The 70,382-nt window shown below is 51.3% G+C and overlaps 1 protein-coding gene across 3 annotated transcripts; it reads right to left on the reverse strand.

The window, feature by feature from the left end:
• Nucleotides 1-30,696: 30,696 nt before the first annotated feature.
• CXCL12 (C-X-C motif chemokine ligand 12) lies at nt 30,697-45,719 on the reverse strand. Of its 3 annotated transcripts, none has more exons than XM_045809928.2 (4): nt 45,562-45,719; nt 41,355-41,472; nt 39,222-39,308; nt 30,697-33,911 (listed from the first exon to the last, which is right to left on the reverse strand). In XM_045809928.2, the coding sequence occupies exons 1-4, from the start codon at nt 45,620-45,622 to the stop codon at nt 33,896-33,898; spliced, it is 282 nt and encodes a 93-aa protein (XP_045665884.1). In that variant the 5' UTR covers nt 45,623-45,719; the 3' UTR covers nt 30,697-33,895. The 3 variants fall into 3 exon arrangements, with proteins under 3 accessions (XP_045665884.1, XP_045665885.1, XP_087719046.1); XM_045809929.2 differs by lacking the exon at nt 30,697-33,911 and adding an exon at nt 33,918-36,591; XM_087862920.1 differs by lacking the exon at nt 30,697-33,911 and having other exon boundaries at nt 37,692-39,308.
• Between the last annotated feature and the right edge of the window lie 24,663 nt (nt 45,720-70,382).

Raw genomic sequence — 70,382 nt, forward strand, 5'->3', positions numbered from 1 at the left:
CGCAGCTATGAGATTCTCCTACATAAGAGATTTGCCTCCTTCCTTTGAGCATGTGTGCCTTTCTCCCGGACCCAACTGTCCGATCCAGTTGTCTTCACCACCCACTTTACAGTCCAGCTCCTAACGTCGGTGTCGTCAAGGAGGCCAAAGATCAGAAAGGGGGATTTACTTCCTTCTTCTTGCTCAGCTGTAAACGACGCCATTCTGAATAATAACCCAGGGATAATTATTTTCAACCCCCCTCGAGCCCAGGGCACCACCACCTGCTTGATTTCCCAGGGGTGTAAGGAGATCCCCTAAAGCTCCAATCACTTCCATGTGCCCGCTGAGTAGTGCTGCCTCCTTTCGGCACTTTGTTTTGTCTCTGTTCTCTCTGTCTCTTCATGGATTCTTTTGCAGGGATGGCGTTCTGTCCCTTCTGCAATAACCCGCACTGTGGGGTAAGCGTCTGTCCCGTCTGCGTTCTCTCTGAAAGTCCAGACACAGCTGCTGTGCTCAGCTCCCTCCCTTACCACCCCACACGGAGGCTGGCTCAGGTTTCCAGTCACACAGCAAGGGAGCCACCACTCTCTGTCCTTTTGCCTGGCCCTTGGATTACCAAGAAGACGGGAATCCACAAACCACCTGCTTTCCCGATGAGGCGATGAGAAGGATCAACTGGGTTTTCTTGGGTAAAGGAGCTCTGAGACTTGCGAGGTCTTGCGCAGGGGTTAACTGTGGTTATTATTAGCTGGGAGATGTTCATGACTCACAGGATACAATTAGAGACTAATTCCCTGCTAAATCCCATGGCCCTGGCCACAGCTGTGGGGAAACAGGCCACAGTGCGGCCAGCATGAGCATGGAATAGAGGGACCGTGCAGGGGGAGGGGAGGGAGGACAGGCGGGGCGAAGGGGAGGCATGAAGGTAGCAGTGTGCAGGTGTGCCTGACCTGCACCACGGATCCTGTCTGTGTGAACCGCCCTCCCCCACCCCCCGCAACCCTGCGCCCACAGGGCACCTGCGCTGGGGGGCTTAGGTGGCCCCATGCTGTAGGTGTGTGGGTTTGTAAACTGTCAGTTGCAGGGTTTCTGCCCCAATTCTGGTTTAGAGTGGAACACAAACTTTAAGATCTGTTGTGAGTGGGCTGGAGAGGTGACGTGGGTGTAACTTTGAGTCCATCATGCCTGGTCTTTAAGGAGGTAATCTAACCTCCTGTGACTCAGTTTCCTCATCTGCAATGTAGCAAGAGAACCAGCCTGATTGGATTGTATTCTGTTGAAAATGAATTAACCCATGGAAGCCCCGTTGCATAGGGTCTGTCACAGAAGAAATATTAACTATCATGATTATAATGATGCCCAGAATTTCGATTTAGAACTTTCTTTGAAGGCGTTTAGCTATAGTTCAAAAGCCTTCAGTTCTCTTGTTCCTAGAACGGTTGCAGTGCCTTCCTGTCACAGATGGGCACAGAGCAGGTGACCAAAAATCAGTCAGGAGACACTAGGGAGATCTTGCAGGCACTGTGCCCGGACCATGAAAAATGAATAGTGGAGCTGGCGACCCCACCCCCAGCAAGCCCCAGGCTAGTGAGGGCTTCACACGGTGCTCATGGGAAAGCAAGATCCAAGGCAGGAGGAGCGGGTGGGCCAGACCCCACCAGGCTTGGTGTTCAAGGGAGTCCAGCCACCAAGGCAGATTTGCAACTCAAAAAACAACCTCCCGGCTCCACCCCTGCCCCCTGGGTGACTTCTCTGGACCTCACTCCTCAGGTTCCAAGAGGACTGAAATGAACCAAGACAAGGATGAGCTTTGCGGGAGGTGAGCGTGTCTCCTTAGGGAGGGGCTGGGCGAGCTTCCTGCACTCAGGCCTTTGGAGAGGATGAGACACAGTCGTAGCCAAACCTCCTCCCACATAACTAAGCCCCAGGCAGAGGACAATGGGTCAGGAGGGTCAGGCACAAAGGATGGGGAAAAATTCCCTGTCAGCTCTGGTGGAAGAATCTGGAATGGCTTTCTGCATTCTAGCTGGGCTTTTCTTGGGGGTCGGACATAAAAAACTTCAAGTAAAGGGAAGGGGGAAGGGCACCCCAGGAAGAGGCACGAGGAAAGGAAGCATCCAGAACATCCTCAGGGAACATTTATCCATTCCTTTGCATATACAAGCACCTAATAAATGCTAGGGGCATGTGGGGATAAGTAAGCAGTGACCCTGCACTCAAGGAGTTCTCACAAAGCAGGCAAGACTCAAGAGAACAAGGGACAGAGGACGCAAGGAATCACACCGCTCACACGGAGGCCTGCAGGGACTTCGGGCCAGGGGACCAACTGTCTGGGTTTGCTCGGCATTGCCCCAGTTTTAACATCCCAGGTCCCACATTGTGGGAAACTCCTCGGGTACCCTCAAACCAGGGCAATTACACCCCCTACTTGGGGCTTGGTGTTATGGGCTGAATTGGGTCCGTCCCCAAATTCTTACGTTGAACTTCTAACTCCCAGGACCTTGGAATGTGGTTGCATTTGGAGATAAGTTCTTTAAAGACGTAACTAAAGTAAGGTTATCAGGGTAGGCCCTAAGCCAAAATGACCGGTGTCCTTATAAGACAAGGAGGTCGGGACACAGACGCGCACACAGGAGAGGCCACGTGACGACGCCAGGAGAAGGTGGCCGTCTGCAAGCCAAGCACAGGGGCCTGGGATACATCCTTTCCTTGTGGCTCTCAGAGGGACCCAGCCTTGCCCACACCTTGACCTCGGTCTTTCCAGCCTTCGGAACTGTGAGAGAATACATACATCTGCTGCAGAACCCCCCGCCCCGACCCAGACCGTGGAGCTTTGTTACAGCAGCCCTTGCAAACTCATACGCTTGGAAAGAGGTAGCCCTGAGACGAGAGAAGAGCCGCTTGTCCAAGGGCCCCAGCCGGTGAGAGCACGCACGCGGTGCTGTGGTTTAGTGAAATACAAAGTAGATGGCTAGGCTTTAGACACAGACGGCGCTCAGTAATGAAGGCCATATGTGCAGAACTGGGGACTTTGGGAATTGTCTTCAGGACAAGGGATTCTGGAATGGGATGTGGGGCCCGAGACATCTGATCCGGTTTGCGTTTCAGCCGATTCCCCTGCTGGGGCAGTGGGCCTGGAGAGACCCAACAGAGAGACCCAGCTGCCGCCAACGGAGCGGAGCGGGGCGGAGAGGCTCGGAATCCCGCAGGAAGCGCTTCGCTTCCGGCTTTGTCTCTCTCCGACGTGCGCCTTAGGCAAGCTCCTCCCGGTGAGCAGAACCGTAAGGTGGTGGCTTCGCTGCCCGCGACTCTGGCGGGGCCAGGGGCCAGCCACGGAGTCCACGTGTGGAATGTGAGGACAGAACCCCGGCAGCGAACTTGTCTATCAGGCGCCCCTCTCCTCCTCCTAAGGAAGTGCAGGGGGAGGGTGGGACGGTTTCAGCCTCACCCATGCTGAGCCCACTGGGCGCTGGTGGTCACTTCCGCTCTGGGAACCCTGCCTTCTTCCTGGTGGCGGGGTGCTCCAGCATCAGGGCACGCATGCTCCGTGGAGCCACAGCTGCGGCAGCACACAGGTGCAGGCCCCTGGGGACGACGCCTAGTCCAGCCACAGGTGCTGAGCAGAGAAAGGAGGGGAGGGTCAGCCGTCCAGCCACGCTGGGCCCCCCGGGAGCTGAGCATATGCAGAACACATCTGCTAATGGGGAAAGTTCTTTGACCTTCAAAGAAAAATTGTTGTAACAGGTAGGGAACGTGGTAACTTTGAGGAAGGGTAGAGAGAAAAAAATAGAGATGATACCTAAGAGGTTTCCAGGCCGGACCCTTTCAGCTGGCACGGAGTTTCACACCTGGGATCTTGGAGAGCGGCCCTTATCCCGTTCACTCGATGGCCTGTGCAGGGACACTGGTAAGAGTGCTGGGCTTCCAGGTCAGGTCAGAGGGCGGGCAGCTGTCAGAGACAACCCTGATCACAGTGCATTAAAGACCAGACTCTGACACTTGTGCCCCTAAGTGGTTGGAAATCCACTTGGGAGGGTCTGTCTGGGCCTCAATGAGTCCCTTAAAGGCCAGTTGACCACATGGCTGGATCCATGTGCCTGGCTCAGTGTCTGGATCATTTAGTGCTGGAATGGCTAAGTTTTCAACAACCCACTTGCAGATTTACCAAAAACATTTTAAGAATTATTTATTGATGGGGTGCCTGGGTGGCACAGTTGTCAAGCGTCTGCCTTCGGCTCAGGGCGTGATCCCGGTGTTCCGGGATCGAGTCCCACATCAGGCTCCTCCGCTGGGAGCCTGCTTCTTCCTCTCCCACTCCCCTGCTGTGTTCCCTCTCTCGCTGGCTGTTTCTCTGTCACATAAATAAATAAATAAAATCTTTTTTTTTAAAAAGAATTATTTATTGAAGCCTTCAGTGATTTATATTGGTTGGATGGGCAGAGCCTAACGGGGATGTAGGAGTTGGGGCTCCGGGGACCCAGGGTCTCCATATTTTCCGGCTCCCTCCCTCTCTGAGTCACGCAGTGCAAGTGGGACCATGTGCTGACTGGCCTTTGCTATTCTCCATCAGAGAATTCCTCCCTGCCCCGGCCCCTGAGGGATCCCCACCGTGGCTCAAATGGGACATCCCTTACGACATTGATAAGCTGATAAAATCATCACATGCAGTAAGAACTGCCAAACACTCTATAAAGAGCCAAAGGAAACAAGTTGTTGACGAATCTGTGCATTTGATATGTTCACTGAATTAGTCATTAGGCAAATTGATTCATTACATAACTGGCTTTTCCTGCTGTGGAGGGGCAGCTAGTAGCAGCCCGGGAAGAGACCAGGACCTCTGCAAGGCTGCCCTGGGGAGTTGGACCCAGAGATGGCAGACAGAAGCGCCAGGAGAATGTGGCCACATCGTGGAAGGGGTGGGGAGGAAGGCGGGAGAAGCCTTCCTTTCTTAGTGCCTGAGGATGCATAGCGTTTCCTAGTCACGAAGAGTCAAGAAGCATCTTCCCATCCTTTTCCTCATTTGATCTTCACACAATCTGGTGAAGCAAGACGAGTTTTTCATTCCATTTGCAGATGAATAAACAGGCCTAGAGATGTGGTTTCCCAAGATGATAAAGTGAATGCTTCCTAAACCTTAGAGCTCAACCCCAAGTCTTTAAATGCTAAGCTCTGTGCTCTGGTCTGTGTCAGAGGCAAACGGACAGTGGAGGATAGAGAGGAGCCGGCGACTGTCTAACTCACCACTGTGTCCTCACTGCCATCTATGGGGTGGGTACACAGCAGGTGTATCTGGAATAAGTTAATGATGAAAATGAGGGTGGTGCTAACAAGGGTGATAATAATAAAAACAGCAAATATATATTGAGCGTGCAAGAATGATCTCATTTAATGTTCAACCATGTGTGATGCATCATATTATTAACTCCCTGCTGCAGAGGTGGTTTAGAAGAATCAACGGGCTTCAGGCAGAGCCAGGAGACCTTGTAATGAAGCATGGGAAGCCAAGAGAAAATGCTTGACCAAGCAATGCTCTTCCCCAGGCAAACTGCGGAAAGTAGCTTGATTGCATAACAGGAAACCGCGTCTGTAACTTAACCCCTGGGTCCTCAGTTTGTACTCAGATGCTTGGGCCACGTGGTTCAAATATTTAGAGAAATTCTAAGTCGCCAACTGTGCCTGTGAGGTCTGCAGGGGAGGCAGTGAGGGAGGGCTTTCCTCCTACACTCATCCAGTCGTGCGTTACCTCTCTCCTGGAGACCAGTGTTCGAGCTCTCATTTCAGCCTTCCCGGCACACCACAACCAGGGTGATCTGCTTTAAGAGCGGTGCAGATCATAGCATGCTCTGCTCAAACCTGCCGAGAGACTCCCAGATAGCTGGGAGGGTCTCAAACCCAAGCCTGCATTGGGATCACCTACAGGGCTTGTGAAAACACAGGTTGCTGGGCCCTATGCCCAGAGTTTCTGATTCAGTAAGGCTGGGACGGGGTGAAGAATTTGCATTTCTTACAACTTCCCAGGTGAGGCTGATGCTGCCCATGCCGCCAGGCCAGGGACTGCGCTTTGAAAAGCATGGCTTTAAATGAAAGCCGAAGGCCTCGACCTGCATTCGAGCACATTCTTAATCAGGTGGCCGTCCCCATCTCCTGCATTTCTTCTGTGCATCTCTTTCTGCACATTCAGCTGCTATTAGGGCTGCTGTGTGTGTTCCTGCCTCTGCATATCCACTCATCCTGTGTCTGCCAGGAATGCCTGTACCCACCCCTCCACCTTCCTCCAGGACCCTGAGATCATGACCTGAGCCGAAATCAAGAGTTGCACGCTTAACCGACTGAGCCGCCCAGGTTCCTCTCTCTGTACATTCTTCTCTTACCCAGATCCTCTCCCATTCTGCTCAATCCACCTGCTTCAGAAAGCCTTTTCTGATCCCTCTCAGCAGGACATGTTCATTCCTTCCTTGCTTTTGGAATAACCTATCAGCCCCTTTCTTCTGGTGCTTGTAAAATTTCTGCCCTCTCTATCTCCATCTCATGTGCCTGCTGGAATGTAGGCTCCCACAGAGGCAGGGTGCCACAGTGGTCCAATGCACAGACTTTGGACGCTGGCTAAGCTGGGTTCCAGTCTCTCCTCTGCTACTTATATGGCAACTCAGCCTCTTGAGGCCTTGGTTTCCTCATTTGTAGGATGAGAAAAAGAAATACAGTGTGCGGTGGTTTTTAGACCTGTCTGAAAACGCTTTGACACTCGTCTTATGGGTATGGTCTGGCCTCAGTGACCCACTTGCAGCAAATTGAATGCAGTGGAAATCAGGCTGCATGGTTCCGAAGTGAGGTCATAAGAGGCCATATAGCTTCTGCCTGGCTCTCTTGGGAGCTTCTCTCTTGGAATCCAGCCATTCTTTATGAGGAAGCCAACACAGATGTTCCAGCTGACAGCCCCAGCTGAGGTCCCATCCAGTCCCTCATCAACAGCCAGACTTGTGAGTGACCCTCAAGGTGACTCCTACCCCCCTGGCTGAGCCTGGTCTTCCAGAACCACAAGAATGAATGATGAATGGTGCAGTGATTGGTGTTGCTTCATGCCACTAGTTTTGGGGGTGATTTGTGCAGCAACGACAGGCAACTATTAGATCTGCTTATTTCAAAAGTTAAAGGAGACAATGAAAGAATTTTGAGTATGACCCAGTGTACAGTAAACACACTGAGAGGAGTCATCCTGTGGCTCATGGGCTCAACCATCCCACCAATCTAACCCACATTAGATTTTCAGGGTTTGCTCATGTGTGCTCTTCCAAGTTGCCTAGGTTGACCAGATGTTTAGATCCATGGTCTATGTGCTACAGGCTTCTCCCAAAGCTCAGGGCAAGGCAGCAGTTCACCTGGTAGTTGGTCCTACCTGAGACCTAGGGACAAATGTGACCTTGACTGCCCCCGTCTTGTCTCTAGGAGGGAAATGCATGCAGAGGCCATGCCATGGTATCAGGGCTCTGGGCACAGGTGAGCTTCTTCACCCAGCTTCCTAGACAATTGTCGGGAAACTTTGCTCTGTTTATGGTCTTAGGTCCCAAAGGGCCCTTACAAATTCCACAGTGTGCAGTGGTTGGACATGGGCCCATATTTCTTGACACCCTGCACTGTGAATCTGGGTTTGACCGATAGAGCACAGGGAAGTGATGCCCTGTGACTTCTGGGGCTCAGCCAAAGAAGGTCTGCATACGTTAGCCTTCATCTCTTCCAGTAAGCTCCCTTGAGATTATCCCTCTCTGGTCCCTATGTATTAGGATTTTCTAGAGAAAAAGAACTAAATATATAGACATATATGTAGAACGTATATATATAGAGAGAGAGACAGAGCGAGAGAAAAGTGTATTTTTAAGGAATTGGCTCACACTATTGCAGAGTCTGGCAAATCCCAAATCAGAGGAGACTGACAGGCTGAAGACCCAGGGGAGAGCTGATGTCGCACTCTTGAGGTTCAGGGCAGTGTGAAGGCAGGATACCTTCTTTTTGGGGAGGTTAGTCTTTTTTTCTCTTGAGGCCTTCAACTGATGAGATGTGATCCACCCACATTATGGGGGCTACCCTGCTTTATTCAGTTTACTGATTTAAATGTTAATCTCATCTAAAAAAAAACAAAACAAAAACCACCTCTCAGTGACATCTAGACTAGCATTTGACCAAGTATCTGTGCACCATGGCTTAGGCTGACATATAAAATTAACCATCATCGGAGCTCTCTCTTAGAATCCAGCTACCGTGCTGCAAGCCACGCAAACCACATGGCAAGGAGGAGGCACTATGGTCAGCAGGCACAGCAGAGCCTGGCCTGTCAGCCTTCTAGCTCAGGGTCAGACATTGAGTGAAGGCACCTCCAGATGAGCCCAGTCCGGCCCCCAGCTGCAAGCTTCACTCCTGGCCATTTAAGTCTTCCCAGCTGTGGCCCCAGAGATCGCAAAAGAGAGACAAGCTACTCCCTTATGCCCTGTTTAAATATGACCTACGTAATCTGTGAGACGGTGAAATGGGGGTGGTTTTATGTCACTGTGTTTTGGGATCGCTTGATAGAGAGTAACACATAACTGGAATACTACAATCTTTAGGAGAAAAATTCTTTTTTTTTTTAAAGATTTTATTTATTTATTTGACAGAGATAGAGACAGCCAGCGAGAGAGGGAACACAAGCAGGGGGAGTGGGAGAGGAAGAAGCAGGCTCATAGCGGAGGAGCCTGATGTGGGACTCGATCCCATAACGCCGGGATCACGCCCTGAGCCGAAGGCAGACGCTTAACCGCTGTGCCACCCAGGCGCCCCCAGGAGAAAAATTCTGATGTAGCCTTCAGATTAGCTGAGGAAGGATTTTGTTGGTATGGCTGAAAGCCACAGCTCCCCAAACAGTCCTCATTAAACCAAATCATAAGTTTTCTCATCTCTTCCTGTCTCATCTTTCTTTGTTTTTCTTCCCCAGAAATCCAGCCTTCTCTGAACCAGCCCAAGAGATTTCGATTGTCAAGCATTAACTCCCCAGTCCCCCTCATTTCATCTGATTATGCGCCACTGAACCCTCGACAAACCGGGTCTATAGGATGGATCAGTTTAAAGCTTTTAAAGAATCTATTATGTACAGGCTATAGAATCTTTATTTGATAAATAACAGCTAAGAACACATTGGGGGTTGCTCTATTAATGAAAAGAAAGAAATGTCATAATTGCTGGAGTTAGTGAGGGATTCTTTCCATCTACGGGGCTCTCTTGTGAATTTCCCAGTCAGCCCTGAGCTGGCCCAGAGCCCACCTGTAATGAAGGACACTGGGAACATATAAAAATAATAAGCTTGTTTTGGAGGGAAATGCATTTCTTTAGGATGGAAAGAGAATGCAACAGGCTATTTGTTTCCCAGTTCCCACTGCCTGGGCTGGTGTAAAGAGCCATGACCACTTTTGCAGAAGGAAAGGGAGGGTATGATGAAAAACCTGGATCTCCACATTCTGACGCAGAAGGGTTCATCTAGGCCCTTCTCTTTAAGTTTTTCTGGGAAACACGCTTGGGAAACTGTTCTTACAAACTTGGTGTATCTTTAACATATGAAAACATTGACACAATTGAAAAAATGCGGTAGGCAACGCGCCATGCTCCTTTCTACTTGGGCATAAACGAGTCACAATCCTGCTGAGAGAGGCAGGGATGACTGTCAAATGGATTGCATGACACCACTTTTTTCTCTGGGGGGATCTCAGAGCCCCGAGTTCTGGTCCAGACTCAGTTCTTGGTGCCATTTATTAAGAGGCAGAACGGCAAGCTGCCGAAAGGGTGTTCTAGATACTTGCCAACTGCAGACACTCTGATCAAGACCGTGAGTGCACAAAGGAATGGGAAGAATTTCAAATGCCTTGGGTGACAGAACCACGATCCCCAAATTAACTTGGCCAACCCAGAAAAACAGGAGAAATTTAGCAAAATGAAAATGCAGAGAGGATACCTTGGCATTGAACACGGCTCCCAGGCCCTCCTGCAAAGACCAGAGAGAACTTGAAAGCCATAGGCATCTAGCAACCGTGCCTCTGAGGGATGCATGGAAGGTTCTGGGATCCTGGGGTAGGTATGTCCACTGCAGTCCTCCCAGTGCATGTGAATTCTCCTCTGCACTGCTCAGGGACAAGCACTTTCCTGCCCACAGGGACTGTAGGTCCCAGTAGCAGAGGACAGGGTGGCCATGAGCCCATGGGCAGTCAAGAGTCCCTCCGTGTAGGGTGCCAACCTGGCGTGCATCCAGGCGTAGGAGCTGTCCAGACCGAGCTTCCCAGCCAGACCTACCATCTCTCCTGTCTTAGTTACTAGCGCACCTTCAGGGCATAACTTCTTTTTTTTTTTTTCATTTAACTTTCTGCACTTTCTTTCCTTCAAGGTAGGACTCAGTAGCACCAAACTAACACAGATTCCTCTGAATTTCCTACACATTGTTAAGTTGTCCCTGGGGCTCTTTTGGGGAAGAATCCTAAGGGATTTTTTTGGAGGGGATGGGGCACTCTCAATGGTTAAAAAAAATACACATCCTACACTTTTTAAAAATCGATCAGTCGTTCTTAGAGTCAGATGCATACCACATACCTTCTGGGTTGCAAAAGTGGCTTTTTTAACACAGGGTCACCTGGAAGCTGACCGAACAGGACTTGCTTTCAAATTTCAATAAACTGGGGAAGGAGGGAACTTGGATTTCAGGGACTTAAAGGAAATGGCAGGCACCTGCCTGTGAACTCTGAATTGTTGTATTGAACGTTGAAACTCACGATTATTTTTAATGAGCTAGGATAATGGATGCAAGGTTTTAAAATACCAAAATTACTTAACTGGGAATAGAGTCGTAGTGCACATTTGAAGGGCAATTATTGATTTCTGCTCTGGGTTTCTTATGGAAGGTCTTGGACGTGCTGATCTCGGGGCAGGGGCTGGTGAGGCGGGGCTCTCCTCCCTCGAGACCCTTCTCCTTTAAGGAAGGTTCACAGTGGGGTCTGAGGATGACTTGCCTTTTAGCGATTGATCTGGATGCCAGGGAGAAGGCAGTGGGGACAGTGGGGGGCGGGGGTCTGAAGAGGGCGGTCTCCTGCGGTTTGATCACAGGAGGGCGGATATTCCTCTCTGCCCCCCCAGGGGCCTGGCCAAGGCACCGTGGTTCAGCCAGACGGGTTCTCCAGAAAGCTGCTGTCCGGGCAAGGGAGAAGTACTGGGTGCCCGGTAAAGGCACACGGAGGTGTTATCAAAAAGAGGTTTCAAGTATTACATGACCCGGGCCCTCAACCATGGGTGGGACTTGAACGCGTAGACAGATCACTCCTCAGAGGGGGAAGAGCAAAGGGGAGCCTGTGCGGCAGGCCCCCGCAAGAGTCGAACCGGAAGGCAAGGGGGGGATCCGCCTGGAGAGGGGGCTGCGCACAGACTGGGAAGGTCCTGGAATTCGGATTGAAGGACCTGTTACTATGTTTTCCGGTTTGGGGAGCAGTTAATAGTGTTTGGGTGAGAGCGCAAACTAACAGCGCAACGATTGGCTGTGGCGGGGGCCCCTGCTCCCGCGCCGGTGATCTGTGCCACCTCTCAGCTCCCTGTAGTCCGCTTAGTGGGCTGCAGCATGGGGTGGGGGGAGCATGGTGGGGCGGGGGGAGAAGAGCACCTGCCTCACGTGGTGACCTGGAACAGCATGTGAGCTGATGTACGTGAGGTGTATGTAAGGGTGTTTTGGAGGGGGTGGGGGCACCCTCAGTGCCTCAGTGGGGCACTCGCACGTGAGCACAGGGCCAGGCACACACAGTAGGACGTGTGTGTACATGTCAAATAATAGAAAACCTTGTTTTGAGAAGGATTTAAAGGCGGGGGGGGGGGGCTGAAGAGAAACACCGAAGAGGGGGACGATAAAGATATTACTGCAGACGTGGTCCGAAGAAGGCGACGCTGAGTTAGGGCGGCACAGAGAGCAGGAGGATGGTAGGCCTGGGGCTCCCGGCTTCACACCCGCGTGATGGCCCGCGGCTGGGTGGTGGTGTCCGTGGTCGATTCATTCCGTCGGTGAGCAACCACTTAGCGCCTCCTGCATGCAAAGAACCAAGTGATGTGTAGGGAGACGGGAATATCGCAGAAACAAAACAGGGCAATTTTCCTCTTGTTTCTTAGCTTTGACGTATTCCTCTCAACCTCTGTATATCGCTTGGTGAACAAAAGCCAGACTTTAGTAAGTTTGAGGTGTCAGGGGGCATGGGCTGGAGGTGGCAATAGAAAATATGAGACTGAATTTTGGAAGTGAAATGGGAACAGAGTGTAGATTTAAGAGCGACTCACGTGGACCGATTGGAATAGCTGAGCTCTGCAAGGTGGAGGCGGAGGGAGGAGGGAGAGGAGGGCTGAGGACTCAACTTTTGTTCTCTTCCCCAGCTTCACGCGCAGCTCTGTGAAGGGACAGGACAGCACACTGCCCCACGTGCCGGCAGCCGGCGCTTGGGCGCCCCAGTGGGCTGAACAGGCCCTCCTGGGAGGATCTCCTTTGCAAACACCCTCAGTCTCAGGAGCTCTAAGCTGTCCATCCCGCCATGGCCCACACACGTTTCCCCGCTTGGCAGCCGCCAAAGTAATTTTCTTAATTATTTTAATTAAATAATTTTCTTAATTTTTAAACAAAACACACCTGTGTGTTTAAATGCATGTAATCTCCAGCGTATATACTGGTTGACTTAGAAATTTCTGTTATCCATGTTCAAAGTCATTCAGGACTCAGATACCAACTAGAAATGTGTCTCCTCCATCCTCACCCCTCTCCATCCCGCTCAGGCAACAGGGACACTTACCCCAGCTGTTTCTGTCAGATGTATAGATGAAAAGAGCAATGGAGATTCAGCTCAGGACGAAAAAACAAAAAGTAGAACAAGGGGGTCAGCAACCCCCAGCTTTCTCTTCTAGATACTAGCAGCACCAGAAGGAGCCCCATCCCATTATATTTTCTGTCCTTGCCCCTCTGCACTTGAAGGTCGCATCTCCCACAGGGCACAGCTTGGGAAGCAAGCCCTCAATTCCTAGACGCCCCACCCCAGTAAAGATGCACGGGTGGGATCAGGGAAGGAGAGAGGAAGATTCTGCAAAATGGAGTCTCTGTGCTCTTAGGAAGGGGGAAAGGATGCTGGGATATCTGAAAACAGCAATATTCACTGAGGATATCCAAGGAGCTCTTCACAGGCACCCAGAACCCTGGGCAGAGTCAAGGACCAAAGGCCCTCACTGGCCCACGCACAGAGGCCTCCAGGAAGGCCTGAAGCAGTCCGAATTTCTGGGAAGCAGTATGTGGTCCTCCCAGAGAGCCCACGGGGAAAGCTGTGCTCCTGGAGGCGGACACTTTAGAGCAGATCTTTTAAATTCACCGAGGGATGATTTGACAAATGCCATGGCCTCATTCACTGGCTCTTTCTAATTCCCTCCTTACAGAAACCCCAGGCTCTGTTGACCTCTGAGTCATTCTTTTTTTTTTTTTTTAAAAGTTTGATTTATTTATTTGACAGACAAAGAGAGAGAGAGCCAGCGAGAGAGGGAACACAAGCAGGGGGAGTGGGAGAGGAAGAAGCAGGCTCCCAGCAGAGCAGGGAGCCCTATGCGGGGCTCGATCCTAGGACCCTGGGATCATGACCTGAGCCCAAGGCAGACGCTTAACGACTGAACCACCCAGGCGCCCCTCGACCTCTGAGTCATTCTGAGAGACCAAGTCAGTCATGAAAATGCAGTGTAGAGATTTGTATTGCTCTCCCCCAAGAGCTGGTGGCTCTGGGTGGGCTGCTAAGACCTGGGACTTCACCGGGGCACTCTGGGAACTCTGGGAACTGGGGAGAGGGGAAGAGAGAGTCACAGAGCTGGGACACAGGCCCTGCAGCCTCTGACCCCAAGTAGAGGAGGGTTTCTGTGGTCTCCTCAGGAAGCCTGGCTGGGTGGCAAGTACCCCACCACCCGGATGCCTCACCTGAGGGGCTCTGCATCACAGCTGAGTGAGTGACAGCTCTCAGCTTACCCGAGGAAGAAGCCGCTGGACTATTTTCCTGATCCATGGCAAATGTAACCAGCTTTCTTTTAGGACCTGTGGAAAGGGAAGTTTGCTTTGGCAAACATGATTGTTGGGGCTGGCAAGTCCAAAATTTACAAGATGGGCTGGCCGACTGGAAATTCCCACAGGCGTTGATGTTGCAGTCTTGAGTCCAAAGGCAGCCTGGAGACAGACACTTTCCTCTTCAGAGGACCTCAATCTTCTCTTAAGTTCTTCAACTGATTAGATGAGACCCACCCTCATTCTGGAGGATGACGTATTCAGTCTACTGATTTAAACGTTAATCACTCCCGGAAAATACCTTCATGGCAACATCTAGATTAGTGTTTGACCAAACAACTGGGCACCATAGCCTAGTCAAGTTAACACCTAAATTTAATCATCACAGTTTCCATTTCCTTGTCTATGAAAGGGACTAATTGTATCACCTTCTTACAGTTGTTGGGACAATGGAAAGGGCTACTCGGTAAAGTGCTGAGACAAGTGCTGGCACAGGTTTGTACTGGGTAAGCACGGGCTGGCTTCGCCTATTCCCATCATCCTCGTGGAGATCCAATACACTGGATTACATCTGTGCACACGCTGATGTGGGCTCATCGGAGTGGTCCCTGAAGTCAGGTAGAGGGAGATACTTCAGTGTACATCTTGGCCTGTTTCCCCAGCACCACCTTTTATGAACCGTACCTCTGCCACTTCAAATTCCCTGTCTCTTCCGAAAGGAGCCCGTGTTTTCCCTCCCATGCTCCTTGCACTGCTCTCCCCCAAGGGCCAAGCCCCCATGGGGCTGTCCCATGGCAAGGACGGTTGTGCAGGTTGGGCACTGTGCTCTTCTCCCACTCCCACAGCTTCATTGCACAACATCTTGCTCATTCTCATGTCTGTTTTCTACCCATTCCCCAAGGTCCTCAAAGTCAAGGACATGTCCTTATTGCGAGGTTGCTTTGCATGGTGGTTATGGGCAAAGGCTGGGGCATCAGCAGATGCTGGTGGGCTCTGCCACCTAATGACTAAACGGCCTTTGGACTTGACTCAACCTCAGTGAGTCTCAGGTGCTCCATCTGTAAAATGGGAACAACACCCACCATGCAGGACCGTGGGAAGAATAAAGGAGATAGATGCTAAAGCAAGGGGTGGGTGATCAATGGTGTTATTACTCATCCCAGCAGCACCTGCACCAGCAAGTGCCTCGCGTACGCTCGACAAATTCGTTTTGAAAAACTGGAAGATCCATCTTTGCCCTGTGCTGGGGGCTCGGAACAAGTAGAAAGTCTGTGCAGGGAGCACACAGGTTTTCCTGGGCCTACTGGCCACGTGACCTTACCCACCTGCCTCCTCGGACGTGCCAGGAAAAGAAGACAACTGTGCCATCTGATTTCCCTGTGGGCGCGTGCATTCTGCTCACAGCTAACTTGCACTTGTCTTGCTCCTCTTGACTTTGTCAATAACGCTGAGAGGTTGGTACTCTCATTCTTCCCATTTTACAGATGAAAAAACTGGGGTTTAAAATACTGAAGGCCCTTCTGGACACCACGCAGCTAGCCACCAGCAGCGTGGTCTGACCTCTGCTCTTTAACACCACCTTCCCTCGGAGAACAGCGTCGCCAGGACCCATGCGAAAGCCAGCATGACCGGCCCAGTGTGCCAGAAACTCCCAACCTGATCTCTGTGTTCTGAGGGCCCAGGGTAGGCTGCTGTGGGTGTCCGGACGGCCACGTGTTGGTTCCTGGGGGACGAGGAACACGACACCCTCTGCCTGCCCTCCCCCAGCCCCAGGCTCTGGCCGCTTTCCTGAGGAGGACAGCACATGCTAGAAGAGGGAATTTCTGATGAGACCTGTTTCATCAGAAGGAGAGTGTTTCTGACTTGGGTGTTTTGCAAGCAAGGAGTGCTCAAAATTTCTAAACTATGAAATTTTATAGGTTAGTGCCTTCAAAATACCTCTAGCTTTCCAAAGTTCCATTTTTTCATAGTTGGTTGACTTTAGAGAAATTCTATAATCACTCAATTCTTTCTTTGCTGCTTCTTCCGTGTCTCACCTCTCCTTCCCTTCCCTCTCCTTCTTTCTTTCCACTTCTTACCTTTTTCTCTCTTGTATTCCTGTCCACCCCCCCAACCCCACCTTCCTTCTCTGTCTCTGTCTCTCTCTCTTCCCCCTCCCCCCTCCTGCATGGTGATGAGTCAGGAAGGAGACAAGTGTGAAATTCGTTTTCCTGTATCAGAGCTGAGACCTCAAACCAGTAGAGAAAACCTTTGGGACAAAGAGACCTACAAGGACTTAGGGCTTATCAAAGGCAGAGGGCTTCCTGTTTATACAGCTCTCCTTCCAGCCTGGCCAGCTGTGGCCTGGGCAAGCCGCCTAGCTCCAAAGCCCACCAGTTGGTGTCAAGCCCAGCCTCTTCTCCTTGGTCCCAGGCCTGCTGGGATCCCCAGTGACCATGCCTCCGCCGTGCTCCCCACACCTGAGTGTCTGCGTCTGAGCATGCGCTGCTCTCAGACCCCAGTCTCCTTCATCGTGGCACCAGGGCCTGCACTCGACAGGAGGATGAGTGGGCATTTCCACCTCCACGAGCCTTGTCGTGCAGTGGGTCCACAGGGCAGCATGGCGGCCTGTCTTTATCCTAGCTCCTCTGTCCCGGAGCTGGGACCCCATGTCTCTACACTGGGGAATCATTCAGCCATCCAGGCCTCGTATATTCATGAATACCTACTATTTGCTCGCACTGGTGTTCTAGAGCCCCGGTGACACCAATGGAAACCGATAAGGCTCTGTCCTTATACACTGACATCCACAGACAGACAATGAACAAAAAAGCAAATTATCAAGGAAAGACCTTTGCACCCTAATTGACTAAATGCTGTGGGACGAGGGGCTGATGTAGACAGGATGGTCTGCCTGGTGTGATCAGGGGAGGCCTCTCTAAGGGGGTTTCTGTAAGTTGAGGGTGAAGAGGGGGGCAGCTGTGGGAAGATGGAGGGGACAGTGTTCTAGGCGAAGGAAACAGTCAGTGCAAATGTCCTGAGGCAGGAGTGAGCTGGGCTTGGCCAAGGGACACAGAAGCCGCTGGGGAGGCTGGATGGCAGGAAATGGGGAGAGGGTGGTTTGGGTGATCACTGCAAGGTAACCAGAGGCAGAACTCCTTCCGCCTGTGGGCTCTGGGGAGGCATTTGGATTTTATTTAAAGACACACACACACACACACACACACACACACACACACACATTGGAGAATTTCATGTGGGGAGACAGGTTTAGAATTTATGTTTTGAAGATCAAACTAGCTGGCAGGAGCTGTTGAACACCCGACAGAGGTGGGTGGACGGTGTGGTCCCGTAGGGAACCCCGCTGTTCACTATGCATCAGGTAGCTACAGCCAGGGCGATATGATGGAGAACTCGGAACTGAGCCCTGAGCTACACAGATGTTGCAAATGTGATCTTGATTTTCCTGTGGACTTGGACCGCACATGAGCAGAAGGGAGGGGACAGGTGCAAGAGCGAGGCAGAGTCTGTGGCGCTCCCTCTGTCCCTCGAGTGTCATCCTGAAAGCGTCCGGGGCACCGTTCACTCCTGGCCCATCTGGGATGGACGACGCGTGTGTTCAGTCTTTCAGGCTGGGACACACATAGCTTCAGCCCCACTTTCCTACCTTCACATCTGCTGGTACCCTTACCGTGGGCACCCGCCTCACTGCGCTGGCTCACGAAGGCTTTGGTAGAGCCCCCAGTGGTGGGCGGAGGGGTTAGGTGGACAGCAAGGACAAGGTACTGTTACGGGGGCATTGTCCTTGGAGGGGCCTGATGGGGGGACTCAGCCTGAATCTCGTTCAGGAAAAGACTCGTCCTGAATAGCAAACAGTTAAAAGGGTCCCAACGCCACCCTGAGCCAGTCACAGAGCCTTTAGGTGACCTACAGCAAGACGCTTGTCCCAAAGGGACTACCCAGGCTGGCAACGGGTGCCCTTGGGACCCAGTAAGGGATCTTTCTTCATCAGACATCACGTAGTAATGTCTCTGCATTCGGAGCGAATTTCGACTGCAGACGCACAGACTGCGGATTTTCTGTGAACAGTGACAAGGACCCGGGTAGGAGGCCTTCGCCACCCCAAGGCTACCCCTCCCTTCGCTGCCCAGGGCCTGGGGCAGGCTGGGCCAGCCAGGAGAGGATGGACAGAATAAAGCCTGAAGCTCGCGAGTAGACCCGGGACACATCTGGCCCCCTTGCCGCACTCGCCCTGTGAAAAAGGAACTAGAAGTGGGTATTCCAGAGCGCCCTCGCTGGGCTCATCGCTCTCTCTATAGAGCAGCGTTCATAATTACGATGAAAAGTGTCTCCATGTTTTGAGCTCTTCCTGGGTGCTTATTATGCTAACCATTTTAAATACATTATCTCATTTATTTCTCCCCACAGGCAATACTCTGCCTATGACAAGGCTGGGGCACAGAGAGTTTAGGCGACTTGTCTGAAGTCACACAGGCTAAGCCTGACGGGAGCCCTGGGCCGCCCAGGTCTGACTGTGGAAGTAACGCAGACTCAAGTTAGAACATCTCACTCTAGAGTGGAAGTTGGGTCGTGCTCAGCAAATCCTTTTGGTGTCGTCCTCACTACTGAGATAGAATCCACCCCTGGGTATTTTTATGCACAGATGCAGGGGCTGGGTCAGCCCTGTGTCCCCGTTGGGGTTGAAACTTGGGCCCAGAGTGAGCCAGCTCAGAGAGCAGCCCCCTGACCACGCAGAGCCCTGAATGCTGCCTTCCCTTGTTCTTGATCTTTGCTGTTGACTTTTACTAAGAAGTAACGTGGGCTTGTTATACGAAACGCAGACCTCATGGGAAAATAGAATCTGAAAATGGGAAAGCGAGTGTAGCGATCAGGGTCCCAGCAGAAACCAGACGGCACACTCACGTCTGGGTCATTTCAGAAGAGCTCAATAAGGAGACTCCTTACAAAGGTACAGGCAAGACACAGGGTCGCCACGCCCCGACGGGGGAGAGGGAGCAGTCGCTAGATGCAAGTTCGGGGGGACCCCGGACAGAGCTGCAGGCTTCCAACTGCGCAAACCAGGATGGACCTGGTCCGAAGGTTCTGGGGAATAAACAGCCTGACCCCCACCTCTCCCGCTCTTCACCTCCTGCTGGTGATGCCAATAGCAGAGCCGGCGGAGCGAGGGACCCTGGGGCAGATGTCAGGCCTGAGATAGGGGGATTGGGTCTGGAGGGTGACAGCAGCTACTCCACACATTCCCCCAGAATCCCATCCCATAAAGCAATGTCTCTGCACATGAGGCTCCAGGACACGCACTAAACCCCGATTGTCCCTTCAGACTGAAGCCCCTGCTGCTGGCTGCCCTCAGGCCTGTGGGGAATGGAGTCGAATGAAGTGTGCTGCACCACTCAGGGAGTCCCATGAATTGAATGAGCGCAATGGAGACAGGAAGGAGGGGTGAGAGGAGAGCAACACGGAGGCTGGGGCCACAGCCTGGAAGTGGCAGATGGGCGGGTTGCTCCGGATGCTCCCCACCCCTCCCAGCTCGTTCCCCGGTATTGCTGGGTGCGGCCAGGTGAGGCGACAGGTGAGGGCAGGTGCGAGCAGGTGTGGAGGCTGAGGGCTATGGGAAGCTCTGAGAGGGTCTGAGTTCGAGTTGGCTTTTTAACAAGCCCTCTGGCTTTGCTGATGGGCTGGGTGGAGGCGAGGGTGGGTGGGTGGGGCTGCTGCTGAGGAATCACAGGTGACTCTGGGTTTTTGGGGGACACCATGTGGCTTACCGAGGTTGAAGAACCGAGAGGGGAATTACTTGACCAGGGTAAGGCCGGTATGAGAATGAGGACTTCAGTTTTGTCTCTGCAAAGTTTGGGATGCCTTTGATGTGTGAGCAAGTGATTGAATCTAGGAGTTTGCAGCTTAGCTGGAAGATAAGGTTGTGGGATTCTCAGCATCTTGACATCAGCATTTGGACCTCAGCACTGCTCAGGCCTGAGGATTTTAGTGGCTGGGGCTCGGGTAGATTCACCTTCTTCCTCAGTTGGTGGAATCATTCCCTAACTATTACCTATCTATCATCTATCTATCTATCTATCTATCTATCTATCTATCTATCTATCTATCATCTATCTATCTATCAATCAATCATCTATCTATCTATCATCTATCTATCTATCATCTATCTATCTATCTATCTATCTATCTATCTATCTATCTATCTATCTCATTTTCAGGTCCCAAGGCAGGTGGAATGGGAAGCCTGGGAGGGGAGAACACACCAAATGGGTCCAGGATGCTTAATTTCTGGGCATTTGGGGTGAGTGCTCACTGCCTAGCCCCAGGAAGGGCAGTCAGGACCAGGACCCCTCACCAGAGCCTCTCAGTCCAGCCTTGAGAAAAGTGCAGGGTCAGCCCTGCCCAGCCCCACAAAGCCTTTTATTCCACGAGGTGAGAGAGAAGATGCTTCAAGGGGCCAGTGGATCCCAAATCGAGGGAGCTTTCCTTTAGCAGTAGAGCCCCTACCTCAGATTCTGGCCACAAAGACTTTTGGTGGTCACTGGAGCTCAGGGATCTGGAGGGGCTTTTTTAGGGTCTCACAGCTAGTGACAGGAATGGGATCAAATTTCACATGCCCTCTGGTGCCCAAGTTCGCATGACCCTTCCTCCCCTTCCCACCCATCCTGTTTGATTTTGTGGAGGGCTAGTTAGACGTGCAGTGAGGGCATCACAGGAACTTCCCTCCTTAGGGATAAAAACAGAGTTCAAGGAAAAACAGATGAACACAGGGGAAGGGAAGGAAAAATAAAATAAGAAAAACAGAGAGGGAGGCAAACCATGAGATTCTTAAGTACAGAGAAAAAACTGAGGGCTGCTAGAGGGGAGCCGGGGGAGGGGATGGGGTAACTGGGTGATGGGCATAAAGGAGGGCACTTGCTGGGTGAGCACTGGGAGTTTATGTAAATGATGAAGCCAATACTACACTGTATGTTAACTAACTTGAATTTGAATGAAACAACCAGAGTGCAAGGAGATGAGGCACTGGGGTGTGAGCAGGCTCAGCTCTGGAAACATTGGAGCATGCAGACGGGGGCTGGCATGGGCCGGGAGCCAGGGCCGGGCACTGCACCCCATCCAAAGAGGTACAGGGAGATTCTTGAATCGGAAATCAAGATGATAGCTCCCCTGGTCTTCACATCACCTGGATGATCCAGCCTTGACTCCCAGGTGTGCTGAGTCAACGAATCGAAGGTACAGTACAAAAAACTCAGCTCCATTTAAGGGACAATTTCACAATAATCAAATCTGGAAGAAATGTCCTAGACTCCCCTAGAAGACAGGGAGCTCCCTGTGCCAGAGGGGAAGGGGTGAATGCGGAGGGAGAGACCAAGAGGAACGATTAACATCCAGAGGATATGTGTGTCTTTCAATCTTGAAATCTCACCGTTCTCTAGCCCTACCGCTCCCGGAAGAGTACACGGTCACTGCCCTCACATCACCCGGTACTTTGAACTTTTTAGGCTGAATGCCCCAAGCTCCGGAGCACAGGCTCCCTCTCACCCTGTGGTCTTGGACCTGCAGCATCTTATCACTGGAGACCTGTTAGAGATGCGCCTGCTTAGGCCCCACCCAGCCTGCAGAATCTGGAGCTCTGGGGGTACAGAAGTTCTCGGGCAATTCTTTTAATCCCTTAAACTTGAGAACCACTGGTCCAGCGCAGTGGTTTCCCAGCATGAGATTATCCAAGGAACAAAAAAGGATGCCGCTGCGTGCCTCCCACTCCCAAGACTGATTTCTCTGGTCACAGCCTGGGAATCAGGGTCCTACCCTGCAGCTCAGGCTGAGAGCCCCTGGCCCAGGCCTCCCCCCCTCCGGGGGGGGGGGGGGCTCTGAGCCTCCCCACTTGCTTCTCATGCTTGCTTTTCTCTATTTCTTTTACTAAATCCCCTTCTTGGATTTGCCTTCTTCTCTTTTCTTTCATGTACTCACTGAAAACATGCTAAGGCAATAATCTCCTTTCCAAACATTTATGGGGAAGAAAGTGCCAAACAAGATAGAAGCTTGTGAGCCAGTCCTTTGGGGGTTTGCACAAGCATGCTGAAAATAGTATATTCCAGTTTTCCTAATGCTTCAGTCTATAATCCTGGGGAGTCACAGTGTTCTGTCTTAAACTTGCTAAACTAAATTGTTTTCTTTTTAAATAAAATGAATACTATATTTTATGTTTAATATATGAACATACATTGCAAATGCAACCACGTGAAAGTGTTCAGAGAAATATGAGCTTGCCACATTACTCAAATGATAATTCAACCAGTGAAAAATCCTCAGGGAATATGGGCCATAGTAACAAAGAAAACGGGGGCTGCTTTGTAACCAGTTAGCGGGTGACAGCTTTGCTGCCTTGCTGCTTGGGGCAGGGAGTTAGGTTTCCACCAGAGAGAAGGTAGACAAACTTAGACCTGGCTGCGCGCTGGGAGAGGACTTTCCGAGAGGCGAGACTGTGGAGTGGCCCGCTGCCCTCAGAGGGTGTCCTAGTGGGAGGGCTGGGCGCTGTGTGGAGGGAGGTGTCTGCCTCACAGGTATGCAGAGGCCCGTGGGGTGTGAAGGAAAAACGGGTGAGGCAGGAATGGTTATCAGGGAGGCTTCTGGGGGCAGAGAGGGTCCAGCTGAAGGATAAGTGGCATGGTGGGGCGGAGGGTCTGGGAAAAGGCCTTGGACAAAGGAAAGGTGCACTTGAGGACCCTGGAGGAGGCAAGAGGGAGCCCATCCATGTGGTCGAAGATGGGGAAGGGAAATAGGGGTGGAGAGGGGTGCCCTGGGAAGTTCTTGGAGGGTTTCAAATAAAGGAGTGGTGAGATGCATGCAGAACATTTTTATTTAGTGCCTACGAAAAGCTCGCTCTTTACTGGGCACGGTGGGGGTACGCCGAAGCAAGGGGAGGCTGAAGATTTTGCTCCAGAATCTAACATATTGCTTTCCTGGAGGTGATTTTCACCCTTCTGTGAGGAAGGCAGTCGACTGACTCCAAAATCCTAAGTAGTTGAAGGCCATTATAAAGGCCCTTCTCAGATTTTTTTAAATCACATGTTTGATATTATTGTATAAATTCTGTTTTCCATTCATTTCTTTTGTTTGTTTTTTTCTTCCAGACTCTCACGAAATCTCTGCCTATCTTTTCTCACCCATGGGCCACGTCCGGAGTGTCAGTTCGACTCTGTTTCCATTTCTGGGTTCTGGGAAACGCCAGGGTCTACGAACCTGACCTTCATTGCACCAAGCATGGGGGACATACCCAGAGAGTCACAAATGAAGGCTGGAGCTGCTCCCAAAGGCCGGCAGGAGCCCCCTTGGCTAATCGAGTATTGGGGTTTGGCTAAGTCTCTAAGATGAGATTTCTTAGAAATGTCTTCAGTTCCTGCCACAATTCCAAGCCCAAACCTGCCCAAGATGTCTTTTTCTGTTTTGTTTTGTTTCACGTTGGTGCTGAAGGGTGTGAACATGTGAACAAAAACCTCGGGGAAGACGCATTGTAGTGCTGGGAACCTCACAAATTTGTCCCACTTTGATCTGATTTTGGTAAAACAGCTCCTGGTGTGTGTGTGGTGGGAGAAGGGGAGAAGAGGAAATAGAAATCATTTCCAAGCTGCATTGGACATTTCTTGTACATAGTTGGAAACAACCTCTGGGAGGGGACCGGGCTGAAGAGTGGGTGTGCGGGACCCTAGCAGAGGGTGCTGTCTGTCTTATTTTACTTGGAAACCTTATGTATGTATGTATGTATGTATGTATGTATTTATTTGTGGATAGGGGGCCATCTGGCTGCTCTGAGAAGGCACCCGTCTTTGCCGTACTGGCACCACTGACGCTGGGGTCCCCTGGCAGGACGGCTGGTGGAATGAATTTGCTGAGGTTGGACCAACTGGGAAGGAAGGATGATGGGGAAGCTGAACTCCCAAGGACACACTTGTTCAAGACTGTGGAGGTCCGTGGTTTGTGAACCATCATCAGCAAAATTAAGAAACAGTGAAATCCAGACATAAGATTTTCAGTTCACAGGTAAAGGAGCAAAAATGATTTTCAAACCATGTTCTGGGCAGCAGACTTAGAATCAGATGTGCCCTGTGGGCCAAAACCACGTAGGGCTGGGCAGCACTAAGGAGCCCCTGGGTCCTGCCCCGAGACGTGGCTGTCCCAACCCTTCTGAAGCCGCAGGTCTGGGAGCTGTAGCACATGGCGATGATATGACCACAGCCATTTCTTCCAATAGGCTGGTCAACAAGTAATTAAAACTTCTTGCATTGAATGAGGTGTGGCCTCAGGATGGAGACTTCGGAGTTGGACATTTCCATGAAATTGGGCGGAGCTGGTGACTCTTGCTGGTGGACCCTGGGCCAAGGGGAATAGGGCCCAAAGCCCTGGATGAGTGGGGCATCTTGTGGGAAGGCTGAGCTCGGAGCTAGGGGGGCCCCAGAAGAGGGCAAAGGGAAGGGAGGCAGCAGGCTGAGCCCAAGGCGGGTGGACTGTGGGCCTGTGTGCCCTGAGGCCAAGACCAGACCCCGAAGCACAGGAATTTGGAGTAATTCCTGAACACTGACTTCATGACGACGTGCTGCTCTCGAGCACTTGGACACCCCAGCAGGAGCACAATGGGAGATGGGTCTGGGGAAAAGCTGCAGTGAGGGGACTGAGATCCTTTATCCCAACTTGGCCTCCAGCAAAAGAATGACCTCAACACAGACAGCTGAAGGGAAGAACGTCGCCAGGAGCACCTGGCACTTCACGAAGTGAAGGAAAACTTCAGTATCAATACAGAGGCACCGAGCGGGAGACTCACTACCGGGCAGTGATTATGGCCATGCTGGTTTGGTTCTGAAATATCACCGGGGTGCCTGGGTCCTCAGTTGGTTGGGCAACTGCCTTTGGCTCAGGTTGTGATCCCGGGGTCCTGGGATGGAGCCCTGAGTCGGGCTCCCTGCTCGGCGGGGGACCTGTTTCTCCCTCTCCCTCTGCCTGCCCCGTGCACTCTCTCTCTCTCTCTCTGTGTCAAATAATAAATAAATAATCTTTGAAATATCTCATTTACTTGTAAAGCCTACAGCTGTTTAGGAAAGAAAAAAGTGCCAGTAGAGGTCTATGGCAGCTGTAAAATACACGTTGATTTTAGAAACATTCGCATTTTTTAAAAACTCTTATTAAATCAAAGAAATCTAGTGTCCTTTCCTAACTTCTTTTCTTCTACTCCGGGAGGCAAGCCATGTTCATCGTCAGGTTTTCTGTGCATAAGAGCAACACATTTTATGAGGATAGTCCACAAGAAAAATTGCATTTGACATTATAGGACACACATGTGCACACACACACGTGTGCAAATTGTTCTAGTAGGTGTGACATATGCCAATGTTTTCCATACTGGTCTCTTCTTTCTTTATTATTTGCTGCTATTTCACTTTTTAAAAAATTGCTGCTTCTGACAGTTTATACTGATTTCACAGCCTGAGCTTGCTGAGCGTTTCCTCCAGACAGACTCTCATTTAAGCTCCGGACATACCCTTGAACCATACAGGGCAGACCCCAACCTGAGCCCAGCAGCCCCCCATCCCCCACCTCTGCCTGGGGAGCTTTGCAAACTGCAGGAAGGGGTTGCCAGGTCCACTGGATCCAAAGAGCCCAGGATCAGTCCAGCCTTCGTCGTCCCAGCCTTGAGATGTGGGGATCCCATGGCCGCTCTGGACTTCCGTCTCTGTGTCCATCACACGGGAGAGGGCTGTTATCTCGTGGGATTGTGGGGAACACGGAAGAAGGAGGCATCTGAAAAACACCTCTGTAGACTGGAGGCTACAGAGGCTGCTCCTGAAATGTCAGCTGGATGGAAAGCACCTGACCAAGGTGTGTGTTTGTCCTCCCTGGGAGCTCTGTCCTGCATGCTTAAGGAGAAGCCCAGTGAATGCATTAGCCTCCAGTTCCCCTTGGCTGCCTGAGCATAGGGCAGGCCCACACAGAGGGAGAACTGGAAAGAGCTGGTCCCTGGCAGGCCTCATTCCCAGGTGCCAAGGTTTGGACATGGCGGTTGAGGGTTCCCACAGCGGCTGGATGGAGAGCCGCCTCCCCCGGAGCTCAGGAATGCCCCCAAATGATTGTTTCCTCACGGCCTACAAGCCCATGTGACCTGGGCTGATGTTCAGGGAAATGCCTGGAAGAGGCCAGGACAAGGTGAGCCTGTGGCTGCATCTGGGGCCTTCCAGACTGACCAAGACTGGTCACTCCTCCTCCTGAACAACGTCCCCAGCTGGGTTGCAGAGTCGGGCTGCTGTCTGAGGGAGTGGAACACTGCCTTGCTGTCACCAGCCTTTCCTGAGTCCTCGGCTCTTTCCCTGACCTCCTCCCCAGGGGGCTGGCCCTCCACCCACTGACCTAAATCAGGCCTGGGATGAAGCCCTCGCAGGAGAGGTCCCGTCCCTGGACACTGGACCAGTGGTAGCTGCCCTCCTCCTGGGCCCTGGCTGCAAAGCCCAGGCCTGATGGACACCAGGCGAGGGCTGACACCCCTACAGTCTGCACAGGAAATGTGTGCAAGTCCCCACAGGAGAGAGGAGCCCTCAAAAGGAGGTGCCCCTGGGGACAGGGGTGATTCTTCAATCTTGGTCACAGGAAATGAACCACTATGGTTTTTCGTGCTCTGGGGACTTCGGGGGGAAGGCTCAGGCACAGGGGACTCTAGACAAGAGGCAAGGTGTGTGTGTGACCACCCATATGTGCACAGTGGAGTGAGGTGAATTTGGTGCTAAATGATGACTTCACGGTGTGCCCTTGAGTGTGGAAATGAACACGCGACCTTGTGAGGTGAGTCATGCTATCTTCATTTCAGAGATGTGGGAAGGAAGATTCCAATGCGTTAACCTCTGTTGATTTATCAGGCAGTCATTCCAAAAATATTTCTTTAGCATCTTCTAGGTACCAGCCACGAAGTGAGCAAAACAGACCAAGCCCCTCTCTTCCCATGTGGGATGAACCTTCTCATGTGAAGCAGGTAGGGTACAGGTAACGGGCAGAAGGGGCTGTGCCTGGGGTGGGGGGCCAAGAGGGATAAGGGGGCCGCACATTGGGGAAGGGCCGTAGGCTGGGGGAGTCTGCAACAGCTCTCCTGACAAGGTGATGGTCAACAGAGACTGAATGAAGGGAGGGAGGGAGCCATGTGGTATCTGGGCAGAGGCTACCCAGCACAAATGTCCCCGGCCAGGGGCAGTCTTGGCCTGTTCAAGGGCGAGGGAGCCACTTGTGGCTGGAGCAGAGAGAGGGGTGAGGTCAGAGAGGTGACAGGTACCAGTGGGTATAAACCTCCATCAGTTAAAAACTGGAGGGTCTGAGTAGGGGCGGCATGGCCAGATGGCTCAGCAGGCCACTCTTGCTGCTTCGAGAGGACACTGCAGTGGGGTTTAGACCAAAATGGCAGCAGTGAAAAGTGATTGGATTCTGGGTATATTTTGAAGGTTAACTAATTGGGTTTCTTAATGGTGTAGCTCAGGGTTGTGAGGGAATAAAATAAATCAAAGATGGCTATATGTTTTGGCCTGAGCAACTGGAAGGAATGGAGTTGTTATTTACAGAAATGGGGATGAGCAGGTTGGGGGAAATATAGAAAACAGAAGTTCCCTTTTGCAAATGATCACTTTCAGAGGAGGAGGGGGTGTCCAAGCCCGGAGCCCAGGAGAGAGATGGGTCTGGGTTCCTTAGCCTTTGCACGGTGTCCAAGGCCAGGGGAGTGAATGAGGTCACCTGGTATGAACACAGAACATCGGAGGACTGACTGAGGGGTATCCTCGTGTTTAGATGTCTGGAGGATGAGGACGACACTGAAAAAAAAATGAGAAGGTATGAAGTTGAAGAAACAATGAGGAATGGTCTCCTGAGAGCCAGCCAGAGGGCATGTTTCAAGGATGGCGACCAGTGTTTTCAAGTTTGCCGAGACACCAAGGAAGCTGAGAATTGGTAACTGATCACTGCATGTCCCGACGGCTCAGTGACAACATTGACAAAGAGCAGGTCTCACGGAGTGAGTGGTAGGGTCAAAATTCTAGCTCGGAGTGGGTTTCTCAAGGAACAGAAGAGAGACAGGAGGAGAGAAAGTGGACACGGGAAACACAAACCACCCTAGTGAGGACTTGCGTGTGACGAGAAGCAGAGTAGTGCAGACGCCGCACGGGACAAAGGGCTGGGAGAATACCACGTCGGGGTTGGTTTTATTTTCGCTTCATTTCATTTCTGGTGGGAGATATAAGAGCACGTTGGTGTGTGGAGGTAGAGTGAAAGACTGATGGTGCAGGTGAGGGGGGTCAGGAGAGGCGTCCTTGGGCAGGTGAGAAGCTGGGCTCCGGGGCCAGGTGTAGGACGGCAAGGGAACAGGTGCTTCCTGCCCGGCGAGAGCGGTGGCGGTGGACTAGTGGTGGAGCTCAGGAATTCCTTGTCTTATCGTTGCCTTTCCTTCTGTCTTAGAAGCCAGACCATCCGCGGGGTGCGGAGGGGAGGATGAAACGGTAAAGGGAGAGAAGGAAGTATCGAATAGCACTCTGCTTGGTTTCTGTTTGGTTTCCTGCGCCAAGAGGTAGCTGCAACTCATCTGTTCTAAAATGAGTGTTGGCTCCTGAAAACTTAGCAGAGCAACCTGCTTGAAACCGAGAGTAGCTCCAGGCCCAGGTTGGAACGCCGGGGTGGGGGGGGTGGCTTGTGGCGTGGCCGGAGGCTGCCAACCTCACCGCCGGCTCACACGTCAGATGTCTGCTAAACACCCACCAGGACGAGACCTTTTTGAGGCACTGGGAACACGGCTCCCCGCACCCCCACCAGGACTCCATACGGCCCCTCCCCCGGAACTCCGTTTTCCCAGGTTGTCCTCCGGGGAGCTCTCCACAGGCTGGTGGTCACCTCACCACAAGGGATGCAGGCAAGTTGGGTTGGTGCTGGTGCGTGCCTCAAGGATGGACAAGAGCCTAGGCCCTGAACAGAATCTGGGCACCTTTTGTGGGAGGGGCTTAGGGGATGCCTCTGGGTCCTTTTTTTTTTTTTTTTTAAGATTTTATTTATTTATTCGACAGAGAGAGAGACAGCCAGCGAGAGAGGGAACACAAGCAGGGGGAGTGGGAGAGGAAGAAGCAGGCTCATAGCAGAAGAGCCTGATGTGGGGCTCGATCCCATAACGCCGGGATCACGCCCTGAGCCGAAGGCAGACGCTTAACCGCTGTGCCACCCAGGCGCCCCTGCCTCTGGGTCCTTTGTCAATCCCAATATGGCAGCAAGCACAAGCTTAAATGGTCCTTCCTTGGAGTGCCACTGAAGCCCCATTTACCAAAGGCTCATGTAGTCGCAAATCAGTCCCTCGGACTGCAGGTTCCAGGAACTCAGGGAGCAGGCCGTCCTGCTCCCCACAGCATCCAAACTGCCTACTCCGGGGCCTGGTGCAGCTGTTGTCGGCCGACTGCAGGGGGCCAGCAGCCCTGTGAAGTATGGGAGGCCATGGCCTTTTTCTTTTTTTTACGCCACATTTTTCTTAAGAGTCAACATCATTCTGAATACTTGGTACTTAACAGAGGGTGTTGGTTCCTGGTGCCACAAGTGGTGGGGTGTGCTGGAACCAGCACGCACAGGTGCTCAGGGAACCTACAAGACCAACCAAGAGGCTTCTCCCCACCTGCTCGCCTTTCAAGATCACCTCTAGCTCCAGGTATCTGAACACTGCTGAGGCCTAAGGAGAGGCAGGTGGACCCCAGGAAACAGCAGGTGGGGAGAGGGAGTGAAACATATCTTCAGCATCCTGGGGATGCTAACCTTCTGGGTTACAGCTGCGGAGGCTGGGACTCAGGGCAAGTGGTGTGTCTCGAGTCATCGAGTGAGCAGAGAGAGGACCAGGATCCGAGCACTGCTTTGCTAATGTGCACATCTGTGCTCACCCCAGGGCACCGTGCTGTCTCTTGCCATGTTCAGAGCACAGGGGTAATGTGGTCATGTCTGGGCCAATGGGCAAGAGGGTCTGGAGGACAGAGCAATCTGGACTCGGACATTTGGGGCTTCTGTACTGGCCCCTCCTTTCCAGTGCGGTTGACTGTGGACCAGAAAGAATGCAAGAGAAAGTGTGACAGGCTGACCTCTATGAGGAAAGAACCCTATCGGGCTCACCACCTGGTCAAGTATCCAGGGCAGTGCTGGCGGGCAGCTGTTGAGAGATTTAGCAAGTTTCCAGAAGGCCCCAACACAGGACAGAAAATACGCTCACCGTGCTGGGTCCTTGACCGCGCCTTCAGGGACGGGCTGCTGTTGTCTTCCACTACGCCGGGGAAGTACCAAATGGAGGCTTCCTTCCCCACAGCTGACAGGCAACTATGTGGGCCCTTGCACAAAACCACCCCTTCTGGAGTAGAGGACTGGCTTGCCTTTAAGAAGGGATTCCAGCAAAACCAAGGACATTCAGAGAAAAGAGAGTGCCTTTCCCGCTGCTACGGATCAGTTGACTAGGAAAGGCAAGCATGCCCCCAGATTTCTCCCTTAAGATTAGCGTGATTGCAAGGGCCTGTTTTCCACTAACCAGAGCAGCTAGGATTACACGACCCCTGGGTTGGGTTGGAGGAAGAAAAACCAAGCTTGGAAAATTTCGAGTGGCAACACTGATTTCAAACTTTTGGCTGTTACATTTGAATACATGTCTTTATTAGGAAAATTGTAAGTGCATACACATCTTTTCATTGATATGACTTCAAAGGAGAAATGGTTGTTTCTCAAAAGGAGTTATTTGTTAAAAAAAAAAAGAAAAAAAAAGCACACCGCATACAGGAAGCTGCCTTCTCCTGGACCATTTTCACATTATCTGGGAGATGTATTTAAACAACACAAAATACAGTATTCATCACATTTAACACTGAACCCATCACTGCCCAGAGACTGAGAAGCCAGCGAGGTTACTGACACACAAGTAGCCTGGGAGGTTTTTTCAACTTGGCCAAGTCAGTGGTCTGCTCAGGGGACTTGACGGTTTCTAGACAGCATTTCCCAGGGATGGGGGTCCCTCGGAATGGGTCAGGAAGGATGCATACAGGGACCCCACAGTTCTCACCTGGCTGCAGAAAGGTGCGCTGCCTGGGGTGGGGGTGATAAACTTCCGGTGGGGGGAGCCCATGGCCATAACATCAGGCAGTGGTCAGAAAAGGAAGGTCAAATCGGATCCAATGAAGAAGCTTAGAAGTTCTCTGGACTTCACAAAGCTGGCGGGGGGTGGGGGTGGGGGCGGGGACTGTAACCTTTTGCTATTCAGGCCCCTCTGCTCCAAGCTGAACCTCCTTTCTCTGGAGGACAGGCCCACACGCAGAGGGTCCCCCTCCTGAGCCTCCTCGCTGGGGTCTCAGCACCTGGCCAGCGCTGGACAAAGAACAGTACACACAACACTTGGCGCAGATTCGGATACAAACACGCAGCGCTCCCGCAAGTCCCCGGCCCACCCCGGCCCCACAGCGGCCTGGGTCCTGATGCAAAGGCTGGCAGGGGAGCACTGCCCTGGAAGTTACAAGGAGCCCAAGGGAAGGTCAGGGGCAGCAGCACTGGACAAGAAGGAGCAGCGGGGTGACCCCTAATCAGCGGATGCACTTGACTTGTATTTTTAAAGCAAAAAGGGGCCGGGAAAGCCTTTTCCTTTGCAAATAGACTATTTAAATGCATATTCCCTTTCGCCAGGCAGTCTCTGGTAGAAGCAGATTGTGAGTAGGACAATTGTTAGGCAGATAACTTTCCCCGCAGTTTCTACTCTTATCTATTTTTCCCTCTATTGGGGAGAAAGGAATGATTCTTTATTTGACTATAGTCAAGATTTAGGGCCATGTTTTTCTGGAAGTAACAGATTTAATAATGGTTCTGGTTCACGGATTCCCAGGGAGAAGGGGTCCAAATTTTCCATGAGCGTTTTAGATATCTTGGATTACTTAGAAAATGCCCGTCCCACTGAAAATTTGATCATTTCACGTATAATATAGTTCAGGAGACCTGCAGTGACAGGTTAATTTCAAAAGAGGGTCCTGAGACCAGTTCCGTATTCCTTATAACTAATAAAGGCCCCTGTATTCTATTTTATTCAATATAACATAGCTGATTTGAAGATACAAATTTTTGTTTGGCTGATGGATTAGCTTTCTACCATGAAGATCGTATAAAGTGAATCTTTATGGAAATGCTTAATGTTACTGATAACCCAAAGATTATTACATCTAAAACCACCTACAATTCAAGATTATTTTACTATAATATACTTTCTGCATGTTATTTACAGTGTCCTGTCAGTGGATACATCTTCTAGTTTTGCCCTTCTTTTTTTTTCAGCTTTCTTAATTTAAAATTTTTTCCTGGGCTATTTAACCAAAGGGGCAAAGTATTAGTGAGACAAAATGTAAAACAAAGCACAAGCAGCAAAACCCCATCAAGTGTTTACCTGTTCAAAAAGTGATATTTTTAAATTGTTTAATGCAACTCTACATGTCAGGGTTTTAACCTACTTTCCTAAACATCCCCTTTTTTAAGAGGAATGCCCTGCTGGACTTCTGGAAGCCAAGTCCAGAGGCCACTGTACAAGGTAGCAGATGATGGGATTGCCAAGTGGGGAAAAAGATGAGGTTAGAGTTTAACTGGGAAAGAATCTTCACATCCAGGACTCATTATTTTGTGGATCAGGTTTTCAAAAACCAAAAAAGAATGGAGGATTCTTTCCATGTGATTGCCAAAACAATCACGCGCTGGCAAGGGAGACAAGACTCTCCATGCTTCTGAGATATTGACAACTGTGGAAGCATGAAGGGCTGGCGTCCTCACGGGTCAACACTGCTGCAAACCGAATTCCCTTGGGCTCTGTGGATCCAACCTGGGTTTGTGATCAGTAGAGAAACCCAGGGTGTCCACCCAAGAGGCTCACAGCCCCCACCAGAAACCTGGTCAAAAGACATCTTCCGACTCCGAGCCTTTGCATACGAGGAGCTGACAGTGCATGCATGGAGGACATTGGCTTTGAACAAGAACACAGGATTGGACAACAGACAATATTTCGAACAAGACACAGATGTGCACAGTGTTTTCAGAACCGGGTAACACGAGACATTTTGATTTGCTTCTTGGTGCCCAGTTTAAATTAAAGCTTTGGTCTTGAGAGAGTCTTTTTCCGGGGTGATGGAGACAGTCTTGGATACACATGATGATGATGGATGAGAGAGAGAATGATGAGAAGAACGTGATGGGATGTAGAGAAGAGCTCAGGATGAGGGGCGCATCTCCCCCTACCCTGGCCTCGCACTCCTGCCTGCCTCAGCTCGGGGAAGCTCTGGGATTGTCACCGAAGGGGAAGACTCCAGCTCTCAGTCTGGGGAAGGGTGAGGCTCCTGCCTGGCCCTCTAAACCTAACCCTCCTCCCCCCCTGCACGGGGAAGCCTTCACTAGGGTTTGCCCAGGCCGACTGGCTCTGATACCTCCAGGTGGCTCTCCATCCTGGGACAGGATGGTCGGGGGTCCCAGCCTGCACAGCTCAGGGAGATCCAACACTTAGGGACCTCTGGCCAGGCGAGCGGCTCCATGGGAAAGATATTATAAGAAAGCAAGTAAAATAACGGCCTTAGTCTAAGTTCCTATCTGTCACCAGTGACATTGGATAATCAAACTAAATGAAGAATAAACACCATATATTTTGCTACATAATCAAATGGTGAAAGTAAGACGAACTGTGCAAAACGAAGCCCTGGGAAATGCACTGGGCCCTGCCTGGGTGCAGGGGAGCCGCTGCCGGCTCTTCCTAGACTGCTTTCAGACCCGGGCTCCTACTGTAAGGCTTCCTCAGGCTTCTGACCCCACCTGCGCCTCTCACAGCTTGAACCTCCTGTTAACAAGAACAGAGGGAGACACCATTAAGGCGGGTTCCCACAGCGGCCAGGCCGCACGCCTGAGACACCGAGCCCCGTGGCGGCAGGGCCCCCAACTCCTGACTTCCACGTCGTCGGCGGCGTATGCCTCCCTTCCGAGGCCCTGGGAAGGGGGAGGGTGGTGAGAGAGGCAGCGGGGGCTGAAGCGGAGGGATGGACGGAAGGTGGAAAGTGGAGAGGACAGACGGACGCAGCCAGCACGGGGCACAGCAGATAAACGAGGGCACACGGACAGATAGGATGGCACAGGGGTCACACGACAGGGCAGGCGGGGCACCCCGCCGGAGCCCAGCACACAGGGAGGGCCACCAGCCCCCTGCCCGAGGGCGGCCCCGCTTCTCACCGAGCCCGGGGGAGGCTGCCTGCTCCCCGGAAGCCTTGGCACCACCAACCACCTCCGTCGACCCCCCGCCCTCCCGACTGGCCCCGGGGTCTCTTGGCCAGGAGGGCAGGGGTGGCCCCGGGCAGCGCCGGGACCCTGCACCGTTCACTTGGCGCGACTGAGGGAGCACTGCCTAGTTTCCACCCACAACGGAAGGGAGGCCGGCTCTTCACTCCTCCACGGCCACCCCGTCTTCAGCGGGGCTGGCACCGCACTGGCTTGTCCCATACAGTGAGGGCCCACAGGACTGGAGCTTGCTTGCTTTTCTTAATGTGGGGCCCACTGTCTCGGTCCCCGCAGCCCCAGCTCCCCCAGCTGGGGTGGGAGGCAGTGCTGCCCTGAGCACTGCAGAAAGCAGTCTGTCACCCCAGGGCTGCCATAGCTTGACCCACCGTTGCTAGATGGCCAGTAGCCCTCCATGGTGTCCAGAATGGACCTGCCACCCCTTTCTAGGCACAGAGATGTGCTGATGCTGCTGTACGAAGAATGGAGAGCATGGGGCCACAGGTCTGACCGGCTCCGGGGTGCTTTTGTAAGAGGAGGACTACCCCAGCCAAGGTCCCCCAGGCCGGGCCTGCTGCTGGCTTCCACAGAGGACTGCAGCCCTGGGCAGACCAGCAAACACCCCAGCGCCTTCGGAGGCGGGGAGGGTGGAGAGGGGTCGGGGCGGGGGGGCAGGCCTGCTATCCCCGGCTGGCAAGGTGGGCGCAGGCCCAGAGTCAGCCAGATAAAAGGGACAGCGATGGGGACTAACAGGTCTGTGGCTGCAGCGCCCTAGCAGGACACTTCTCTAATGGAGAAAAGGAATGCCCACAATGCTCTACGCCGCTGTCCCAGAGGAGGGCACTAAGGCATGAGGGAACACAGTGCTCCAGGTGAGTCTGACAGGCAGGGACCTTGGATTTTCTTCTCCTGATCCCACCTGTTCTGTCCTCCAACCACTTCATTTTTCTGAATCCACATACTGAATTTTGACCAGGGGCTCAGGGTGCAGGGTGAGTGTTTATGAGGGACAGGAGGATGGGGAGAACAGTCCAGATATTCCTTTTTCAAAGTACTGCTGAGATCAGGGCCTTGCTCTCCCACGTGATCCCCCTCCTTCTGGTCCAAATTAGAGAGACTTGGCAAGAAATCTTAGACATAAATCTGTGGGCGGTATGAGGAAAGTTCTAGAACTTTCTAGAACACCATGTTCACTTTAAGCAGATATTTCCCATGAGCGAGGAGGACTGAGGCAGCTATGTCCTGGAACCTAATCGCACAGGGTCACTGAGCCTCTCCCAGTAGAAGGTGGGTGGGGATAGGCCCTTCACACAGTTCCTCCATGTCAGGGACCCGTTTAAAGAATCTATAAAGTGAATTGCCCGGCCCAGAGGCTCCCTGAGAAGTATTTTCCACAGCTGCTCGCTGGGAATGTGGAGCTCCCACCCACTTTTCCCACCTGGTGTGCAGAAACCACCCCTGCTCGGAGGTAAAGTCACTCTCACAGCCTTGGGGGCCTAGGGAGGGGCTGCTGGGCAAGCCCCACCCCAGCCAGCAGAGGGGTGGAGGGCCAGGCAGCAGGCCCTTGGGAAAAAGAGTCATTAGCACCTGCAAAAGGCATGGCCACAGCTGCCCCACGAAGGCAGTGACGGGTGGCACTGGCAGCGGTCAAGGGGAGGGCAGGAAGCGCGTGTCCCTTGCTGGCTGAGGCTCCCACTGCTGGGCTAGCGATGGCTCTGTGCAGGCCGGGCAGCCACAGCCTGGCCTCAGCAGGAAGGCAGACTGTGACTGTGTGGAGACTTGTGGGCTCCCGAGTGGTCACGGGCCCTTCTGAGAGAGGGAGTAGAGGGCAGGGTGGGAGGCTCGGCAGCCCAGGGCAATGCTGGAGAGACCCTGGGCCACTCTAGACAGAGTCCCGAGCATAGTCTCCTCGTCCCAGACCGCAACCCCAGTCTCTGCACAACTACTTTCTTCATAACTTAGCAGACCAGGGAGGGCCTGAAAATGCACATAAATACAGAAGCTAGTGTGGCCACAGGAGCACTGCCCCTCCACGGAGGTCTCAGCCCCTGTGCAGAAGGCAGGGGGTCTGCCCTGGAGGAGGGTTAGAGCAAATTTACAAAGCGCCGGGGGAGACAAGAGCAGCGTGCACTGCGGTCCATCTCGAAGTGGCAGATAACTAGTTTTTCCTTTTCTGGGCAGCCTTTCTCTTCTTCTGTCGCTTCTTTTTTCCTATCTTTTCTTTTTTCCCCATTTTTTCTTCTCTGCGCCCCCTTAGATAAAATTAGTAGAACCATTAATGATGTTGAAATACACAGGGGTCTGTTTCAGTCTGCACAATTTTTAACACTGGCCTGGGTATCTGTTTAACTCTGTTTAAAGTCTTAGGCCTAGAGGCCCCTGGGCAAAGCTCTATCCATCACTACTTCATCAAAATAAATCAGACATTTTCCCCAATTCAAAGAAAAATGTTAGCTGGCCTTCCAGAACATCTGGGAACTGGTTATAGCCACGGCCAATATGCCAGCCTGGCCCTGGGTCCAGCTATCGCCTAAGGCTTCCAACCCAGAACGGCATTCACATCTGAAAGGGTGTGAAGGCACGTCCAGGGCCAGGCTGCTCTTGGCCTTCTAACTCACCTCAATCCCATCTCCTTTTGCTTCCTTCCTTCTCAGTGCAGAGATGAACTCTGCTTTAGCTTAAAAAAATACCTGCATTTCAAATCGAATCATGCTTTGCATTCAGGCAGCCATCCAGGAGAGGAGAAAGAAGGCAGGCCTGATCCCACCCTCTCCTTTCTGGATGCCTGGGGACACCCCTTGGGAATGACTGGGATTGTTCTGGAGAGCAAGGGAGAGAGCTGGTTAGCAGAATTTGATTAGAGCAACTGGCTCATGATTGTCACATTAAAATGATTCAAGCTGAATGGTATTTAATGATTTATGGGGTAAGGCCACCTGTTCCTGTGAAAGCTTGCTATTAACCATGGCCTGGAATTATGGGAGTTTTACATGGGAAAATGTGAAAGCTGGATATTATGAGAGTTGAGTCTCTGGAGATTACGTGGGGATGTTAGGAGAACCAAGGAAGAGGAGGAAGGGGAAGAGGAATTAGTGAGTCAAATATTATTCTTCAGAAAACTAGCACTGCTGTTTCCATTGGGTTAAAAAAAAAAGGCACAAGAACTTGGGTTGCAGCTCTAACCTGCTCCTGAGCAAGGCCCACGCTCACAAGTTAAGTCGGCAGGAAGGATCTAAGGCTCCTGACCAGCAGGCCACCTTACCTTCATCAACTCCACAAATGTATCTGAGCCCCAAGTCTAACGGCTGATGGATTTACTTCGGGTAAATAAATTCCCACATACGGTAGGGGGTTGATACCATGAAACAATTAGCATTTTATTGCTAGTGCATATAATGTCACATTTGATACAATTTTAGTACAAGTGAAAAAATACACTGTGGCTAACATTAAAAAGCTGTAATCACATTTAGAGATCATATATATTTCTTTACAAATTGCCAGTAGTTCAAGATAATAGAGAAATGTGACCTACTGACATTCATATGGCTCCACTTCAAATATATGAATTGTTCGGCTATAAATATATTCTGAAATACATTTTTCTAAAGAAACATAAAAAAATGTGCACAAAAAATATATAAAAAATGCCTTGGAAAAAGTTACAAATACCACCAGGCCCATCTGTGGATCACATTTATGCGTGGAAATGTCACCTTGCCAACGTTTCTGATTGGAAACTGAAACCCTGCTGTGGTTTCAGGAGGAGGGGTTAGTGGCAAGAGGCTCATTTATTCATTTATTTTGTCCGCTTCTGATTTCAGAGACCTCAGAGTTTGCAGAGCCTCCGTGGCCTGTCTAAGCCTCAGAGGCAATCACAGAAACCGAATTCCTCAAAACAAGTCCTCAGATTGAAAATTGCATTTGATTCTGCAAAGACCGGCCTTTTGAGGGGAGGCGGAGACATATCATCTCCCACCCCCCAGGAGAGGGCCAGCTCCACTCTGGAGAAGGCCGGAGAAGATTCTCACAGAGGGCCTGAGCAGGAGAGGAGGGCAAAGGGAGGAGGAGGCTGCAGGGCAGTGCCCTGCCAATCACCCTTCTCCCCACTGAGCATGTACAGAAATGAGAAGCAGAAGCAAGAGGAAAGCATGCTATTGGAGGCAGGGAGAGGCCTGGGAATGGCCGGGAGAGGGTCTCTGAGCACAGTCCCCAGTGACAGTAGCTTCTACGTGGAGCCCACAGATCCAATCACCGAGCTCGAAAGAGGAGGTGGAGGCGGTGGCCATGGCCTAGCACTGGCCTGTATCTGAGTGGTGGAATCACACTGGCAGGTGTCATTCTAGGAGGGGCACCCCCTGCTGAGGCCGCCCACAGCCTTCCTCCAAGCCAGCAAGTCTGGAGGAAGGACACTTTTCTGAGCTCCATGCTTGGCCATCACCTGACTGTGCCCAGATGCCCCGGGGGCAAGGAAGAAAAGCTCCAAAACAAACCAAATACAGATCTTGAAGTAATCACGGATTTAAAAAAAGATAATGGGGAATGATGAGGATTGTGATGGTCGGGAGAGAGCTGGCAGTGGGAAATGCTGATGGGACAACAGGATTTCTTAGAAAAACCCCAGTTATAAAACAGCCAATGCACAAGGGTCTGGGCACGGGTGAATAGAAGCTGCAGGATCGTACCAGATGCTATAAACGCGGTTGTCTACATGCGGGGCAAACCTCAAGCCCGTTCCCAGGTCCGTGTGCTACCCCCCAGGCACACCTGGCCCTCCCCATCCGGGCCCTCCTCCCCCACGCCTCGCCCTTCCATCTGCCACACGGTGTTAGATTTCCTCAAGTGGATCTAGCGGAAAGTCCTTTTTGGCTGTTGTGCTTACTTGTTTAAAGCTTTCTCCAGGTACTCCTGAATCCACTTCAACTTCGGGTCAATGCACACTTGTCTGTTGTTGCTCTTCAGCCTCGCCCTGCCAAAACAGAAGAGGCGACAGTGTGCAGCTGAACAGAAGGAGGCGCTGTCGTGGTCTGGGCACTGGCTCATGGGCCACGCCAGGGCCCTCGCGAGCACCAGGGCCCCACATGGCAGGCTCGGGTTCAGGAGGAACTCAAGGTGTGCCGGGGAAACCCAGTCCCACTGCAGAGATCCGGGGAGGGGACAGTGTCTTCACAGGGGAGGACAGGGAGAGCGGACGCCAGGGAACATCTGAGTTGGCCTTTGACGGATGCGGAGGCCCTGGGCAAGTGGTGGGGGGCGGGGAGCAAGAGCAAAGGCATCAAAGGGGTAAGTGCCCTGAGGATGTGGAGGAAGGTGGGCTGCCTGAGAAGGAGGTGGCCAGATGTCAGGGCAGAAGAGTGGGACTTTCTCTGCACGATTATGGGGACTTATGCCGGAGAGGGACAAAGGCAGATTTTTATTTGGATGGATCATCTTGAAAGTACATGGGAGACAGACTTAAAAGCAAGCCTGGAAGTAGGAGATTCAAAAAGAGGTACTGCGAAAGTCTGGGGAAGAGAGGTGACAGGGTGTGAGGGAGGGACCGTGCAGGTAATTTGCCAGAAAGTGGTTTCCAGGGAGATTTTACAAGTTCACTGAATGTTCCATGGTTGCATTTGTTTTTCAAAAAATCACACGGCACCTTCCTCCCACTTCTCGGCTCCACTCACACCTCCCCACCCGACACCTCCTGGCGGCAGACTGGACTTATCTCCGGGTCCCCCTCCATAAAGCCCTGGGTACCAGTAACCTCCAGCAGCCTGAGGACTCCCAGCCCAGCCACTCATGGGTGTGTGAGGACAACTCAGGCCGGCACAGTGGCTTGGGGACACCCACGGGAGGCTGCCTGCAAAGTGACTGACATGCACAGAGGGAGGGTGTGATTCTGTGTCTGCCCAGACCCACAAATTACATCTGGCTTCCTTCACTTCAAGGGCATTCCTCGCAAGGGCCCCAGCATAATCTTTGCATAGAACTGCAAAGAGGTCTATGGAGCTAAATTCAATATCTGATAAGATACTTCTCAAAGGAGAGAGAGTATTTTACTGTAAGCAAAGTCCGTGAAAAAAACATCCATGTTCCAGTGGCCTACAACATCCTGTAAGTGACAAACCCATTCAAGGCAGCCCAGGCTAGCAAAAAAAAAAAAAAAAGATAAAATCGAACTTCAGACCACTTGGTATTGGGGAGCAAAGGTTTCCCCTTGCCGCTTTCATTCCCACCGCTGTGGCCCCACCCCATTCTCAGCACTGGGACTTTTCAGGAGGTGAGCTCCCTACAAGACACCCTGAGCCTCAGCACCCCTGCGTCTAGACACTGACTGCACTCGCTGGGGGCAAGCTCGGGTGCACTCAGCTCTCCTGCTGAACCTCACCCAGCCTCCTGCCCCCCAGGCGAGGGGTTTTCATGTGTTCTCTAGGTGTAATTTGCATTTGTCTCGTTTCCCACACGAATGACATCAAACATCAGCAGTTGCCATCAACACCAGCAGAAACAAAAACTCTGTGCTGTGCTTGAGTCAAAGCAGTTAAGGGAGCTGAAAAGTTTGAGTTTTGCCCAACGGTTAGAGACCACTTAACCTGAATTGGGGTCTTGTGAGATGCTGCTGTGTGATAAAGGATGGATTTAGAGCACCGAGGCCTGGAAACCGGCAGGACAGACCACAGTGACCGGCAGAGGGCTGGCTAATTTACAGGACTGCAGCAGAAGCTCTGTTTCTCTGGTCTGCAGGCAACCCACTGTATTCTGCCGTCTCCTGGGCCCTGGGCAAAAGGAGGAAATTTGGGGAAAAAAGAGGCAAGAACTAGGAGCACAGCAGGGTGCCTAGGGTAAGAGTGGCTTCTGAAACTCCTGCCTGGTGGCATACCCAAAGGCCTCCTGGTAATCACAGCTTCCTCTAATTATGCCAAGGTCAAGGCTGGCCGCCCGGCATGTGTCCACTCTCTAGCTTTTACAAGTTTTGAGTTAGGGGCTACTCAGCCCCTGGTGCAACGCCCCTGAAGATGATGTTCAGACTTACACGATCTGAAGGGCACAGTTCGGAGTGTTGAGGATTTTGAGATGCTTGACGTTGGCTCTGGCAACGTGGCTCTCGAAGAATCGGCAAGGACATCTGTAGCTCAGGCTGACCGGCTTTCCTAGAAGAGGTAGTGAGAATGGGGCAGTTTGTGATGATCCTGCCGGACCCTGGGGATACATGTGTGTCTGGGTCCATGGCTGAGGGGTAAGGTGGTGGAATGACGCTGAGGATCAAGAGCCGTGGGACGAGTCACGGGGGCACCCTTGCTAAGAGCTCTCGGGCAGCACAGTGAGCTCTGGGGGAGGGGGCAGGCCCAGCTTCCATAGGGCAGAGGGCAAATGGAGCTGCAGAGAGCTGGACCCTAGAAGACTGGGGAATTAGAAGAAGAAGCCCCTCGCTCAGGCATCTCAGGATAAAATATATTAATCCCAGGAAAGAACTGTTTCAGTCCAAGGTACTGGGGTTCCCAGTTAATGTCTGCAAAATAAATTCCCCCAGGGCCCACTAAGAAAGCCCTCCTTACTCAGGGAAGGAGGAGGGGGAAGCAGGAGGCTCCAGGGTCTCTCTTGTCCCAGGAGCCACTGTAGTTCCCCAGGAGAATGCTGCCTGCCCCCTCCTGCAGTCTTCTCCCCCCACATTCACCTTAAACCCAGGCAACCACAAAAGAATCCTGGCAGGCTTCCTACCTGGGAGGGCAGGCCAAGGGCCCACCTTCTCCCCAGCACTCCCCTGAAGGCAGGGAGATTATCAGGGCCGAGTCAAATGTGGCTTTCGTTGTGCAGGGATGCCACAGCCTCCTGGGTTATATTACCTCTTTGTTTGCCAATTCACCAATTTGCAAAATGCCATAATTGACACTCATTAGTTTAAATAAGCAAAGGGCTCCTGCGGAACCTACCACTCACCCTCTAAGTCTAGAATTGCAAGCCTTGAGGGGCTGGGATCTTCGCGGGTTTTTTTTTTTTTTTGGCAGATTTTATCCAAGCCCTACTTAATACCCCAAATTATTTGAATTTGTGGATCCTTTCATCAGGGATTAAATGTATGTCTGAGAATATTCAGTCCAGAGGTTAAAAAAAAAAAGTTTGCCTGTTTACAGAGCTCCCAGAGGCCTCCTGCTGGTCCTGAAGTTCTGCACTTTGGGGCAAGGGAGCTGGGGAAGCTGCAGGAAACCTCGTGAGTAAGGGACTTCTTCATTTTTCTAAAGGCTGCATTCAGTTGAGAGATGGCAGGGCCTGCATACCAAGTCAGGGAAAAAGCAGACCACCCGGCCCCCTAGGGTCAAACGAGATTCCCTAAAAACCGGCAAGGAGAAAGACTGGCTTCAGGCTGCTCAGACTCAGGGTCCTGGAGAGCACCGGGAGCAGCCTTCACTGTATACCTAAGTGACTCCAGAAAGTCTCTGCTGGCCTGGCCTTCAGCCAAGGCACCCAGTCCCTGCAGGGGAAGCTCCTACCACACTGCCCTTACCGCCCTGTAACCAGATCGCCTGGGAAAGGGACCCCACAGCTGGGGCTTGGGGGCTGGGGGCTGGGTGGTCTGGGTAAAGGAAAAGCCGAAAGTCTCCCCTCTGAGTGGCCCGCCTCCAGGTTCCCTGGAATTCTCCTGGGTCCTCCAGGAGAGGACCAGTAGCCCAGCAGAACTGGGCTTGGGCGGTGACACAGGACGGGTCCCAAGCCTACTTCGGCAGCAAGCTGAAAGGTACACAGTGTGAGTGCTTCGGCGGGTGGGGGCTGCCGCTCTCCTGGGTCGGGGAAGCAGTTCTGGCTCTGCTTACCAAGCAGTGGAGATCAGGCCAGAAATCAGAGCTGATTCTGAGCTCAAAACACAGGCTTTCTCTTCTCTTCTTTTCCCCCCTCTACCCCCTGGGATTATCCATTTCCTTCAAAGGCAATTCTTATTCCCGCTCCCAGGACCCCATTGCCTGACTGTCAAGTGGGGAATTTCAACAGGTTTTTTAAAGTGACAGAGCCCCAAGGGCTCTTACCAAGAGGACACAGTGCTCTGTCCACCTCTGTCGTCTCCTCCAGCTTTCTGTGAGTATTACTAACTTCTCCAACTGGTTCGGATGTGACTCTGTGTAGGCGAGACACCTGATTGGCCTAGATGTTACAGGGTTGGGAGCTGGTGAACTTGGTTCCAAGAGCCCAACCTGGATGTAACCCCTGAAAGCCCAGCGCATGCAGGGCCCCAGCTGCTTGGCTGAGGTCAGCCAGTGGAAGGAGGGCAGGAGCCCGAGCCCGAGCCTGGCCCTGAACAAGGGTGTCTCCAAGGGCAGCTTTGGAACTCAGTATGGGCACACAGGCTCCAGAAGGTCAAAAAGTACATTCCAGCCTATGAATGCAAGGAGAAGCAGACCGGCCTCGAGCCAGAATCCTGTCCTGGCCACTTGGCTGCCAAGAGGGCAACTCAGAGAGGCAAGCAACCAACCCTTCCCAGGGTTAGGATGAGTCTGCTAATGACACCCCCATTCCCTCTGTGCTCCTTCCAGGTCAGCTATGCCTAGGACTCAATGACCTGGGTGGTCCCAGCATTCCCACCCTTTCTGCAGCTCCCCTGAGATGGGGGGGGGGCAGCACCATTTCCCTAGAGAGGTGTACGAGGTATACACTCACCAGACACTCAATTGTTCATGCTCAAACCAGACTGTCCCCCATGACCTGGGGGGTCAGTGGGGAGACTCAACCTCACACGCTTTTTCAGCTAGGCAGTAAAATTCGAATTACCTTCCATCTAGTCCCTCTGCAGCTCTGCCCAGCAACTTGCTACATTTCCCCCCCCACTCGGGGATCGAACTCACAGCCCTGAGATCAAGACCTGAGCTGAGATCAAGAGTCTGATGTTCAACCAGCAGAGCCACCCAGGTGCCCCTTAACTTGCTACACTTTTAAAAAACACTCCCCAGGCAGTCGGCTGTGAGCCCCTGGTAGTCCAGGCCCTGCTGCCTGGCCCAGACACATTCATGTCCCGCCTTACCCAAGCTGGCTTCCAGTCCACTGCCTGCGAGGATGCAGACGAGGGCCGGAGGCTGGAAGCCAGCCTAGGGCTGCCGGGGCTCACTCAGGCCCTGCCTGGACCACGGTGGCTCCAAGAGTGCTCCGAGCGTCCTTCAGCCCTTTGCAAGGGTTGTTGGCAACTTCGCAGCCAAGAAAGGACAGCGTGGCCTGGCTAACATGGCTTGTTTTGTGTGTTTAAAGACAACAGTTTATTTTGGTTTGCAGCAGTGGTGTCTTGTGACAGGACAGCGAGGTTTCTCTTAAGCTTCAAAAGAAAAAAAAAAGCGCTCTCCCTCTCCCAGTGAAACAGGACACCACCTTTCCCAGTGGCCTAAGGCCTTGGCGATTGAACTTTGCTGCCGCGCTCATTCTGGGGTAAGAGCGATGGCTTGGCCGGCGACAAAGGCGCCAGCCTGCAGGTGTGTTTGGGGGGCAGGGGAGGGGCATGAGCGACCCTGGCGGCCCCTGGGCCTCTCTTCGGTGGCCCCGGGAAGAGGCCAGGAAGCAGGCTGGACGCGCGCCAGGGTTCGCCGCGTCGCTGCGAAGCGTGGAGCTGTGCAGAAGCGCGGGCCGGCGGACAGCGCAAACCCGACAGCTGCTCTGTTTGGCTCGCCCGCTAAGCCTCGGTAGGGTGGGTGCGGAGAGAGGGGCGGCCTCGCCTAGAGGGGACGCGGCGCAGCAGCGCCCGACCGCACCACCACCACCCGCGCGTCGCGACGCGAGACAGTCTTGGCGAAACGCTCTCTCGCACTCGCATCTCCCGCACCCGGCGCAGCGGGGCCTCGGAGTCCCTTCGCCTCGAGAAACCGAGCCGCAAGCTGGAGGGCACGGGCTGGGGGAGGGTGGGAGCGCCACCCCCGGCGCCCGCGGCCCCCGACTCCGCTCTGCTCCCGCGCGCTTCTGGCGCGCTCGCAGCCAGGGATCCTGCCGGACCCGAGTCTGGCGGCCGCCCACCGCCCCGGACCCGAGCCCGGCTGCGGAGCGCGAAGCTTCAGCGCGGGTGGTGGCTACTACGCTTGCTGCTACGCTTGGGGCTTCGAGCGCCGCACCTTGAGGGAGCGCGCCCCGCGAAAGGGACTGCCTCGACCTCCCCTGTGCAAAGCGGCGCGAACTGGGTTCACTCGGGGCAGCGCGGGCGCGGGCAGAGGAGCCGCGGCCCCGCACGGAGCCCGGCGCCCGGCGCCCACGCCTCCGCCGCCGAGCGCACTCACCGTCGCTGAGGCACAGCGCGACCAGCACGATGGCCAGCACGACGACGACCTTGACATTCATGGCACCGGGGGGCAGCTGGCGGACTCAGAAGGGACGCGGAGCGAACGCGGCGTTGGAGAGTGAAAGTGCGGCGGCGGGAGGCGCGCGCCGGGCACTTTAGAGGCGCGAGCGGGGCGGGGCGGGGCGGGGCGCGCGGCGAGGGGCGGGCCCGGAGCAGCTGCCCGGCGGCATTGGGGGGCTCGGGCGCGCGTCCCCCTCCCACACGGCAGCCCCTCCTGTCACCTCTCCGCCCCCTCCGTGCCCGGGGCGCTCCGGGGCTGCGGTGCGCTCGGGCCTCTGACCTTCTCCGGTTACGCGGGGCCCTGCTCGGTCAGGCTCAACCTGCCGCGAGGGAACCCAGCCGCGCGGGAACCCAGCCGCGGGGTGAGCCTGGGCTAAAGGCTAGTTATTGTGCCCACTTAGCAGGTGGACACATGGAGTCCCAGAGACGGGAACTGAAATAGGACCAATGATAAACAAGCCGATGTGTGCCGGCGAGGCCCGAGGTAGCTAAAAGCGTCCCGTTTTTGGATCTAGACCCTGGAGGTGGCCACCGGCCCCGGGCTCGTTGCCTTGTGGCCCGGCAAACTCGGCCTAAGGGAAGGAGACCAGTCTTTGCAGAACGAGCGAATCCCAATCCAAGCCAACGCTATCACTTAGTAGCCAAGCCTCAGTTTTCTCTCCTGTAAAACTGCGACTTTAAAATAGAATGCTGTGTCGCCGACAGGAAACAAAATCAGTCCGCTCTGCGACGCGGTGTATTTAACCTGAGTTCTAAGTAAGCGTGAATGTACTTGGCTCGCTGTGCCTCTGTTCTCTCAACTGTGAAATGGGCTGACCACAGTTCCCACCCCGCCGAGTGTTACTGGCAGAGATGATTGAGACTCCTCTCTCCGCCGTGGAGTGCTCACCATTGAGTCTGGCACATATTCAGTACTCAATAAATGGAAGCTAGAATAATTGTTTAAACAGCATTTTCTCCTTCTCCCGATGAATGCCTTGTGCGACCCAAAGTGTTGAGAGAACTCCCTCTCTTCCCTCCTCCCTTCTCAGGACAGTACTCCCTGGCATCGACCTTTCTGGTCCAGAAAACGAGTCGTCCCTGGGCGGTGTCTGAACTCATGGCAGGCTGTGCCCCAACCTGAACACCCCGAGATGGCCTAGCAGGGAGGGGTGCAAGCAGAAGGCCCAGGAGGCGCAGGGGTGAGAGGAGCACGTTTTGGGGCCTCACTAGTGACCACAGGATGCTCCAGCCACCTCCTCTTGCCCTTACTGGAGTAGCCATAGCGGAGTGAATTCTATCCCTGGCACCATCCAAGGAGCGCGCGGTGGGGACATTTCTCTGTACCTGGAAAGTCCAGTAGTCCGGACCTTAGGGGGAATGGGCGGGCCCGCGGGGCCTGGCTCAGCAGCTGCAGCCAGGGGCCACAGGAGGGGGCGGTCAGGAGAAGGCTGCAAGAGCTCTGGCACGCAGGTCGTGAGGATGGGTGTCTTTTGTGTCTTTTTTTCCAAAACTACTTTCACGCCCAATTAGATGCACTGTGAACTTAACATTTCTTCATTCATTCACTCCAGACAGAGCTCACTTCTGGGTACTGGGCGTAAAGCCGGCAAACGCACGGGCTTGGTCCTTGCCATTAAAGAAGTAACAATGCAGTGGGGAATACAGTCCTCAGGCATTCCTCAGCCCCCACCTCTTTTCGGGAGAGCGGGGTGGGTAATCGCTCAACTAATGAGCCTTGGCCGGCCTCAAACGAGGAAGAGCTCGCCGACTGAGCTCGGGCGCCCTCTGGTGGCAAAGTCTCCCCCCATCCCACCCCTGCTTTCCCCCACCCCTCCGCCCCCCAGTCTGGGTGGACCAAGGCTCATGCCCTCCCCTGATCCCTGCGCGGCAGGGTAAAGCTGCGGTGCTCAGTGGTAAAGTAAGAAGCCAGGAGTTGGCATGACTTGGAGCCTGGAACCCGGACCCTGGCGAGAGCCACCTAAACCCTTCCCTGCAAATCCTGCTGAAGCAAATGCCAGTTTCTCACTCACTTCTTCTCCGACTCAAATCGGGTTTTGTCCTGCAGCTGAGGGAGTCCCTGAAGGGGTCCCCGTGGGCTGGGGCAAAGGAGAACCGAGGCCTCCTGCCTGGCTGGGCCCTGCCACCCCAGGACATCAGTGTGGGACGCATCAGAGCCCCCTGCTTCCTCCATTCATTTATTAAAATACTTATTGAGCACCTACTATGTGCTAGACACTAAGTATTTGAAGTACTTTAGTAAAGGAAGAAAAGAAAGAAAGAAAGAAAGAAAGAAAGAAAGAAAGAAAGAACCCCAAACCTCCTGTCCTGGAGTTTAGATGGGGGGGGGAGTGGAAAGGAGAGGAAAATGGCAGAAAACGTAAGTCAATAAACACATAATCTATAGAAGATTCTTAGGTGCTATGGGAAAATGGAGCAGAGGGAAGGGGAATGCATTAGGATTTTAAATAGGGATGCCAGGAATCTGCATTTTTGGCAAAATCTCCACAGTCTTTCAGTTGGCAAGCTATCTGAATGTAAAATCGCACTGGCCAATGCTCTAGGGGGCGGTGGGCTACTAGACTGTGCCTTTTAGCCTGAGTTCTGTTTTCAGCCATGGGGTTGCTTCCCAAGTTCCGGACAGCAGAGCCCACCACCCTTTCTCCTCTGTCCTCTGCTTGTGCCACGGTCTCTACTTACAAGGTTCCATCTTTCTTTCTCTGCCAGGAAGCTCGGTTCCCCATCAAGGCCCATAGCAAGGTCCCCCTCCCTGTGAGATCTTCCAGGGCTCTCTCGGCTCAGCACTCCGAGTGACTGCTCTTCAGAAACACACAGTCATGTGCCAAGTTCAAGGTGGGAGGCAGGCCGGGGTCTGGCTGTTGAGGTGCATTTCCAAGGCTTTATGATCTCTAAACCCCGAGTGCCCAGTTCAGGAGCCTGCCCCTGGTCCTCTGCCCCTCAGCCTGAGTTGTTCATTCCTTCAGAGTTCGATCATTGGCGTTTCAGGGAAGGACTGCAGTACAAGGCTGAAGGTTTCCTCTGAATCATTGTTTTCCAGTGTGTAACCGATAAGATGACTTTAGGTGGTATTCTGAAATAAGAAATCTGTAAGAAATACAGATTTATATATTTGCTTTTAAAAGTAATAAGAAAAAAAAGTATAACTTGCACATTAAAGCAGACATTTCAGATATGGCTCAGGATTGATTTCATTTTTTTTAAATATATACTTTAAAAAGCAAGTGGATTTAAACTAATAGCTTGCAATAGCATAGGCAGTTGGACATAGAGCAAAAATCCGCACAGTGATTCAAAAAGATCTGAAGTTTGAAAATGCTGCCTAAATATGGAACCTTTTTTTGGTATTATTTGATACTATAAACAAACCCCCTTATAAACAAACCATTTGGCCCCAAAGCAGTAAAACGAAACCACACAAGAGAGGCATGGCATCTTTCTCACCCTTGTCATCCAGGAGAGGCTGGAGAATGCTCACCCGGAAGTGCTCAGGTCCTAGGCAGGGCGTGGGGACATTTGCGATCCCCCCCCCCACCTTGCCCTGGGCACCCATGGCTCTCCCATTCCAGCCATGAGTCTTCTTTCTCCCCGCTTTTGGTGCAGGTGTGGAGGGGCACCGCTGGGAGACGGCTGTCTGCCCTCACCCTTCCCACGTAGCTCTGCTTTCCTGCCTTTGACACCTCACCTTGGAATTCACAAGTAGGTATCCTACTCTGGGAACCAGGAGAAAGACAAACGCTCAGAGCTGGATGCTGTCACCTGTGGGACACGTACACTACCTCTCAAGGCTGGTGTTGGGATTTACTGAGTGTGAAGCCGCTTGGCTGAGAGAAGGCCCTCAGGCTGATAGGACTTCAGCTTACTTTCTCTGAATTTGTTACATTTTGTTCTCAGAAAGACAGAACTTACAGAATAAGTACCCTCATATGTCAGCTTTGAAGACAAGAAGCCCAAAGCTCAGAGCGGTTGCAGGCATGAGCAACATGGCAGAGCTGGCCAGGGGCAAAGGCACACTCTCTGGACCAGCGTCTCTGGATTCTGGAACCACATGGGAGTATGCATAGGGATGTAAATTGCTTTCATGGCAGAAATCTAGGGAACCTCTTGGAGGCCTGTACCCAGGACTGGGGCTTAGCATCTGTCAGGCTGGCCATGTTTTCCTCAGCTGGATCCCGAATTGGCCTCCAGAGCCAGTTCTAAGATCCTCATTTCCTCCTGGAGGGAAGGACCCTAGGGAGGCTGAGTCAGGGCTCCTGGACGCAGGGCTCTGCTGCTGGGTCCTGGCTGACAGTGGGGCACATATGCAGGCAAGGCTTAGCCTAGGTAGATGTCCAAACCCAGCAAGCCAACTCTTCCTTCCGAAGACTCTCCCTCATGGACACTCCTAAAATAGGGGTGGTATTTTCTGGGGTATCCTCCAGGAACACTGGATAAGCAGAGCTAATGTTCTAGGGAAAATCAGACCCGAGGGCTCTGAGGGTTCAGGTCTGTGCTGTCAGCAGCCACGCTAGCTCTCACATCCCCACTCGCTTCTGCCTGCACCCCATCACCAAAACCAGTGCAGTCAGGTCCAGATTGATTCTGCTGTTTCTAACCCCCCCCCCCTTACCCTTGCCTGTGGGTAGGCGGGGCTCAGCACCTGGATCTCCATTAGTTTCTAGAATTGGGAGCGTGCACCAGCTTCTACCATAAACCCCTGGGTGATTGGAAGTGTGAGCTCTTTAAGGGTAAATAACATTTACATTTGAGTTACTTAGTGCTGTGTACCTTTACCTTCTCTTATCCTCACAGCTACTTTTGAGGTGGGTTCTGTGTTCACCCCATGCCCCAGATTTGGGAGCTAAGTTCACGCAGCCGCTGTTTGGGAGAGCCAGGGTTTAAATCATCCTAGCCTGGCTTTGGAGTAGGACTGTTCCTGGTGAAGTGTAGAAGAGCAGGTTTGCCACACAAAATGCAGAAAACCCAGTTAAATTTAAATTTCAGAGAAGCAACGAGTCTTTTTTTTTTTTTTTTTTTGTATATATGTTCCAAATATTGCACAGGCCATACTTATACCAAAAAGAATCATTCGTTGTTCATCTGAAATTCAAGTTTAATTAGGTGTCTAGGATTTTTATTTGCTGAGCCTGGTAACCCTACTCCAGAGTCTACACTCTTCACAACACCAAGGAGCCCCTCTTTGTGGGCTTTCTCTCTGGGCCTTCAGGACATGGGGGCACGGGGAGGGAAGGGTATTGGGAAGGCAAGTTCTGGAATCACCCACTTTCTCAGTGAGGGGATTTCTTGAGTTTTATTACTACAGAGTTTTATTATGGTGCGAAATGGTGCATTAAAGCAGTATGGGAATGATGATCTTTTTTCCCCCTTTCTCTCTGTGCTTTCTGCCATGAGCATTTTAACGCTACACTAGCTCCAACCCTGATCTTCCAGAAACAGTCTGGTCATGCCTGAGGTGAGAAGAGACAAGCTTTCTCCCCGTGATCACCAGCCGTCCTCTTTTTCCCGCCCAGGCAGAAGCCCAGCTCCTGCCACCTTTCCTTCTGTTTTAGGTGGCGGGGAGACTAGGAGCCGTCGTCCCCAGGAGCGCGGGGCTGGGGGAGCCTCACATGATGCTCCAGAGGGCTCTACGGACGAGGAGAGAGGTTAAGCACTGCTGTGGGTCACACAGGAGGCTCTGGGCCTGCTGCCTGCACAGCTGGGCCCCTGGTCAGAGAAGCCAGGATTCCAGTCTCGCTGGCCCTCCTTGTTCAGAAGAGGCACTTGTACGTTTCTCTCCGCCTTACCTCCCTGTGGCGGGGAGTCTAGTTTCTGCCGCACAGATGCACTGGATAAGACCGCACACGGAGGCTGCCCAGAGAGCCTTTCAAGGCCAAGTGCCAAGGCAAGCCCCACGGGCTGCCTGGCCCGGGAGATGTAAGTGGGGGACGGACTCAGCCGGGGAGACCGGCCCAGCACCTCTGAGGTACCCATCCTCCCACCCCACTGCTCAGAAGCAGCCTGGGGAGGTTGAGAGGTGGTTTTGTTTGGAGATAATTTATCAAACAGAGAATTTGTAAATTAGGTGTTTTTTGTTTGTTTGTTTGTTTTTAACAATGCAAATCCAGGATGCCTACTGGGAGTTTGGGCTTCATCCATAAAGTATACTTGACTTCCAGCTTCGAGCAATCTTTTTCTTCTCAGGTTCCCAGAATGAAGATGTTTGTAGCCAGGTTGATTGACGCTGATGCCCCTTTTTCTCTGTAGAGTACCCCAGTTTTGCTTCCGAGCCCTAGGCTGTGCCACCAAGAGGGGCTACATTCTTCCCTCATGAATCTGTAATCCGACATTCCATCCATCCATCTACCCGTCCACCACTTACCCATCTCTCCGTTGTCCCTCTAGCCAACACGCACCCACCGTCTCTTCACCCATCCATTCATCAATCCATCCATCCGGCTAGCTAGCCAGCTAGCCACCCAGCCAGCCAAGCCTCCACCCACCCACCCACCTGGCTCTCCCCTTCAACCCTTCCTCACCAATCCTCTCCAGGTGCTCTAGCTCCAAGATGCCTTTTCTGCCAGAAGCAGATGTGCTTCCTGGGCCACAGGGGAAGAATAATCAAGCATCAAGGGCCCCAAATCCAGAGATCACAGAGAAAGCCCTCACCTTGAAACAGATTGAAATCTTTGCTTTCTCCATGTTGAAGGAATGACCTCTCTGAATGGCAGGGAGGGCTTCCTGGGGAATGCCCACCCAGGAAGGAGCTGAGAGCAGCCTGCGGACACTCCTCACCGCCCCCAATTGTTAATTTCATAATTTTCTTCCATAAGTTATTAAAAAAAAGAAAAAGAGAGAAAAAATAGCAAAGAAACAAAACTTTATTTCTGTTTACTCCTCTGTATTTAATGACCAGTTGTTAACATGACTAAAACCATCTGAAGATTTTTGCCAAATGGAAAAATCTCCCTACAGGGGCAATAAAACAAATATTCAGGGTAGAGAGAGGCAGTCATAAAAGGCATTACCCGGTTGTAAACAGAGGCAGGCGGCGGTGATGTATTGCCCCTGCCTCCCCAGCTTTCAACAAAGCCGCTGAGATTCCAGGAGCGGCTCTGACCCGAGGCAATATTTACTCCTGCGGCTTCTTCAGCAGGTCAGCGTGGGTATAATTCTGTCTACTCGTTGACTGGAGTTGAGGTTTTGAGCAGGAAGCCCAAACCCTGAGCGCTCATAACTCAAGAGGAGTCAGGCACCCTTGCCCAGAGCACGCCAAGAAAAGCACATTGTACTGTCTTGGCCGGATGGGGCGAGGGTCTCTGCACACCCAGGCCATTGTCAACAGAGACTGATGGCCTCAGTTTGTACCTGGTCCAACAACGCCACTGGTTGTGCAGTTGTCGGCTGTGTTTTGTCCCAGAGCTTTGGAACACCCTTCCTTTCTGATACACCAGCGGCCAGGGATGGAGTCTTTGCTGGATGACTGTCTCATGCAACCTCGGTAGACAGAGCCCACTAAACCCGGCAAAGATCTTGAAGTTGGAAGGGAAATTAAAGCCTCAGCTTAAGAGGACAGGCGTTCTTTTCCAGGGGCCAAGCACCAAGCCCCCTGTTGAGATGGCCACAGTTAGGCTGTAGGTCCTGTGTGGGGGGTCAAGCACTGCGCCACTGAATGGCAGCCAGATACAGACAGTTCCCTTGACGGGTCTCCCTGCCAGCTCGTTTGAGTCCCCCAGCAGTATTGTAGGGTCTTGTACGTATCCCTGTCTTCAGGCGTAGACGTCCAGGCTCGGAGAGTGAAGGGCCTTCCCAACACCGTGTGAACTGGCAGTGCAGACCAGACGCTGGCAAGGGCTCACGGTATGGCCTGCGCGCTCCCCTTCGTGCCCCTGGTCGTGGTGTGGAAGGTCTCGGCCTTTGGTTGCTTTGGACACAGAAGTGCATGCTCCCTCCTGACCCGTTGGCCCCTGCAGGGTGCATCTGCTGGCATGTGCAATAGGGTCTGTCACGTCACTGTCAGGCTCTCCAGAAAGCCAACAGCAGGCAGTTTAATAAACCCGCAGAACAGCTGACTGCACAGACCAGAATGAGGCCTGGGTCCCTTTGGTCTGTGTGCACTGCCTGCCGGGGCTCTGCAGGCCCTCAGAGGCTCAGGCTGGCTGGGAGCTACCGTGGGGGCCACAGGCCCAGCGCCCTGGAGGGCCACGGCACTGGCTTCCACTGTTCCGTGCTTACCGGCGCCTTCCTGGGGGTTCCGGGCATGACCTTCTGGGCTCTTGAAGAGGGGCTGCCTTGACCGTGCCCTAGCAGACCTGGAATCCTATGACTGAGGTCAGACCCAAATGCCAGGTCCTTAGCACAGAACGATTCAAAGGCCCTGCGGCTGGTTCCTGGAGCTGGAAGAGGGGCCCTAGTCTGTTCTGCCCTTTGGAGGAGCCAGAAGCTGTGTGGTGACCCCCTCTGTCCTGTAGGGGGGCAGGGACCCCCCGCATTGTTTATCATTGTGGTTTTACTCCTTCCTAACTCACAGCTCCTATTGGTTCGGGAAGTAGCCCTCAGATGCATTTCTCTCTCCCTCAGAAGCACCGTGAGCCTGGGGTTTGCCTCCTCGTTCTGCCCAGGATGCATCCAGGACTCAAAGCCTTGAGGGACATTGCTCAGGTGCTGGGCGAGGAGGCAGGGTCCCGGGGGTGGTCATGTCCTCAGCTGCTTGACCTCTCAAGGCTGGTGAAGCAGCCCCTGAGAGGGCTGGGAGTGCTGTCAGGAAGAAGCAGTTCATTCAGGGGTTGGGGGCATCAGCTGGGTCCCCCAGGGATTTGTCCCTTACAAGACATAGAAAACCAGTTCACCACCAACAGCCGCCACCTGCCACCTCGCTCCTGCCACAGGCGGCTTTTCAGGCAGATGTCTGTATTCACCCAGTCCCCGGGTCAGATCTGATGTCAAGGAGAACAGGGTTTGAGCCCACACTGCTCACTTCCTCCCCTTGCTGTTCTCAGCTTGGCCTCTTAAATGGAAGCTTATTTTCTGTAAGCTTCAACCCATAGGGTTTGGGCAATCATGGTTTCAGTGAGAACTAGCCTGTCTACAGGCCTAGGAAGTGATGGGGGATAGAAGTGAGAAGATAAATTGGCCTCTACCCAGGGACCTGCTCTCCATTAGCATTGGGGAAGGGGGAAGAGGAGGCAGAGGGGGCAGAAGGAAGCTGCAGGGCATGGAGCCCACTGAGGTCCGGGGAGGGGGTGAATTTTCTCGGAGCCTCATCATGGTGGGAGGAAGAGGTGTGTGTCCACGTCAGTCAGCCTGACTGGACCGAGCCTCTAATTCCAAGACCCCTGGGGAGAGCAGTCAGGGTGGGGCCTGTGGGGGGTGGGGGGGGGCTGCACCTGCTCTGCCCTCCCTCCCTGAACAAGTACGGGCACCTCCCTCCCGGGCCATAGAAGGGAGACCTTCTTCCCCCCCCCCCGCCCCCGTCAGCCAGCTCACGTGTGTTCCTGTTCTTGTCCCAGGGTACCTCTGGGGCCAGGAGGTAGCCCAGGCTGTGAACAGCTGGATTGATTCTGGGAATGACAGGGGACCAAGAAAAAAAGAAAGGCACTTGTTTTTTCAGGCTTAAATGCAACGTGTACGCAAACTTTGACCTCCATCTCTTCAGGTTGACAGATGGTAGATGTGTTTAGTTTGCAGATAAGAAAAAAGAAGGAACTGGAGTGGATGGCAGTCCACCAGTGAGGCCTTGCGGTGCCCGCTCTCCGCTCTGGGCTCAGAAGGACATGGTGCACACCCAGCAAGGAAGGGCCCCAGCAGGTGACAACACCCAGTGTGCCCCCAGACAGAGCCTTACCCCCCCCCATATTGGTCCCCTCCACCTCTCCAGCCCAGCCTGGGACCACAAGCACCACGGCAGGACCAAGTGAACTGCTTCACAGATGTGAAGTTCAGCTCAGATCACGGCCAAGGAGGGGTGAGACGCCCTCGGTGTGGCAGCCAGCCAGTCTCCGCCCAGCGCCCGGCACCTTGGACAGAACCCATTTGGCTGAGAGGGCTGCAGATTTGGGATGCTTTGGAGCAGAGCATGATGGGTGTGAGCCCCGTGCTTTCCGCCCCCCCCCCAGCAGGTTGACTCAGGAAGGGTGGGGGTAATGGTGGGAAAGCCCAGCCAGCAGCCACAGAAGGCTCTGTGCTTTTACCCAGTAGCCCTCTGCCTCCCTATTTGAGGAAAGGATCTGGAGAGGCATCTCTACCATCCCTGGGCACTGAACAGCCTCCCTGCCCCTCTCTCTACAGCCTGGTATTTGCTTTCCCCAAGTGACCACACAAAGAAAGTTATCTCAGCCATGCCACGTCTCCAGTCCCAGCGGCCACACCTGAGCACTGGAACTGCCCCTTGTGGCACCAGCACCATTCCCGAAGGTTCCTTGCCTCCACTCTGCTGTGCTGTGGTAAGAGCACACTCCCTTCTCAGTGGCCACCTGGGGCTCTTCCTCATTCCCTTTCAGGGGGTGACTAAAGTCCCAGTGGGGGACCTGATCCCCAAGGGTATGACTTTCATGCAGAAATCAGAGTGGACAACCCAGGCTCCCAAGAGCTCTTCCACTTCCCGGAGAAGTCCCTCGAGCCCTAGTGACAGTGGGGGCGGGAGAAGGGAGCCATCATGGCACTCAGGGCCCACGTGGTGTTACACGTCTCTGTGTCACACGAGGACGCTGCGGCTCAGGGAGTTTGTCACCAGTACATGGAAAAGGTGGGATTTGCACTCACACTTAACCACCAGTCCTGGGCTCTCCCTTCCCTTCAAGCTGCACAAACCCCTCAGGGCAGGTGGAGGAGGCGTCTCAGAGGATGGACGGGGTCTTGAGTTAGGACAAGATCATGCGTGAGTCCCAGGAGGGGAGCCGGGGAGGGTGGAGGCAGAGGACAGAGGCAAATCTCCGGGGCAATTTGAAAAGTTGGATGGAGGAGGGCGAATCCCAGCTAGATGCTGAAGACTGAAAAGATCTAAAAACAGGGCTGAGGTGGGTGCAGGGGAGCGTTAGGGGAGCAAAGGAGAGTGTGTGGCCATTGGGAACCTGATGGGGTCAGCAAAGAGGACGATCTGGGGGAATAGCAGATGCATGAGGGGAAATCATGGCTGAATGGGGAAGGCAGGTTGTGACCAGGTCCCAGAGTCCTTGAGTGTCTGACCAAGGAGTAGAGAAATCTTCTTCAGTCTTTGGTGTCCCCACCCTCCCAGCCCACGGGCACCAGTGGGTTTGCATCTGCAGGAAACGGTACCTCTCTTCCCTTCACCGGGCCCCGAGTTCCCCATGCCCCTGCTCTGGAGGGTCGTCTTAGGAGCACCCAGGGGTGTCCAGTTCCACCCACTTGCTCTTTCACGGCTGGTCCCCCAGAGCTGTTTGAGGACGTGCTGACACTGGTCCCATGCTGGACCAGCCCTAAAGTGGCCACCAGTGCCATGGGCTGAGCTCCATAGCTAGCAAGCTGCCCACCTCTAGCTGCTGAGGCAGGGCTGGGCTTTTCTCTGTGCAGTATGGAGAGGACCTGTCTTTCTCTCCTGTGCCACACTCTGCCACCAGGATGACTGGCCCTGCGGAGCTCCCCATCTGCCTGCAGCACTCCTTCCGGCTGCCTCAGACTCCCCAGAGGGGCCTGTCCAGGAATCGGAAGGCATCCTGCTCCCTTCCTATCCCCCCACCTGCAGTCAGTGTCCCTATGCTCTTCTCTCCAGGCACTCTCCCGGTCAGCTCACTCTGGTCAGGTGAGCCCAGGCAGAACATGCCCAAGATGACCTGAACCGCCCCCCGCCTCTGCAGCTGGCCCCTTTGGACCACTGCTGGGAGCGCTGCTGAGATCTAGAGCAAAGGGAGCCCCTGAGAACATTCGAGCCCAGGACTGTCGGGATCAGAGACTGAGTCTTATCTGCGTGTGTTGTTAGCATGCACAAGGTTTATTCCGGTTTGCTCCCAGGGCTGACACCTGTGCAAGGGGAGGGAAGGAAGCAGGATTGGCCAGAGGGAGTTAGCCTGTGATGCAGGCTGAAAAAGGTCCCAGACAATCTCATGGGAACCCCGTCCCTGAGGGAGCAAGGCCCCCATGTTTCTATCTCCTGCGGTTTGGCCCTGGGAAGAGGCATAGCCTTGGGCGAGGCTGCTTTCTCCAGCAGAGGGCAGCTTCTGATGGGGTGGCTGACAGGTAGCCATCAGCCAGTGGGATTCCCAGTGCTTGGGAGAAAGGCGTCCTTCAGGTCCCAAGGGGAACCTGCCGGCCTGTCGCAGCACTTACTATAGTCTACCCCTTCACCTCGCCAAGCCACATCTAGGAAGAGTTTTGTGTTAGAAGAGGAATCTGGCCAGTTAAGTCACTGGATGGGGACCAGGAGAGGAATCCATGCACACAGGAGGCTCCTGGGTGTGGGCAGCCAGCTAGGACAAGCTGGTGGTGGTGGTGGTGGAGGCACAGGACCTCTGTGAAACCTCAGGGTGCCAGTGGAATGTCATGGGACACCTTTCAAGCTAATCGTTTGGCCTGGTTTAAGATGAAATGTAAGTTTAAGAAACTTTTATAATGAAAACAGCAGGGATGTAAAAATCCCACCAGCTTGTTAGAGCAGAATGTCTACAAACCTTTTGCAAGAGTTTTTGTGTTAGTCATTTTTTTACAGTCACAAATGACTAAAACCCGATTGAATTAACTTGGGCCAAGGTGGGGAAATTTATTGGTTCTTATAAATAGACCAAGGAAGGGAAGGACAGACTGGCCTCAGGGAAGACTAGATGTCCCTCTCTCCCTTTCCCTTCCCTTCCACATATTTGAGGTGGGAGAGGAACAGTTGCTCCACAGAAGGGGACTTGGCCCCCTCCCATATTTTGCCCCTGGGTCTGGTCTTGGGGCACCTCCTGAGTTGGGAGAAGGGAGTAGCAGCATGGAGGATGGCTGGGAGGGCTCGCTGGTTCCATGGCCCATGGAGACACTGCAGCCCCGCCCCAGCTGCCCCAGGCGGGCCCAGGCCCCAGTGACCCCGGGGACAGCAGTTCAGCCAGGGGTGCCATAGACCCGGCTGGTGTGGCTGCTGTCCTGATGCTGCTGGAGGGTCCTTGCCTGGCACCCCCTTCCTGCCCCAGCTAGCGCCCCTGCCACCCCCTTCCTGCCCCAGCTGCTGCGATGCAGATGAGACCCAGGCCCAGAGCGGGGAGAACCAGCAAAAGCGGGAGCAGGGAGCTGGCCAGGTTCAAGAATCTGACTTGGGTTTTTCCCGCTGGCTCTTCCCCCTCCCTATTCCTTATGGCTGGGTTTCTTCAAAACCTAGGAGGATACTCAGGATGTCTGGTCAGACACAGTAATGCCCTTCTTCTGGGCCAAATGGCCTGGCAAAGCCCAGGGTGGGTAGAGTGGTGCTGGGGAGCAGCTCACATGTCTGCTTTGTGGATTTTGCCAACTCCGGGTCCCCAAAGGCCTCTTAATCCTGAGCACACAGAAGACAGTGTGACAGACAGGAGGGCATGGATGACACCAGCCACCAGGTGTCCCGAGAGCCAGGGCTGAGTGTTGCCAGCACTCATCCAGATGTGCCAGCAAGCCTGCGGATTAACCATGCTCTTCTGCTCACCACTGCCCTTTCCCATCGGTGGGAAACCTTCAGTGCCTGAAACAGTGGCAAAAAGAAGTGGGGAGTTGAACGCAGTTTCGTCGGGCACCGTCCCGGGAAGTAGACGCCCCTTATCTACTTTCATTGCCACGTGCCCTCGAGAGCAGGCAATTTTATTGCCACTTGTTAAACCTAAGAAAGAAACGGGCTTAGGAGACATGAGTAACTTGCCAAACCCCTACAGCCAGTGAGTGGCCAGGATTAAAAGCCGGGCTGTCTGATGGAAGCCTGGGACGGCCGCCCCACTTGCCTCTATGAGGCAGCCTCTCCTCCCGTGTTCCAGGGAAAGTCACTGTACCGTGCTGAGCGTTGCACCAGCGTCCCCACAAACAGAGCCAAGCAAAGCCGTTTGCTGCAAGGAACAGGTCTGTGCGAAAGTGCTCTGGAAACTGTCGAGGGCCGTGCACATTGCACCGTGAGCTCTCATGATTCCCACCACCTCCGCTGGTCCCTGCACAGCTCCGTCAGGGTTACAAGGGCAAGTCTTGTTGGCTTGTTTTCTACTTCTTTCCTCTGGCTGGAGAGGATAACGTGAGCCACGGACTCCTCCTCTCCTCCTCTCGCTAACGCAGAGCCCGTTTCCATCAGCCCGCAGGCGGTTTGTGGAAGGTGCCCTTCGACCCTGCCGTCCCTGGTGTCTGCTTTCCCCATTTTGATACCCCGATGCCCAATGGACACACAGCACAGAGGACCCCTCTGTAAGGCCATTCCAGGAAGGGCTTGGGGAATGGACATGGGATGGATGTGAGAAGAGAGATTGGGTGACAGGTTTGCCGGGGGACATCTTCTGATGTCCAGAGAGGAGGACTACCAAGGGGAGGAAGCTGGTCCTTGAAACCTATGGCCTTTTGTTTTATTGTTTTGTTCTGAACCAGCCCTGGTGGGTCCAGCTGCGGAAGGGTCTGAGTTTCTTGTCATAAAGTCCTCAGAAATCTCGCCCCCTCTTCCAACGTGCAAACACCAGGAGCTCAGAGACCTCTCAGGTGCCAGACGATTCTCCATCCGCATATAACCTGGGAAATACGAGTTGATTTACTTCTCTTTCAAGGGAGGCAGAGCCCAGAAGTGCTTCAAGGTAGATATTTCTGTTTGTTTCCTCCCCAAGAAAAAGCATAACTAAAGACGCCCACACATTCCACACCCTCTTTTCAAGGCCCATTAATAAGGGGCCTGGGGCCAAATCATAAACATGGCAAACTCTGTAACCAACAAGGCCAGCAGAGCGAGGGCCGCATTAAGGGGGAATTTCAGCGAAATGCCGCACGGTTCCTAAATTCATACCAGATGAGTTCCAGAAGATTAAAGTTATTACAATAAAGCCCCAGGGAATCAATCATGGTCTGCCATATAACCTTCTTGGTTTCCCTCGTCATTCGCACAAATCACTTTCTCCAGGGCCTTGAGGAGGATGCGGAATCCATGGAGTTAAGTGTGGCAAAAAGCAGAGGGGCAGAGGAGGGGCAATATCCCGGCTCCGATGGGTTCCGAGGACCCTGAGCTGTTCCTGGGCTGGATGCACGCAAGCTGGGCTGGACTTTCGGTCCTAAAGCCCCAACAGCAGGGATGGCCTGGTCTGGAAGGGCAGCTGGGTTCTGGCATGTGGGGGGCATGGCAGGGGCAGGCGAGGGAGCACGGAAGGGGGAAGCATGTGCTCCCTAACTCCCCAGCCTGCCTGAGGCGTGCCCTTGGGGGTGGTCACTGTCCAAACCTTGATACGAAACAGATTAAAAAGCTGCAGAGAGATTTGGGTAGTTGTGAACCATGGCACAGTTCTTTTTGTCCTTTGATGCTACTTTGATGTTTTCACTTTTTATACTTTTTTTCCTCCCAAGTGCCTTCCAGCTGTCTAAGATAAATCTCCGGGTGCTCAGGAACCGCGAGCCAGCCCCCTGGCTCTCAGCAACAGGCTTCTGCCTTGCCCGATGACCCTGTTCCTGCGTGGAGGAGGGCTCTGTGTACCTGAGGCCACTGTGGTCCCCACACTCTCCTGTACCTCTGTCCCTTCTTCCCCACCGCACCCCTTACCTACACTTCATTGCAGCATCCCCAAACAATTCCCACCCTCTCAGGCCCGCACCAGCCTAGAGACTCTGCCTGGGCACCTGCGTCTTGCTCCCAGTCCATCCTCTGCAGGCAAGCCCAGCTTGGCCACACGGGGTTGTTTCGTCCCCGAAGGCCCTCGGTCCTGGCCTTCTCCTGAGTCCTCCTTCCTGGCTCATGATATTGAGTGGGGACCTTCCAGTGCCTTCAGAGAACATCCGGTTCTCAGCATCAAACAGAGTAGGACCCAACGGCCAAGCAAGATACTCACAAAATCGGCTGGCGTTAGTGCGCTGCTCCATTTCCCACTGACACAGTCTGACTTAAACTGGCATTTAATTTAGGACTTCTGCATTAATATAGTGAGGATTTTCTGTAGTCTTCTTTTTCTGTGCTGTCTCTTTTAGGTTTTGATGTCAGAATTATGTTAGCTTTCCAAGAAATGATTGAAAGAGGTTTTTTTGTTGTTGTTGTTCTGTTTTGTTTGCTTGTTTGTTTCCCGTATCTGGTCCCAGTTGCAGTGCGGACCATCCAGGAAAGTGTTGGGACCAGGTTCTTGACAGAGTGTAGTTCTTCAACAGTTGTTCTGGTTTGCTCTTTCGGCTTTCTTATCTCCTCTTGAGTCCATTTTGATCATCTGTGTTTTTCTAGACATTTTATTCAGGTGTTCAAAGTCATTAATATGTTTGTATAATTCTGTCCCTTCTTTTTCATACCCAAATTTGGATATTTGTGCTTTGTCCAACTCTATTTCTTCCCCGTTTCCCTTCCTTGCCTCCTTGTTCCTTTTCTCTTTTCTTTTCTTAGTTTATTTTTGTTTTCCTTAACAGGGCTAGTTAATATTCCCTCCCCTCCCCTCCCCTCCCCTCCCCTCCCCTCCCCTCCCCTCCCCTTCCCTTCCCTTCCCTTCCCTTCTCTTTTCTTCCAAAGATCCACCTTCTATACCAGGAGCAATTGTATGCTGCTTTTCTGTTTTAACTTCTTACTTTGCTTATGATTCTATGTTCAATATTCTTTTTGTGACTTCACTTTTTAAAAATTTATTGAATAGAATTCTTTGTGCACCTGTTTCTATTATCACATTTGTTACTAAAAATATAATGGCTACAGATTTTTCTACGATTACAGCTCTAACGCTACCCTGAAGGTTTTAACACGGAGTGCTGTTTTAGGGGCGCTCCTTGACCTGTCTTAACCTTTAGTTTGATCAAAGTATTGTTTAGGAAAGAGCTTTTCAAATTCCAGAATTGTTCCTTGTAATTAGCAATGACTGGACTTCTGTTAGGTGTTTCTAGTTTGACTCTTGATGTTTTGGCAGGTGGCTTCTGGTATCGTTCATTTTTTTTTAATTGGAGATTTTCTTTGTAAAATACTATAAGAAAAGTGGACCATAGACAAGGATGTAAACTTTCTGTTTACAAGGCATGGAGACATATTCATATATAAATTAAGTACATGTGTTTATGTAAGAATATGTATGTTTTATACAATCAATTAAATTAATTATATTACTTGAATTCTCTGTATTTTATTTACCCTTAATTTCTTTTTTCCCCCATCCTTAATTTCTTGACATACAAGATTAAATAAGAGCTACAGTAAAGTCTTCTAATGATTTTGTGTTTTGCCAGATTTACTCTTTTATTTAGTCTGATTTTCTCTTTATTTATTAATGCTATACTATTTTTTTAAAAAATTTTATTTATTTATGTGACAGAGAGACAGCCAGCGAGAGAGGGAACACAGCAGGGGAATGGGAGAGGAAGAAGCAGGCTCCCAGCGGAGGAGCCCGAAGTGGGGCTCGATCCCGGACGCCGGGATCACGCCCTGAGCCGAAGGCAGATGCTTAAGGACTGCGCTACCCAGGCGCCCCTATTAATGCTATACTATTTAGTAAATAAACGTTCTGGACGGCTCTATCTTTACTGTAAATCGAATGAACAAAAAAGCCTTATAAAATATTTTATATTTTTATGTTGAATACTTATTATGTTCAGTACAGTGTTTTTATATTGAATGCGAGTCAATATTTTTGTGACATAGCCCTCATTTTTGGCCCTGAACGTAACCATGAATGATGTTAACACTCAGATTTCTATTTATGTACACTGAACTGGAATATTTTTGCTCTTCGTTTTACTTTCAACATTCCTAAGTTCTTTTCTTTTAATTGTATATTTTTGCGTAATGCATGTGATTTGGTTTTGAATTATTTTGTTTTGGCCCTGACTGATAGCTTTTCTTTTATGAGTTAGGTTTACAGCTAACTCATAAAAAGACAGCTTTTATGTTCTATTTTAATGCTTCCTGGGTGTTCTTAATTTTTCTCTATCTTTTGAACCATGGTCTGTATTCTTTCACCTCAAAACCAATGCCAGGAATTAGGAAAGAGATATAGTTGATTTTTGGTTTTACTTTATAACTTAAAATAATAAAGTAGATATATTACCATGTTAGAAGATTCAAAACAATGTGAAGCCAGATTAGAAAACTGCCTTGTGGCTCAAGAACATTCTATGATTTGACTTCAGAATATTGTTTTTCTCCAGAGACTCACCTGTGGTCTTTAGTTATAAATTTAGGTGTCTCCTAACCTCACCCCTCCTGCCTGTGAAATCTGATGGCACAAAATTAAAAAAAAACCCTACTCGGTAACAAGTTTGTCTTACCCCTCTACCCACGCTGATTGACATTTAGGAGAAGCTAAAATGGGGTTTACCCTCCGGTCTCAAAGGAGCACCAGCCATAGGCCCTTCACATTGGTGGGCACCAGGGACATTAAGAGTGTCTTTCCCTCCTCCAGACAGCTCTGTCCTGGGGTGACTTGTTTTGTGATGACCTCTCCCTGGGCTGAGTCCCCGCCGTGGTGTGTCTGAGGATGGTTTGCAGAGATCGTGGAACGAGGTGAGACTTTGTTAGTTCTGTGTGGATGATTATGTCCCCTTTTTTTCTTTGGTTCATTTGAAAAATTACTGGGCAGGGTCTTGGCAACATTGACCTGAAATGCCATCTTTAATTACCTCTGAGTCTGTCTTCTTCTCCGGGATGGGACTCTCGGAAGCAGGAGGAGCGTCTTTGTCATGTTTGGGATTCTAGCACCTAGCCTAGTGCCGGGGAGGCAGGAAGGGCTCAAGGAGTGTTTGTGGAACGCAAACCTCAGCAGTGTGCAGGATGCACTGGTGAATGGAAGCCTCTGGTCTGCAGCACAGACAGCTGATGGCCAGATTCTGAATCCCTGTCACGGTTGCTACCTGCCAGGCCATACGCAGTTTCTTTGTTAAAAATACCCAGCTTGGACCCTGTGACCCTTTATTTAACTTTTATCTTTACTGTAGCTAATAGTACTGTTTTGAGAAAGGAACCTAAAGGACATTAGGTGAAGTGAAATAAGCCAGACACAGAAAGACAAATGCATGATCTCACTTACATGTGGAATCTTTTTAAAAAGTTGAATTCATAGAAGCGAAGAGTAGAATGGTGGCTGCCAGGAGCTGGGGACGTGGAGGCAATGGGAAGCTGTAGGTCAAAGAATACAGAGTTCAAGTTATGTCGGATGAAGATGTCTAGAGATGTAACGTGCAGTATGGTGACCGTAGTTAATAATGCCGTCTTGTATACTTGAAATTTATTAAGAAATTTACTAAGACTACAGCTAATAATTCTGTCCTGTATACCTGAAATTTACTAAGAGAGTAGATCTCGGGGGTTCTCAGCACACATGTCCAAAAAATGGTAACTGTGAGGAAGTTGGATGTGTTAATTATCGTTATATCATTTCATTATGTGTATGTACATTACAACATGTTGCACACCTTAAATAGGTATGATTTTTATTTTAAAATAATAAAGAATTAAAAATACTTCCCTATTAAAAAAAGGCTTTATTTTAAAAAAGGAAAGATTTTCTTCTTTAAAACAATCATGAAAAATATTTAGGGTGTATTTTCTTGTGATCTTGAATTTTATTATGATAAAGTCCAGAAATTCCCTGGGAGAAGTAATTAATGATCAATGTTCAGAATGGAAAGTTGACCTTTCACTGAAGAAGAACCATTTTCAAGTTCATAGAGACAGTAAATTAGCCTCTGGAGCAATAATGCTGTCCTCAAGAGCCTCAACCATCTGGAGAAGTGGTTTCCATGTGAAAATTTACAGTTGCATGGTTGTATTTGAGTGCTTCCAGTTAGGTTTCTCATGAGAACGTTCCTTCTTTTGGTGAAGTTTTTAAAAATTTCACTATGGCTTATATGGCTACCAGAATTCCAAATTGTCATTATAAGAGAGTCAAAGTCTTGGCTGTAGGTAAATGGTCCCTCCTTTTGATGGTATTTAATCTCCTGAAAATGGATATCCACTTTTTATAAAATAAATGACTATTCTCAGTTTGAAAGACTACTTTAAGATTCTATTTCAATAATCGTGATAAGTACTACTGTAGAAATAACTTTCTTTTTTCTTTTTCTTATCTCTCCTTCTGTAGTCATGAATGATCAATGGATTCATGAACTTCAAGGATTTAATGTTGTTGCATCAGTAAGAAGATAATTTTGTACACACCTATTTCCCTAAGTTTATCATTTTACATTATTAAGAAGCAAAAGATGGGTTAAAAAGATAAATGCCACCAGTCTAATATATAATATTAAGAATAATGTGGTTTATTATTTATAAACCTCCCACATCCTGTAAGTTTTATTTTGGTCAACAAAGTTTTGTCAAGCATGTCTGGCTTTTTTATTACAATCACTTGGTCAGTATTGACTTGAAGGACGAGATACAGAACTAGGAGATAAGGAAATTGTTAAGAAAAATTACTCTATGAGTGGAAAGCTTCTCTAGTAACCAGGGAAGTACTGATTTTTGTGTATGTTAAGGAAAAAAGGCAGTTGTGGACATTGAACTGAAGCAACACACTTATATTTAACCAAAGTGGTTTCCCCTCCTTCCAGCTCCCGTTCCTCCCATGACTGCTTAGATGGAGTTGAAAGAAATCCTTACCTCGTCTGTTTTTCTATTTTATCTTTTCTATTGAAATGGGTGTGTGTGTGCGTGTGCATGTGTGTGTGTGTGTGTGTGTGTGTGTGTGTGTGTGTGTGTGTGCTTTAAAAATATTTTAATGTTTGCATTAGGGTTAACAATACATGTTTTAAAATAATCCAAGTTCACCTTCAAATATTATTGTGCCACCTCACATGTGGGATAAAAATCTTTATTTCCAATTTTTTCTTGTATCTTTTGTGCTAGTATTGTCACGTACTATTGTCACGTACGTCATGTTACGTTTACATAAACCACAAATTTATCATGCATTCTTACTATTATTGCTTTAAATATTCCATTATCTTTTAGAGTAATTAAAAATAAGAGAGAAAAAATTTTATTTTACCTTAATTTATTCCATTTCCACCACTCTTCATTTCTTTGTGCAGATCTATTTTTCCAAACTAGGTCATAGTCCTTTTTCCTGAACAAATTCCTTTAACATTTCTTATGGAGGAAGTCTGCTGGGGTGAGTTACCTCAGTTTTTGTCTAAGAAAGTCTTTATTTTTCCTGCCTTTTTGAAGGATTATTTTCACTGGCTATAGAATTTTGTGTCAACAGTTTTATTTTTCTTCCAGGATTTAGAAAATATCCCTCTGTTGTAATAGTTTCTGATGTGAAGTCTGTTGTAATTCTTATCCACGTTCTTCGGTAGGCAATGTGCCTTTTTTCTCTGACTGCCTTAAAGATTTTCTCTTTGTTTTGGTTTTCAATGATTTAAATACATGTGTGTCTATTTTTTGTTTGATATGTGTGTGTGTGTGTGTGTGTGTGTGAGCACATGTGTGCTGTTTATCCTGCTTGGTGTTCTGTGAGCTTCTCGGATCTGTGGTTTGATGTCTGTCATTAATTAGGGAAAATTCTTGTTCTTGCATGTTGTTTCCTCAAATATTTCTTCTACTCCATCATCTTTATCTCTTTTCCTGAAATCCCAACTATGTGAGTCTTGCAATATTTGATATTGTCCCACAGCTCTCGGATGTTCTTTTTGTTTTTTTAGTTGGAACTTCCCTTTGATATATCTTTATTTCGTTTTTAGCTCTAATTTTTAAAAATTGAAGTATAGTTGACACACTGTGTTATATTAGTACAACCGAATGATCCTACAGTTCTCTACCTTACACTATGTTCAGCGCTATTTCTCTTTGCATTTCAGTTTTGCTAACTTCCTACCAACCGTCTTCAGACTCATTGATTCTTTCTTCATCTGTGTCATACCCATTGATCTAAACCCAAAGCGAAGGCATTCTTTGCCTATGTTACTGTGTTTTTCATTTCTATCATTTCTACTGGATTCTCTTGGAATTTTAATCTCTGTTGAAATGACCCATCTGTTCTTACATGTTGTGCTTTTCCCATTAGAACCTTTAAAATATTAATCATAGCGATTTTAAATGTCTTGTCTGACAGTTCCAGCTTCCCTGTTGTAGCTGACTCTGGTTGTGATGCTTGCTTTCTCCCCTACAGTGTGTTTCTCTTGCATTTTCACATGCCTTCTATTTTTGTCATTGTTGTTGTTTGTCATTGAAGTCGGATATGTTATGTAAGGTAGTAGATATTGAGATAAATATTATTTTGTGCTTGAATGTGGCCATGCTTTTCCTTCTGCTAAGTCTGTAGTGTGGGGCTTTGTGTTAATATAGTCAAGAGTTGGGTTTTGTTGAAGCTTGTTGTTGCCCTGGTTACCTCAGTATACCAGAGGCTTCAGATTCCCCTGGATGCCTTGTGTTTAGGGTGTGGGCAAATTTTCCCAAGGGTTTTTTTCACCGTCTGCACTCTGCTTGGCTTGGGCTCTAGCTGGGTGGTGCAAGCGAGGTCTTTGCTTTGTGTTGTTCTCCAGAGAGAATCCATTTGCTGTAACTCTCCCAGCGATGGTCCACTGTCACTTTCACTTAATGTTTATCAACATGGTGTTGGGGAAATGGGAAAGCCTCAGTCTCAGGCAGGCACAGTGAAAGTGGTGTTGGGGGCATGGAATTAGTAAGTGCTCCTTTAACTCCTTCAGCTGTGATGCTGGGTCCAGCACATTTTCCTGGCCTTCTCCAGGGAGAGAGATTCACTTTTGCCCTTCCCTTCTCCCAGCTGCAGGGAGTTTCCACTAATGTTCTCAGGCAGCAGTGTTCGTTGCTCTTGGTCCAAAGAATGAGTCTGTTCTTACCTTTCCCACTCCGGCACAGTGATTGTGCCTATCTCAACTCTCCTTAAATGCCTTGTGGGCTTGATGGAGAAAAAGCCTGCAAGAGGCTGCCGACATCCTTATATCACCACTCAATTACCCTGCCCTAGGGTTTCACATTGTCCTGCTAGCCTTCATGTGGCATTTATCAATTTACCGAAAAGTTTTAGTTGCATCTTCTTGCCAGCTGACACGGCACCTGGTGGTGTCCACCCCAGATAAGCAAACACTCAAACACTGTTTCTCCCTGCACGTATCTGTCTCTCCCCAGATGTTGGGCCAGTTGGTTGACTTGTAATCTCCATTCTTTAATGGTCTGAGTTCATGAAATATCATTAGTTTTCAATTTATCAGTTCAAAAAATGCCATTAATTTGCAATTTGTCTAACTTTTTTCTTGTTGTAAGGATGATATTTTTTAGCTCTCTATGTCTCCTGAGCTGAAACTGGAGGCTCTTTCCTCAGATCCAAACATGTAGAAAGCAACACTCTCTCAGATATGTGTGCCAGAACTACTGATTCCCTTTCTCCTGGAGAGGAGACCCATGTGAACTGGCGTGTGAGGCCCTGCTCTTGTTTTGAAAAACACATCTGTGCAGATTTGTCTTTGCCAGAAACCTCAAGTTGTTCAGCTAGTCTCCTGAGTACTATAGTTTTCCCATTTTGGAAGAACCTTTGGAAAATGAAAATGAAGATTGAGTTGTGCTTTAACCAGGGCTTATGTATTCTGATGCGAGGGGTGCCGGCTGGAAGAATCGTTATGGACAGAATGTGGTCGAGGCAGAAACTGAGCAAGACTTTTGGGACTGTCATGGTAAGCCTTAGAGGGGCTTGTTAGTGCCCTGGTGCTGGAGCTAGGGATGGCAGCTCCCTGGAGAAGGTCTTGTAATAGTGGTTGGAGAGAGGAAGTAAAAGCTTCCTCTTTTAAGCCATGTCATAAACTCCCTCAGCGAAGTTGTTTGTAGGAAGTGGTAGAACAAATATTTTTAAGGAACAGCATGGGGATGTTAGATGCTGTCCAGCCAAGGAATTTAATATCACCTGAGTGAAGTGAAAATGTCCAGTTGCTAAAGAATTTAAATAAGGCAGCTCAGGAAGAGACCTGAGACTGTTTGCCACCTGCCCTCCCCAAGGATGTGAGGGAAAGTGCCCTTCCCTTAGGATAAAGGGGAAGAGGAAGGGCTGGGGGTCCTAGGAGAGCAATTTGGCTTTCATCTTCTGTATCCTTGTATTAGTTTGCTAAGGCTGCAGTAACAAAGTTCCACAGTCTGGGTGGTTTAAACAACAGGAACTTATTGCCTCATAGTTCTGGAAGCTGGAAGTTTGAAATTGAGATGTCATCCTTCTCAGGGCTGTGAGGGAAGGTTCTGTTCCAAGGCTCTCTCTTTGTCTTCAAGATGACTGTCTTCTCCCTGTGTTCTCACATCATCTTTCCTCTATGCATATTTGTCTCTGTGTCCAAACTTCCCCTTTTTATAAGGACACTAGTCATCTTGGATTGGGGCCTATCCTACTCTTCGTGTTGACTTAACTAAATACATCCGCAAAGACCCTATTTCCAAATAAATTCACAAACGGTGGTATTGGGAATTAAGACATCAACTTATGAATTTTCAAAGATCAGGTTCAACCCATACCACTCCTCATTTTAGAGATTGGGTGTTGAGAGTTGGAAGGTAGGGGAGAACATTTGACAACAGATAGCTGTTGAGGGCCAACCATGTGGCACACCTGGGGCTAGCACCATGATTAAATCTACCTGGATCCTATTCTCTGGAGTCCACATTTTAGTTAGGAGACAGAGACAGTTGACAAGAAAATGAAGGCAGTTCCAGGGAGAGATAGGCATTTCGAGAAACATGAAAGAGGGTGAGGCTGTGGATCT

Source organism: Ursus americanus, chromosome 6, assembly GCF_024610735.1.
Source record: "Ursus americanus isolate L20-20 chromosome 6, mUrsAme1.1.p, whole genome shotgun sequence".
NCBI lineage: Eukaryota > Metazoa > Chordata > Mammalia > Carnivora > Ursidae > Ursus > Ursus americanus.

Excerpts from the sequence above, each read along its gene's own strand:
- CXCL12 (XM_045809929.2), bottom strand. The coding sequence starts at position 45,622 with ATGAATGTCAAGGTCGTCGTCGTGCTGGCCATCGTGCTGGTCGCGCTG. Across the intron at positions 41,473-45,561 it reads CGCGCTGTGCCTCAGCGACG|GAAAGCCGGTCAGCCTGAGC; the intron begins GTGAGTGCGCTC and ends TACCTCTTCTAG. Across the intron at positions 39,309-41,354 it reads AACTGTGCCCTTCAGATCGT|GGCGAGGCTGAAGAGCAACA; the intron begins GTAAGTCTGAAC and ends CTGTTTTGGCAG.